Source organism: Pinus tabuliformis, chromosome 3_1 (assembly GCF_031772625.1).
Source record: "Pinus tabuliformis cultivar Carrire ecotype Pingquan chromosome 3_1, CPIR1, whole genome shotgun sequence".
Taxonomy (NCBI): domain Eukaryota; kingdom Viridiplantae; phylum Streptophyta; class Pinopsida; order Pinales; family Pinaceae; genus Pinus; species Pinus tabuliformis.
In genome coordinates, this window is record NC_142301.1 from 223,018,089 (window position 1) to 223,090,177 (window position 72,089).

General features: G+C 39.1%; 1 protein-coding gene across 1 annotated transcript; it reads right to left on the reverse strand.

Annotated features, from left to right (window-relative positions):
- Positions 1-10,470: 10,470 nt before the first annotated feature.
- LOC149186598 (putative inactive beta-glucosidase 33) lies at positions 10,471-25,667 on the reverse strand. The gene is made up of 13 exons (XM_089409393.1): positions 25,425-25,667; positions 25,226-25,292; positions 25,040-25,098; positions 24,767-24,842; positions 24,592-24,663; positions 24,398-24,485; positions 24,014-24,266; positions 23,833-23,940; positions 17,925-17,932; positions 11,534-11,750; positions 10,795-10,986; positions 10,587-10,699; positions 10,471-10,492 (listed from the first exon to the last, which is right to left on the reverse strand). Exons 1-13 carry the CDS (start codon positions 25,557-25,559, stop codon positions 10,471-10,473), a joined length of 1,410 nt encoding a protein of 469 aa, XP_089265519.1. The 5' UTR covers positions 25,560-25,667.
- Between the last annotated feature and the right edge of the window lie 46,422 nt (positions 25,668-72,089).

A 72,089-nucleotide genomic window follows, 5' to 3' on the forward strand; every position in this document is an offset into this window, starting at 1 on the left:
CTTCCATTTACCCTTCATGGAAATGCATCTCCATTCAACTTCGCGAGCTGAACTACTCCACCATCTGTAATCTTTTTGATAACATATGGCCCCAGCCAGTGCATCTGAAATTTTCCTGGAAACTTAGCAAACTTACTTTCATATAATAAAACCAAATCATTTACCTTGAAGGTGCACAGTTTGATGTGCTAATCGTGCCAAGATTTTTCACGTTCCTTCTGAACCTGCTGATGGAATCCAGCCAAAAATGGATCTTCTTCGAGCTCCATTAGCTGCGCGAGCCTCTTTTCTAAGGCTTTGCAGTTCATCATTCCTTTGAAAGTCGCTATACATAGACTAGGCACAATATTCCATATGCATGACAACTTCCATGCCATAGACCAACCTAGAAGGTGTCTGACCAGTAAGATTTTTACAAGTAGTTATGTAGGCCCATAACATTGCTGGTATGCGCACATCCCAATCATTCTGTTGCGCATTGCAAACCTTTGTTAGCACATTCTCCAATATCTTATTAAAAGCCTCAAGAGTTCCATTGGCCTATGGATGGTATGGCGTACTCTTCTGATGGTAAACCTGGAACTCTTCTGTTAGTGCACTGATCGTTTCATTGAGAAAATGCATACCATGATCGCTCATCAATACCTTCGGGCAACCAAACTTGGTCAACACATATTCGAACAAGAATTTCATAGTTGTTGCCCCTGTATAGTCCTTCACAGGCTGTGCCTCTGCCCATCTAGTCAAATATTCGATTGCGATGATGATATACCGCGCACCCGTCTTCTTGCCTAGAGGCTGAATTGGTCCCATGAAATCAATTACCTGTTTCTCAAATGGCTGCAACGACACCTATAGATTCAAAGGCACCTCATCCCTCTATGTTGACCTGCCCATTCTCTGAAATAAATCGCATGCCCTATAATATGCTTTAGAATCCTTATGTAGCGTTGGCCACCACAACCCAGCGCGCAAAATCTTCTGCGCTGTTGCTTTTCCTGCATAATTCCCTCTCGCAGCTCCTCCATGAACTTCAACGAGAATATTGTTTTGTTCAAAACCCGGCACATATCATCGCAGTATTTCCTCTGATCCCGTATTATACAAATGGCTTGCAATAACTGAAAATTTTGTCGCGTGCACCACCAAATCTTTCTTCTACTGACTGGTGTATCCTTCTAGAGTCGTCCCTGTAGTCAGAAAGTGGATAATATCGGAAAAGTGATTAACCGCTACACGCATCGTGAAGCATTGCGTGTCCGACAGCCCTTCCTCCAAATTGGTAGGCTCCTCCCCTATTTCAATGAGCAACATATGGTCTAGACCTGCATTCAACCTTCCTGGCTTCACAATCACCTCGAAATCATACTCCTGAAACAACAAGAACCATCTGCATATTCCACCCCCAACACAGGCTTATTGACTAGATATTTCAATGCAGAATGGTTTGTGTACATCTTGAAATGCCCACCTAGTTGGTAATGTATGAACTTCTGGAGCGCGTACACCATAGCCAAACCTTTGCGCTCTGTTGTCAAATAATTCTTTTCAGCCTTAGACAACTTCTTACTGGCAAATGCTATAGGATGATCCAGTTCTCCTTCGCCAGCCTATGTTAGCACTACTCCTAGTGCAATACATGAGGCATTTACATGCACATGGAACTCCTTCTTCTAGTCCGAGAAGACTAGAATCGGCGTGGTGACCATTTTCTCCTTCATTACATCTAGGTTGCACTGACATTCTTCATCCTAGTAAAATGTAGCATCGTTCTTCAGTAATTTTTGCATAGGCATGGTAATATGAGCATATCTTTTGATGAACTTGTGATAATATCCAGTATGGCCCATGTTGGAATTTCTAATTCTATCTGTTAGAAATCCTTCTTGTACTTTATGATTTATTTCTTCCTACTTGTTCTGTTAATTAACAGGTTATTTACCATGTAAATACTAAAAATAAATACAAGTACAGTCTCAACACATACAGATCATCAACTGAAGGAAAAAAAAGCACACAAGTGACACAGTTATTTTTGGACTAATGTCCCTGGAAAAACCTAATGCGGGAAAACCAATGCAGCTATCTGAGGGTTTTATTATTAAGCAGTTTCAAAATACAATCTGGGTGCCAGAAATGGCTCACCCAACAGAGAATGCCCAGTAGTAGTACCTGTCAGTCAGAGACAAATATCAGCTCCAATCTGCCCCACGAAATCTCCTAGCGTCAACCTCTAGGGTCTGCGTCAGCCTCTCTGGCTTAGAGTTAGCCTCTCTGGGCTCTACGTCAACCTTTGGAGCCTCTGCGTCTCCCATGCTGGCCCTCCTTAGGCTATGCGCAACTTCTGACTGCCTTTGTGTGGCCTTTGGATGGCTCTGCATCAACCCTCTCCCCGCTTCTACACTGATGCTTCAGGTACTATCTCTGCCTCTATGCTACTACATTCACTACCCCTCAGCTGCAACTCTATTCACTCCTTCAATTTCCTCAGCAAGCCCTGCCCCAGAAAATCAAATTCTTGATCAACTCGGTGTGTCTCCAAGTGACCCTCAAGCCTCCTCTTATACTTTTCTCATTGACAATTCGATGACCGAGATTAAGTCCCTAATCAACAACTAAGATTAAATTTGGCTTGATCCATGAACTTTGGACCATTCTAACTAAGTTTTATATTAATTCACATTAAGTCCCTAAGTTTAGACTTAGGGACTCCATTAAAAATATTAATTATTTTAATATCTCCCAAACTGGTTAGATTCTGCCCAAACCATTTCTAGGTATTGGAGATCTTATGTGCTTTAGCCTCTCCACAAATTTTCGTGGATATATCACATTCGATGCTACCCGAAATCAACGTCCTAGCATAGTGCACAACTGTTTAACACTCCTTGGGGCTTCCAAATTGATTATGACCACAATCTTAGCAAGGTCTACCATGAGTCCTTTCCTGCATACCACATGACCCAACAAGATCCCAAAAGGGGCCCAAAACAAACATTTCTTCAGGTTTAGCACGATCTGATACCTTCGGCATGTATCCAACATTAAGCGCAGACTGTCTACATGGTGCTTGACTAGCTCGAACATTGTCCAGTCATCAAAATAGACCTCCAAGAATTTGTGAATAAACTCTTTGAACACCACGATGACCACACACAAGAATATCGTCGGTGCATTATTAAGTCCAAAAGGCATCACTGTATATTGGAAACATCCCCACTTTGTCGTGAAGGTGGTCTTACTCCTGTCTTCTGGCGCGATATTTATATGATGGTATCCAGAGAACCCATCAGTGAATGAATAGGCCTCTTACCCGCTAACATTATCCAGTACTTCATCTATGAACGGAGTTGGAAAAAGATCATGAACGCAAGCATTGTTAAGCTTCCTGAGATCTACACAAATCCTTTTTTCATCCTTCTACTTCTTTTCCTAAATGACCATTGGACTCACCCAATCAGATTCCTTCATTGGTTCAATAATACCCGCTGCGAGCATCTTGTCCAACTCTAGGTGGACCTTTTCCTTGTATTTTGGATTAAGATGATATGGCCTCTACTTAACAGGCTTCACGTCTGGTTTCAAATTTATTTTGATCACTCCTAAATCGCCTATGATGCCTTTCAAGTCCAAAAATTTGGTAGGGAATAAATCATGATATTTGTGGAGCAACTCAGTGACTTTATCTACTGTAGCATCATCCCAGTAATCCCCTATCTTCACAAACTTTCGTTCTGCTTCTATATTAATGTTTACTTGCTTAGTTTTTAGTGGCATGGTGACGTTGGGGTTCTTTATCTGCGTTCCCTCTACTTCGCAGTGGTCTTTTGCTTCAGGGATGTTAATATTCCTTGGATCTTCATCTTCTCCTTCAACAATCATATTATAGCATTCTTGTGCATGGCGTAGTTAGGTGCTCCAATCTGATTGAATCAATTCCAAGGGATCCTGCGAAATTCTGAAGATCGTTGCCTTAATCTCTTGCAGCGCTTCATTAATACTTTCGAATCCATCTTCAAAGCTGAATGTCCTCACAAATCCTTCTCTTAAAATATCCCATTCCACGATGCCATGGCAGAGCTCCGTTTCTAAATACTAGTTCATAGGGATTATATCCAGAGTGTGACATAATAAATGCACCCACTCTAGCTGCAGCTCCGTTCCATAAACCTTATTCCACTTCACCAAATGATCGTGCAGATCATTTCTCCCATCATACTTCTGAGCCAACCGTACCTTGGGGCGACCAAATCACATCCTCATCATCCTCCTATAGTCACGCCATTCTTCAAAACTGTCTCTATGTGTACCCCACCACCATGTAGGAGTAGCACACAGTGCCAAATCTAGTGCTTGGAAGCAATGCTTCTCAGGAACTTCCCTTTCAAATGCATCCATAAATTTATCTACATCAGTTAGACCATCATAATAAGGCAAAATTCTTACCTCGGATGATACATAGCGCAATGCCTTAGTCATCATTTTACAACGCATCATAGATACTTCGTGCAACCTATTCTGCCAGTTCTCCAATTCTTTGTCTGAATCTGATGTAGAAGAGCTTTCACGGTCCCATGCAATTCATCCATCGGTTGTCAGATTAACCCAATCTTGGTCTTGCGCTGTTATCTTATAGATTTGGTCCAAATCATCGTCGCTTTCCTCATAGTCGTGGACCCATTCAGTATAGCGTGATCTTTATGCAAGGTCCAATGGTACTACCATGTGGAGTGTTTTCCTTTCAAACGACATTGTCCGATTGTTCAAACTGATGACCCCATTCATGTCAATATCCCAATCAATTCCAAGGAGTGCGGGATATGGATTATTTTCATCAACAATTTATATTAATTCAAATTCAACCAACGCGCTTGCACCTTCTATATCTACGGTCACCCCATGAAATCTCCCCATAGGGATAATCTTCTGTTGATTTGTCATTCTTAATTGAATTAGAGACCACTGCAGCGCAGGCCTCCCCATTCTTTCCCAAGTCTATTTAGGAAAAACTTTCGCATCCAACCATAGATCCAAAATAACTTGATCCATCTCATAATCTCTTATTTGTGCGGTGAGCCTCATCTCGCGCCCTATTCTCATCTTATGTTTGCCGATATTTTTGACCATGCGGTGCCCATTAGGAGCATATCCCTACCAGCACACTTGTTTATCAACTCATGTAATCCTTTCACAGCCCTTCTGTCGCGCAATAGTTTCATGCAAGTCTCCAAGAAAGTAGTAAGCATGGAGGGGTCAACTTTTTCAAATAGCCTATCCTGAATTCCTGAGGTAGAGGCTTCAACAAAGCTTTTCTTTACTTCCATGAACATTTCCTTTGCGCGCTCTAGATCAAACCCAACTTATTTTTCTGGAGCCTTGCAGATCCATCCACCTTCTTCAGGTTGTTTTCCCTTATCGTCACCAGTCGTCATACCACTTTGCAGCACGATATTCACATTGGGATCCTCTTCGCGAGGCTCGACCCTCATCATTTACAGGTTCTAGGTAGGCTGTTGAGGTTGCGTCTTCTTCTCCTGCATTTTAGCTATCAATATAGGGCATTCTTCTATCATGTGGTCAAACTGAGTACAATACCAACATGACAGGCTTGTCTGGCTCATACACTCCCGCACGTAGTGTTGTGACACTTCACAATTATAGCAAATAACTTGCCCTTGACCTCTCCCAGGTCCTCCTCCTCCTCGGCCTCATCCGCATCCCTGATATCCTCGGCGCACTCCCCCGACACCTTGATCCAAAGGCCGAGTTTCTTTTTGCATTCGATACATGGGCATTCTTTCCATCATCAATTTATAACTACGACAGTTATGTTCATCATGGCCCATTGATTTACAAAAATTGTAGAATAGTTGTTTTCGTGTCTTCACAAACTTTTGCAGCAAGTGGCAATGTTTTCTTACTACTTGACAGATAGTGCACCAAAGGGCGGGCCCTATACTTGGCCCAGCTTGAGCTTTCGGCCTCAGGGGCATTGGCCCTCCTCTTGCCATATAATTTGCAAAGACAGGGCAATGATCCTTATCATGCCCCAGGCTTTTACAATTGAGGCACCAAACTTCTTCGCGCACCTTTGCCCGAGTCGCTTTCTCCTTTTTCAAGCTCTGAAACTCCAAGCAGAGGTTCTGCAACTCCACATAAATCTATTGAAATCCCAACATCGTGTCTTAGATAGGTGTCTCATGTAATATCTTTGTGATCTCCAGCGCTTCCGCCTGAGTCCCTATCTTTTGTTGTGACAAAGCAATCCTTAAGTGAGGTAAGAGCGTGGCTATAAACCAATCACAGTGCTAACTGTCTATGAGATTCATATTGGCTTCACGGATTCTGCACTTCAGTCTCTGATCCAGCTCCCAAGGTGTTTCACCAATCCTCATCGTGATTTCTTTGAACCCCACTACTGATTTTGTTTCGGACTTAGGCCTACTGAATTCCTTATTCAAAGCAATCTAAGTGTCCACTAATGATTCCAATGGATTATTAGTGCAGTACTTAATGTACCATGTCAACGCGCGATCATGTAGAGCACTAACCAACTACGCTTTCTTCATATGATCATCTATAATATTCTGTGTTGTACACACAACCTTTGCAACAAACCAAAACTAGTATGGGTCTTCATTTCCCAAGCCCTTGAAAACGAGTTCATCGTATTCGACATGTTGAACTGCGACGAAGATGGTGGTGGTGTGGGCGAAGGTGTATGCTGTGGGGGTGAAGGTGGAGGTGGTGTGGGCAAATGAGGCATTTGTGGAAAGCCCTGCTTTATCAACTGTACAACGCTTTGCAGTGAGGCTTGTACTGCTCCCTCATCGTCGATCGAAGGAGGTTCTATCAATGGACTGTATTTAGGACTTGCTCTCTCCGGATTTCTAAAGAATCATCCACTTCGTGTAGATCCAAACATCAAGGCAGTGGCATAACCCGCTTTTCACACAAGAGCATTTTAATCCAAGTATTCAAAGATCTCAAATACTTTCTCGTGGTCCCTTGAAAAAGCGTCACTCTGCTTCACTGTAATTGATTGAGGTATCGACTGGGAATTCTGTCACGAATCCTCCTATGACTCGATCAAGCTAGTGATCAACAACGCCCGCGAGCTTATCTTCAGAAGTTTCCAACCTCCGCACTAGCTCCAGGGTCCACACTATTGGTCCGTCAAGCCTCCACCTTCCTTGGCCGTCTGCCAATTTAGCGATCCACTCGTATAGCTCGATCGGGAAGGTGCAGAAGAAGATCTCATGTATTTCTGTGTACAGATAGTTGTCCAACCACTGTTCTTTCTTAAGGCGTGGATTTCTGTTTTCTTATGTCGCAAATTCATGGATCTTTCTATCCAACCACTCCTCAATTTATTTCTTTGTCGGATTCCGGTGATGCGACATCATACATCTCTTTGTGCAGATCTCAGTCCGGACAATGGAACCATTTGTTGGCTTAGTGAGTCCTGACCCAGGTTCAGAGTTAGTTTCACCAAAAAAATCCCTACACCATTGGCCCTTTCGGCATCAATCTGCGAAGTGCAGACTGAAGTCTAACCCGAAGTAGTATGCGAGGATGCTGGAACCAAGTTTCTGCACCCAGAGATCAATGTAATGTCATTTTATGCCCTAAATCTGTCTTCGCGCAGATCGATAAACCTTTAAGGCTTATCGATATAACTCCCTTTTATTAGCCTCTATACCTCTGCGAAGGTCTACGACTGTCTTTCGTGGACCCTAAATAGGCGAATCTACTACTTACGTGCATTAAAGATTATTTATAACCCAGTAATTACTCAGATAAGCTTAAGTGTTTGATAACTTCAACATACAACAAGATAATATTTGCGTAAACAATTAACAGTAATTGCGTTCATATAATAGTATAAATCGTGTAAAATCGCACATCAATACATCATTATTTCATAAGTCCAACATTCATCATAACATAAAATGCATTCATTCATAACAAAAGTAAATAGGCAAAACACAAGAATTTCTGCAATAATATTCTTTATTAATACTCGGTTTAGCTTACAGACTCAAGACTTCCCTGCGCACTCAGCTACAAGGGTCTACGCACTCAGCTGCAGACTCTACTCTAGGCCTCTATGCACACAGTTGCAGAGTATTTCTTCTTACTATTATTCGCTAACTCTTTAGACTTCTCTCATAGACCAAACTTCATTACTTGCTTTAGACATCCTAAGACACACCTATTTATACAATCTCATTGTCTGTGGACCATGGATAGATCCTCAAAAAGCCGACTCAACTTACATAAAGAAGGGTAAAACCTTTTATGACTCTTTAATTATCTACATGCTCCGCAACCACAACTTGCGGAGACTTTACATATTTATACCACAAAACTTGGGCTTTTGCCCCAAAATTGACCCTAGGGGACCCCATCCCAACAATGATGAATGTTATGTTGGGATTTTTTCTTAATGATTTTAGATATAGGGTTCCTTACACTATCCCCTCATCCCCATGAATTTACCTAAAATTTTAGGGGTTTCTCTAAACATCCCCGTGTCTGTTTCCTCTCTCCCACACTTATACATCTTAGGAACTTGTTGGAAAACTAAGTCTTTGCATTTCTTTTATACAATATGAAGAAATATATGAAATTTCAGTGTTTTATATAATAATAATAAATGTTATATTCAAATTAAAAAAAAATTACGACTATTGTTTTGACATACAACATTAAGATTTAAGCATAAAATTAAATCAATGTTTAAAGTAGAACATCATATAAAAATTTCTAGACTTGAAAGGTAGGACATCAAATTCCAACCATGCATAGAATGACATTGTTTAATAACAATATATCATTTATTTTTATAAACCATTAATATACTAAAATTTTCTACATTTGAAAAGTAGGACATCAAATTTCAACCATGCATAAAATGAATTGTTAAAGAACAAGATATCATTTTAGTTTTGTATTCTAGGAATATACTAAAGCTTTAGGAAGCTTGATAAAATAGTTGTATATAGTAAAGGATTATTGAAGAATTTGAAAAGGATGACTAAAGAATTTGAGAAGGAACAATTGCGTACATTAAGAGATCAACTAAAGAATTAAAATTTGAACATTAGATGAAATGAGTATTTAAATTAGAACTTCTCATAAAAAATTCTTAACTTGTGAGGTAGGATATCAAATTTCATCCCTACATAGAATGACCTTGTTTAATAATAGAATACCAATTTAGTTTTCCAACCTAGGAACATATTAAGGTTCTTAGGAAGCTTATAAAACAATTGTGTACTTTAAGAGATCCTTGAAGAATTTGAGAAGGACAAAAAGAGCAAGTTGTCCCACATAAATGTCAGTTACCTTTGGTAATTCCAACATGATAGGAAACATGTATGTATAGGATTTCTCTTTTGTGGTTTCTTCAATTATTTTAAGGATTATCTCTCAAAATGACTAAACAATTGTAACAAATTTACTTCAAAAGAATTGAAGAAGAAACACAATAATTCACAAAAATACAATCATAACACACATAAACACATTGAATTGTTTATTCCATCTAGTTCAATGTGAATTTAGACATGGAGGTTTTCAACTAAAGATAAATATACTATTCCATTGAGACTTCAAGCCAACAACAACTTAACTCCACATTCTGTTCTAGGAAAAAATCTTGTTGGAGAGAATCTCTCATATCCAACTAAGATTCAACAACCTCCACAATAATAGACAAGGCATATATGTGTAGATAATGAGGAATACTCATTAGGCAACCAACAATGAGTATTGAAAAAATAATAAACCAGCTAGCGAGCACTAGAGTGATTTTGCTTGTGGCAAACATGAAGCACAAAAACTCATATTTTGAAGTATACGGCTCATAAAGTTTGTTTCATATATCATTTTAAGACTAGGATGCCTCTCGAATAAAGAAAATATAATATTGAACAATTTGTAAGGTTTCAAAGAATAATTTGGAGAGAACTAGTGAAAATTTTAGAAAAATCTAATATAGCGATGATGATGAAGATAATAAAAAAAAGAATGTCCATTAACACTTATATGATCTATCCTAACTTAAAAAAAAAATTAATTAATTGAAAATTTTTAATGCATTGTTTTCCTGCTATAAACATCATATATTAAATGCTATAAAAGCATTTTTGGAAGTGAATATAAATATAAATATCAAATTTGTATAAGAAAATCATGCCTAAAATATAGCGCATTGTTTTCATAAAATTGAGTTTCAATTCTTGGTTCTATGAGACGTTCATAGGAGTGTGGGTGTTGAGTAGAATTTGAAATTCAAGTATTGATTCCCTGCTTTCTCGCCTCTGCAAAAAACTCTTGTACCGATAAGCAGATAGTTTGGGATAACGATTCAAATTGTCATTGAAGTCCTCATAATGAAGACCAAAACGCCAAGTGTAACCACTCAAAACTTCAAAGTCATCTAAGGAAAGTCCATATAAAGTATCAACGGATGTCTGACCCATTCCTGCCACAATGAATAAACATTTTATGTCTGAGAGATATTCATCATTTCAAAAATTCCTGCCACAATGAATAAACATTTTGCAGCAATGGTATACCTTATTGCTGCAAGCACATACTGAAGGACATCTTGATGGAGATCCATCCTGAATTGGTCATTCAAAGCCTCAGAAAGGGGAATAGAAGAATTATTAGGCTCTGAAAATCCTGTCTAGACATGAAAGTTGATATTGTAAGTCCATAACAGATAATTAGATGGTCAATGATCAAAAAGTGTGGCACCAATCTGTGTATATTTTCTTGAACCTTCATAAATCTTAAGTGTACAGAGAGCTCCCATTGAAGACCTGAAAACCTAGCTTGTGGTAGAGGAATAACATAAGAAGAGTGCCCACCATTTTCATGCACAATAATAGGAATATTGTGGGAATGGTCCTCATTATAATCAAGCACTGCCTGCATGCTTTGTGGTACAACTGCCATACCCAAAAATGATCTCTGCCACAAATTTCAGCATGAGGTAAATATTTTTTTTGTCAAGATATAAACATACTTAGAACATACTGTTAAAAATTTATAAAAGGTTTAGTCGAATTTTTGGATTCTATTTGTCTCTCAGTTTAGAATTATGTTTCTAAACTAAGGCATAGTTTAATCCAAAATTTCTATCGAGTTGTAAAAATCTACATACTCATATTTATAAAAAGCTCATGCTAAAAAGAAAAAGAAAACATGTGATTATAATAGGACATGTGATTCTTCAAAATCTTCTTACATCGACGCTGATGGGAATTCCATCTCGTTCCCTGCATTCATCAAGCAGTACATAACAGCCATAGAATGTTCTTAATACCAATGTTCTTGCAATGTATCACTTTTGAATTTAAAATAACATAAAACTTCAACGGATCAAAACCATTTTCCTTTATGATTTGAAGACAGTAATATTATTCTTCATAGATTTTAAGGAGGCCAAGTTGAAAGGCTATTAGAAGATGAGATTTATTGAGTTAAATCTATTTGTGAGAATGACTCTCGTACCTACCATTCCAATGGACATATCTTGAGCATAGTCTCTTGACATAAGTTGACCTTTTCTTGGAACATCAAAACAATACATGGTAACATAGTGATTGACACCAATGAAGTCCAATGACCCTTGTAACTTTTGAGCCTGTTCCTTTGTAAATGAAGGTAACCGAGAACCCGCTATATTCCTCATGCTCCCTGGATAGTCTCCAGAAATAAATGGATCTACAAGCCTGGATTTTGGAAAAAGAAATTAATTCAGGTTGGTTGTCTGCCCTCAACCAAACAAAAGTACACCTATTTGCATCCACTTCAACAATATAGCTGTTAATTATTGTTGGATCAGGTGCACAACAAACATAAATACACACAGCAATTATCAAGCACATAAACACAAGAATTAACGTGGTTCACCCAACCAATCTGGGCAAGCGCAAGCCCCTCCGAGACCTTGGTTCATCGACCAGCCTTTTGAATTGAGGGGAAGAAATCAATCTATCATTCATGGCATAATAACATATATAATATATGCATTCACGCTCTCTCGATCTACGTCCACCAAACATAGGCATCAGAAATATATTAATCAAATTAGGAGATTACATCATGAAATCCTCACACTCACATAGCAAATCATCCGAATGACTGCCTGTTATATAGCATAGAGAATCTAACAGCCTCATAACTCCCTCACATCAAATATAGGAGGCGTTAACTCCCTCCCAACAACCTGGAGCTAATCTAGGAACTGAATCCCTATTGTTGTCATCCTTCAGAGATTTTTGCCTATTTGACTAAAACAGAAAATCTCAACAATCTCCACCTTGACAACAATTCGCCTGATGCCCTGTTATTATTATTTTATCTTTTCTGCAAGCCAAGAGAAGCCAAACACCAGCGTAGCTTCTCCAACAAAACTGGTTTCGTGAACATGTCTGCACAGTTCTCCTTTGTATGCACCTTTTCAAGAGAAACTCCCCTTTCAGTGATAACCTGTCTTACAAAATGATATTTGATTGGAATATGCTTTGACTTACTATGATAGGCCGGATTCTTAGCCAAATGTATTGCACTTTGACTGTCACAAAGTAACCTGATGTTATCCTGTAACCTACCAAACTCACCAAGCAAACCTTTCAACCAAACCGCCTCTTTGCAAGCATGTGAAGCAGCAATGTATTCTGCTTCAGTAGTAGACAAAGCAAATGTTCTGTAGCTTTGACATCCAGCTTATAGCTCCACCTGCAAGAGTAAAGACGTACCCTGAAGTTGACCTTCTCTTATCCAAGTCACTTGCAAAATCGGAATCAACATATCCGCAAACATATTCACTACTCTTATTGTAAGAAATACAATAACTACTTGTGCCTCTCAAGTACCGAAGCACCCATTTTACTGCTGACCAGTGCTCTTTACCCGGATTTGCCATGTACCTGCTGACAACCCCAACTTCATGAGAAATATCTGGTCGCGTACACACCATCGCATACATCAAACATCCTACTACATTGGCATAAGGAATTCAAGACATATAATCCTTTTCTTCATCGGTATTAGGACATAAACTCGAAGAAAACTTAAAATAGGAAGCTAAAGGGATCGACACAGGCTTCACATTGTTCATACCAAAGCTCAAAAGTATTTTCTCAACATACTTCTGTTGTGATCGCCACAGCTTACCATTACCCCTGTCTCTGAAAATCTCCATGCCCAAAATCTGTCTTGCCGCTCCTAGATCTTTCATATCAAACGTCCTTGCCATCTGAGTCTTCAACCTGTGGATTTCTTCAATGCTTTTGCTTGCTAAAAGCATATCATCAACATACAACACTAAGATAATGAACATTCCATTATTTAACTGTTTGAAATAAACACAATGATCATATTCACTTCTAACATATTTCTGACTCAACATGAAAGAATCAAACTTCTTATACCACTGCCGAGGCGGCTGCTTCAGGCCATATAATGACTTCTTGAGCCTGCAGACAAATTTCTTATTGCGATGCTGAACAAACCCTTCCGGTTGTTCCATATATATTTCCTCATCTAAATCACCATGTAGAAAAGCAGTCTTAACATCTAACTGCTGCAACTCCAAATCAAACAAAGCCACTAATGCTAACACAATTCTAATTGAAACAATTTTAACCACTGGTGAAAATATCTCATGAAAGTCTATGCCAACTTTCTGAGAAAACCCTTTTGCAACTAGCCGAGCTTTGTACCTGTCTTCCGTATCATTCACACCCCGTTTCAACTTGAAGACCCACTTGCATCCCACAGTTTTCCTGCCTTTGGGAAGTTCAACCAGATCCCACGTACCATTCTTACCTAAGGCCATCATTTCTTCCTTCATGGCTGCTTTCCATTTGTCACTATTTGAACCTTCTACAGCTTCCTGATAACACAAAGGTTCATCATCATTAGCGATAAAAGCAACTGAATCATCATACCTTCTCGGACGGCGTTTGATCCTTGTAGATCTCCTTAAGAATGTTTCTGGTGCTTCCACAACTGGTTGTCTATCAACTGTAGGAATTTCTTCATGATCGCCATCTGAGACCTGTTCATGTCCTCCATCTGAACCCTGTTCATGATCTGATTCTGAAACCTGTTCATGACTAGAATCTGAACTATGGTCGTTATGACTATCATTAGAAATGCTGTCAAACTGAATATGTTGGAAATCAGATACATCATCCTGTTTCAATCTTATATCTACATCTAACTGTACAAGAGAGGATTCATTAAACCTTACATCTCTGTTGATGATGATTTTGCGGGTAGTAGGATCCCACAATCTAAATCCCTTTGTTCCATCACCATACCCAACAAAGATATACCTTTTAGACTTTGGATCTAATTTAGTTTGCTGATGTTTAGGCACTAGAGCATATGCATCACAACCAAACACTCTGAGTTTAGAATAGTCACAAGGGTGTCCTGTCCATACCTCTTGCGGAACCTTGCAATCTATTGCCGTTGATGGAGATCGGTTTATCACATAACAAGCAGTTGCCACTGCTTCCGTCCACAACTCCTTCGGTAACCCGGCGTTACTAAGCATACACCTTGCTCTCTCTAGAAGAGTCCTGTTCATGCGTTCAGCAACTCCATTCTGTTGAGGAGTATAAACAGTGGTCTTATGTCTTTCGATCCCTGCATCCTTGCAATAGCTGTCAAACTCCTTGGAGGAAAACTCACCACCATTGTCAGTTCTTAAACATTTTATTGTTCTACCAGTGTTGTTTTCTACCAATGCTCTAAACTGCTTGAAAACTGTAAAAACATCAAACTTCTTTTTCAACATGAAGACCCAAACTTTCCGAGAAAAGTCATCAATGAATGATACAAAATAAGACGAACCACCATATGACGCTGTAGGGGCTGGACCCCAAACATCTGAATGGATATAATCAAGTATATCTTTACTAGTATGTTTGCCTGTTTTAAACTTTTGTTTACTTTGTTTACCAAACAGACAATGTTTACAGAAATCCAATTTTCCAGATCTTAGATTAGGAAGTAACTTTCGGTCAGCCAAAATTTTCAATCCTCTTTCACTCATATGCCCCAATCTTTGATGCCATAAGTGAATGGAACTACTGTCATGTTCAGACACAGACACATGATCTGACCCAGTTCTACCTTCTAACTGAAATAGATTTCCTACTTTCTTAGCTTTCATCACTAGTAAGATACCTTTATAGATTTTCATAACTCCACCTTGAATTACAGTTGTATATCCATTTGAATCAAGTGCTCCTAATGAAATCAAATTTTTCCTTAAATCTGGTACATGCCTCACATCAGTTAATATTTTGGTTGTGCCATCAAACATTTGTAGTTGTATGCTTCCAATCCCAACAATATTACATGTTACATCATTACCCATGTACACAACACCATCATCAATTGATCTATATGTTTTAAACCAATCTTTATGTATACACATGTGGTTAGATGCCCTGGAATCTAACAACCAATGTTGATCATGTTTTGAAATATTAACTGACAATACCTCATCACTCATACCTGAACCAGATACTGAACCTGTATCTGTGGTGTTGCCTTCCTTCTTTTCTGTCGAAGAGCCTTCTTTAGCAGCCTGCTTTCGCTTCCAGCAATCCTTTTTCAGATGTCCAGCCTTGCCACAATGCCAGCACTTCATCTTTGGCTTCTTTCCTTTGGACTTTGAACGAGAGTCGCTATGCTTTCCCCCGGAGTGTCTCTCTCGTGAGTGACCTTTGGCCATCATTACCTCTGATGTCGAGGTGTCTGCATTCGACCTCTTCCTCGTCTCCTCAACCAACAAGGCTCCAACAACATCGTCAAACTCAAGAATTTCTGATGTACTAAAACTGATGGAAGTAACAAAGTGATCCCAAGATTCGGGCAATGAACATAATAAAGTTATCGCCTTATCCTCTGAATCAAATTTCACATCTAGACTATTTAATTGCACCAACAAGGTATTAAAAACATTCAGGTGATCAGCAATTGAGGTACCTTCTTTCATCCGCAAACTGTAAAGCTGCCGTTTCAGGAGAATTCGATTTGTCAAAGATTTCGTCATGTAGAGCTTCTCAAGCTTCGACCACAGGCCTGCGGCGGTTTTCTTTGACACAATGTTGAACAGAACATCGTCTGCCAGACATAACCGAATTGTGCTCAGAGCTCTATCGTCCATCTCATCCCATTCATCCTCCGTCATGGAAGGAGGTCTTTTGTTTTTCCCCAACAGTGCTTTCGCCACACCTTGTTGAACCAGCATATCATGCATCTTTACCTTCCAGATCTCAAATTTTTTCTTGCCATTAAATTTCTCAATTTCAAAACGGGCACTTTGTGTTTTGGCCATCTTGTATCAGCAAAAAACACAATAATCTCCAATATCCAACCAGCAATAAAAAAAAAATTGCCTATGCCTTTGTGTTTACAAAGAAAACTGCCTATGCTTTGTACTTTTGCCTTAAAAAAAAAAAAAATTCATTTGCTGGGCAAGTTACAGTTATTTCAGATCAATCACCGCCAATAAAAAAACCAACAAACAAAACATTTTGTGTTCTTAGCTTCTGGCTCACACGGTCTTCCAAGCGAATTTTAACAACATCAGTTGTAAACTTCCTCACTTGAATAACAATTCCCAATCTCTGAACATTAATACATCAGACAAATTCTTTCCACACTCATTCATACAAAATCGCTCTAAAAATTGGTATGTCCCAACGAGAAGCTGGAAAATGTCACGCGGGCGTTTTTGTTTTTGTTTAATTCTGCGCATTACTGATAACCATATACTGTTATATCAAACCCAAAAAAAAAAAAAAACAATGGACCACGTTGTTTGTCACCGTGCTTTATATCACTGTGCTTGGAATATATATATGCACGCTGGTTTTTTTTTTGTTTTTTAAAAAAACAACATACCCACGCGGTTTGGAGAGGAATATACCCACGCAGGTCATATAAATCCATATATATCTTCACGCCTTTTAAAACAGAATGCACACGGTTTATAAAGCCACACAGTTTTGGTTTTTTTTGTAAAAAATGGACAACACACCTATATCCAGAGGCACAGGTAGACGGCTCGAGTTGGACTGCCGACTGCTACCATCGCGTTTCCTGCCACAATGCTGGTGGCTGATCCCGACTCCCCATATGCAGCCCCAAGGATTTTATTCACCGTTTAAGTATGTCCACAGAACATTCAGGCGCACTGTATAGTAGACACACCAGGTATCAGCGCGCACGGAGGCTGTGAACGCACCAGGTATTTCAGGCAGCACCGCACAGCAACCTCTGCTCCACTCGAACAACAATCAAACTCCCTTAGCGCTCCAGCACAGCCAGCACTCCACCTTCAGCAGTCAGACACACCAACACCTCCAACAAGCTCTGATACCAATTGTTGGATCAGGTGCACAGCAAACATAAATACACACAGCAATTATCAAGCACATAAACACAAGAATTAACGTGGTTCACCCAACCAATCTGGGCTACGTCCATCGAACATAGGCATCAGGAATATATTAATCAAATTAGGAGATTACATCATGAAATCCTCACACTCACATAGCAAATCATCCGAATGATTGCCTGTTATATAGCATAGAGAATCTAACAGCCTCATAACTCCCTTACATCAAATATAGGAGGCATTAACTCCCTCCCAACAACCTGGAGCTAATCTAGGAACTGAATCCCTATTGTTGTCATCCTTCAGAGATTTTTGCCTATTTGACTAAAACAGAAAATCTCAACAATTATTTGAATCACTACGAAAACCCCAACTGCAAAAGAGGAGAAATAACAATCTGTGAGACTGCTCAATGGCACTGAAGCTTCTGGTTGAAGCATAAGTTAACTTGAAATGCACTGTTAAAGAAGTCACGCACCAACCCACCTGATCCGGATTTAAACAGGAACGCAAAAAATTACAGAGATAACCATATACACAAAGATGCAGCGGAAATAATACTTCATTTCATTAATGGAAAATACTGAAATATGCTTACAAACAGAAATGGCAATAAACTAGTTAGGGCGATGGTAGCTTATCTCTGAGAAGAGATGTGATGGCTACATGCCTCTGAACTGTTCTAAAAACTGTATTACAATGAGGCTCGAAGGCCTATTTATTGTTGAGAAACAATGGAAAACCCTTCACATCCCGAAACCTAACCCTAGAAGATGAAACGCCAAATTGTGGGCCCCGTTTGGGTAAATTGGTACATCAATTTCCCGGAGTCGTAACTTTGGCATACGATCTCCGTTTGACGCGTACGATAGCTCATTAGAAAGATCTATCCGAGAACTACCACTTTGGGAAGGGCAACATCGGTCCATGGACCCATGTTGCCCCCAGATTCCCAAAAAAACGTCGTTTAGGGCCTCAAAACGGCTCCGGAAGTTCAGGACCCGAAAAACTGCTAAAAATAGTAAGTTGTGCTACAATTAAGGAAACTGAAAATGCTGAGAAAGACACTGGTGGGGGTCCAGGTGGACTTGGCAGGTGGCCACCAATATCCACCTGGATCATTCCTCCCCCCTTAGGAAGCAATGGTCCCCATTGCGTTGAGCTCCTCCATGAGATGAGGAAACTTCTGCTGAACTTGTTCCCTGGTGAGCCACTTGCCCTGCTGAAGGAGTTGGCCCGCTTTGACAACTCGATACAGTTGGATATTCTGTTGGCGAGTGTTCTTGATCTGTGTGTCCATGATCCGATCAGTTGCAGCTTGTTCCATGCAATCTGGATTTAATTCTGTGGGTTTGAGCTGTTCTGCAATATCGGATGTGTCTAGCAATGGTGGAAAGTATGGCCGAAGGCGGTCCACATTAAATACTGGGTGCAGGCCAAGGAATGGGGGAATGCTGAGCTCAAATGCGTTGTCTCCCATAGCCTTAGTAATGGTGTAAGGACCATATCGGAGTGGTCTCAATTTCCGATAGGCTCCAGTAAGGCGTTCCTTTTGCAAATGCAACCAAACTTTGTCGCCCACCTGAAACTTGTGTGGCACCCGATGTTGATCATGTCGCTGCTTGTACTTGGCATTTGATTTCTCAAGAATGTCATGGACCTGCTGGCGAATATGTTGGATGCGCTTAATGAAGCTGGTGGCCTTATCTGTTTCGGACTGGACATGAGCTGAATTCATGTGAGTAGCTGCAAGTGGCATGGCCACATCAATGGGGCATAGTGGCTGGAATCCCAAACCCACCTGAAAAGGGCTATGGCCAGTGGAGCTGTGAAGAGCTCGGTTGTAGCTGTGCTGAACGTAGGGGAGGCTCTCGTCCCATGTGCGTGGATGCTTTGAGTTATACATGCGCAGAATGTGCACAATCATCCTATTGACAACCTCTGTCTGGCCATCAGTTTGAGGATGGAAGGCTGTGGACTTCGTGAGTTTGGTGTCCAGCATTGACCAGAGACTGGACCAAAAGGTGCTGAGAAACCGACTGTCCCGATCTGAGATGATAGACTGTGGGATCCCAAAGTGCACCCACACTCGTTCAAAGAAGAGTTTAGCAGTGGCTTCTGCTGTGATATTCTTCTTGCAGGCCATCATAATGGCCATCTTTGAGAACCTGTCGACGACCACAAAAACACAGTCATTTCCATGCTTAGTGGAAGGAAGGCCTGACATGTAATCCATGGAGATGGATTCGCAAGGTCGACTAGGGGTAGGCAACGGGGTATAGAGGCCTTGCTTCTTAATGGTCGGTTTGGCAATGGCACAGGCAGTACATGATCAGATGTACTTCCCAACATCCTGTCGAAGATTCAGCCAATAGAAATAGTTTTGCAATACTGCCACTGTTTTCTCGACCCCGAAATGCCCAGCAGCCCGACTGTAGTGTGCTTCCCAAATCATCTTGGCACGCTCGCTTGAAGGAACACAGAGGTGACCGAGGTGGCATAATAGGGCATCCTGGAGGTGAAAATCTGCAACCTGCCGACCCTCCAAGAGTGTCTGGTATGTGTGGCCGAATTCTGGGTCGCTTTTGTAGAGAAGTGGCCAATCAGAAGTCTCGTGCCCGCAAGAGTTGAGCACGGTGGTTAGCGCCATGATCGGTGGTCGACTGAGGCAATCTGCAACATTATTGGTGCTGCCCTTTTTATACTTGATATTCAAGTGAAACTGTTGCAGGTATGTAGACCACTTCTGATGGCGATCATTCTGCAATTTCCTTTGGGTCTGTATGAACTGCAGAGGTCGGTGGTCTGTGTGGATGGCCGTTTCCTTCCCCAAAATGTAATGCTTCCATTGTCGGCAGGCCTGTACAATGGAATACATCTCTTTATCATAAGTGGGGTACTTCCGGACTGTGTCTAAAAGTGTTTCACTGTGATATGCCACTGGATGTCCATGTTGAGTAAGGACTACCCCAATAGCATAGTCAGAGGCATCTGTCTCGACCTCAAATGGTTGTTGTAAATCTGGTAACGCGAGCACTGGTGCCGTGCAGAGGCGATCCTTCAACTCCCTGAATGCCTTCTGTTGAGATTCAGACCAAAAGAATTTTGCTTTCGCCCCGCCCTTGGTGACTTGACTCAAGGGCCAAGAAATATGAGAAAATCCCAACACAAATCTGCGGTAGAAGTTGGCAAGACCTAGAAAGCTGCGGAGCTCTGTTAGAGTGGTTGGAGAGGGCCAATCCCGAATGACTTGGACCTTGGCTGGATCGACATGCACCCCCTGTTCATCAATGATGTATCCCAGATACTGAACCTTGGTCATGCCAAAAGTGCATTTCTCCAAATTGGCACATAGCTTGTGTTGCCGCAATGTTTGGAGAACCTGTCGGATGTGGTGGAGGTGCTCTTCCCAACTCTGGCTGAAGATTAGAATGTCATCCAAGTATACTACTACAAAGGAGTTGGTGAATGGCCGCAATATGTCATCCATTAGCCTCATAAAGGTTGCAGGAGCATTCGTCAATCCGAAAGGCATGACCAACCATTCGAAGAGGCCCTCCTTGGATTTGAAGGCAGTCTTCCACACATCTGAGGGTTCAATTGGTACCTGGTGATATCCTGACTTCAGATCGATCTTGCTGAAATATTTCGCCCCCTTTAGTTGGTCTAGGAGGTCATCAATCCGCGGGATCGGGTACCTATTACGGACAGTGATCTCGTTCAGCGCCCGATAGTCAATACAGAGTCTCCACGTCCCATCCTTCTTCTGTAACAACACTATCGGGCTCCCAAAGGGCGAAGAACTCGGACGGATGTGACCTTTCTGCAGGAGCTCCTGAATCTGCCTCTTGATTTCATTGTTCTCCAGAACGGAGCGCCGATAAATTGGTCCATTGGGTAGCGGCGCACCTGGGGTCAGATCGATGGAGTGCTTGACTTGACAGTGCAGAGGAACCCCTGCCGGGGAGGTGAAGATGTCTTCGTACTCCTCGACAATCTTGTCCATCTGTAGCTGCCGTGCAGAGGGACCCCGTTTGGAGGCCGCGGCCACTGTCTTCTTCTTCCCTTGAGGGCGTATCATCAGGAAAACAAATTTCCTGGTTTTGGAAATGATCTTACTGCATTGTTTTGCAGTAATCAAAGAGATGGCGGCAGGTGGTGCTACCTCTGGTATCCTGAACAACTTATTTCCCAATGTAATAATAACAGCACGGGGCCTTGATTCATACACAGCATGTCGCTTCCACAAGTATGGTTGTCCTAGTAATACATCACAAACTTCAAGGGGAGCAATGTCACACAATACCTCATCCGTGAAGGGCTTGATGTTGTATGGAAGGCGACACTGCTGGCTCACGCGAAGATCTCGCCCTTGGTGAAGCCACCCAATGGTGTATGGTTGTGGATGTGCTGTGGTCGGTAAGCCCAACCGCTTCACGACCTCTGCCGAAATGAGGTTCTTTTGACTCCCGCTATCAACAATGAACTGTATCGGGGAGCCCTTTACCCACATCTGGGAGTGGAAGAGACGCTCCTCCTCCTCTGGATCTTCGGGTTCATTTTTCTGGATCTTTGCGGTAGCAAAAGTGGCGCTGGGATCCGCATCAATGATCTGCTTCCCTTTTTCATACCCCTTATCGGGTTCTGACTCAGAGTCGGAACATGCATCTGATTCTGAAACCTTTAGCTCAGCCACCAGTGACTGCTTGGCCCGACACTCACTTGTGTTGTGAGTGGAGCTCTTATGGAACTCGCACCATTTTCCAATGTCCTTTCTCGGCTTCGCGGCGTTGCTCTTTGCTTGCAGCTTCGGCTGGTTGTCTTGGGCTGTCCCGCCTTGGCTTTGTCCTTTGTTCTGTGGTTTAGGGGCACCTTTCCCCTGCTTTGGATTCGCAGATCCAAAGTCTCGCTTCTTTTGTTTAAACTTCTGCTCGACCTTGACGGCATACCGGTATGCTGCGCCGAGCGAGGGGATGTTTAGGAACTATATTTCTTCCTGGATGTACTTGTGCAGGCAGCCATGGTATTTGAGTATCAAATGTTGCTCCGAATCCTTGATACCCAACTTTGTGCGAAGGGTATGGAAAAGATTGGTGAACTCCGGCACATCTTGGTCCCTTCCCTGCCGCAGCGTGGTCCACTTTATGTATTCATCCTCATAGCTTCCGACAGGGTAGTACTGCTCCTTGATGGCATCCCAGAACGAATCCCAGGTGGGTGCGACTGAAAATAGTGAGCCAGTACTTTCATCCTTCTGCTCGCAGTAGGTTTCCCACCAGTCCTTGACGTGGGGGGCTGCTTTGAGAAGAGCAAAAACAATCTTTTCCCGACTCGAAAATTCATGAACAGAAAAATAACCCTCTAGCAGATTTAACCATTTATCTACGGCATCGGCGTCTATTTGACCCTCGAATATGGGGATTTCAAAATTAACTTGTACCTTAAAGGGTGTGGCGTTTCCAGAGGAGCTGCTGGAAGCCGATGCGCCGCTTCTGGGTAGCCGCTGAAGGATCTGCGCAAAGCTGTCCATCATCGCGTTCCGTTGTCGCTCGAGCGCTTCTTCGAGCAAGATTTTGATGGGATCTCCTGCCCCCTCGTCTTTCTTCTCGTCCGCCATGGGAGGCCGTCGGGATTTGCGAGGCTGGTCTTGCAAAGGTTCAACCAGTTCAAGCCCTAACTCCTTATATCCCGACCTTGTTGGGGACATGCAAAGAAAAACAGAGAAAAAGCAGACCGCTCTGATACCACTGATCCGGATTTAAACAAGAACGCAACAAATTACAGAGATAACCATATACACAAAGATGCAGCGGAAATAATACTTCATTTCATTAATGGAAAATAATGAAATATGCTTACAAACAGAAATGGCAATAAACTAGTTAGGGCGATGGTAGTTTATCTCTGAGAAGAGATGTGATGGCTACATGCCTCTGAACTGTTCTAAAAACTGTATTATAATGAGGCTCGAAGGCCTATTTATTGTTGAGAAACAATGGAAAACCCTTCACATCCCGAAACCTAACCCTAGAAGATGAAACGCCAAATTGTGGGCCCCGTTTGGGTAAATTGGTACATCAATTTCCCGGGGTCGTAACTTTGGCATACGATCTCCGTTTGACACGTACGATAGCTCATTAGAAAGATCTATCTGAGAACTACCACTTTGGGAAGGGCAACATCGGTCCATGGACCCATGTTGCCCCCAGATTCCCAAAAAAACGTCATTTAGGGCCTCAAAACGGCTCCGGAAGTTCAGGACCCGAAAAACTGCTAAAAATAGTAAGTTGTGCTACAATTAAGGAAACTGAAAATGCTGAGAAAGACACTGGTGGGGGTCCAGGTGGACTTGGCAGGTGGCCACCAATATCCACCTGGATCACCACCATAAAATCATTTGCTCTTTGAGTAGCAGCCACATCTGTGGATTTATTGGTAAGAGGTATCATCCAATTTACTAAAATTACTAATCCAATCCAGCCCTTCTGCTTTGCCTGCATTCATCAAGAAATTTAGAAAATCTCATAGAATGAATGGAGATGAACATAGATCAGAGAGGAAAACAACCTGGCAGGTTTTCCTGTATAGCTCCACAGCAGCTATATGCGATAACAAAACATGGTGACCAACAATATAAGGCTCAACAGTCGAGTTTCCAGCAGTACAATTTCCAAATGGTTGGGAGCATCGTTGAGGTGGGAAAAAGCCTTGAGCATATCCTGCAGTGAGAAATATATTGGGCTCATTGAAAGTGGACCAATATTTCACTCGATCACCAAACTCTCTGAAACACACATCTACATAACCTTTAAAATCCTCCCTGCATAAGATCGAAGTAGATTAGAGAACTCTGCTTCTCTAACCATAAGATTATTGATGCACCAATAAATGGATGCTTTGACTTGTGTGTCAACCTACATGGGAAGAAAATCAAGAACAGGAGATGTTTACACAATCTGTGGATTTAAGAAACCTCCATAGGAATCTTCCAGAGCCTGGGGCAAATCAAAGTGGTACAATGTAACATGTGGTTGAATGCCTGAGACATGCATTGTGTCACAAATAATAGTTTTGAGGATGATAGTCACAAGAATAAAAACAAAGTAAAGAGACAAGTTTGTCAAGAAATAAAACAAGAGCCCTACCATGGGACAAAAGCTCATTTATGAGGTTATTATAGTACTCGACGCCTTTTGGGTTGATGGGTCCTTCACCATCTGCATCAATACATGTGAAATAGTTATTTCCTAGCATTGTCCATTCAGTGTTTACTAAATTCTCAGGATTAAGCATGTGGTCAGAGCTCAAACAGAAATATACCAGGAATAACCCTGGGCCATGAGATTGAAAATCTATAGGCATCTACTCCCATCGCAGACATTAGATCAATATCCTCCTTCAAAACCCACATGAAATTTTGCATCAGGTTGATACCCAAATCATCTAGGAGTTTAACTATTGATACATTAGTATAAAAACAACAACAATGGGGTTGGACATGCACAAAAAGCTTGAGGATGGCTTACAAGTAGCCACTGTACATAGGTTTGTGCTAGTCACATCTATTGTTCTTAGATTTGCAGATAATAATACCTTGTAACAATGGTATTGATCAACAGCTACATCTCCATTACTTCCATCCGGAGTAGTCCCTGACAATACAATTGAAAAACAAACAACAGCTCACTTCCAGTCTTGGCCTTGAAATTCCCAAAGTAAAGTATGGAACTGGGTAGAATGCAAATGAAGGGATGAATGAAGATATGTGATGAAACGGACCTTCCGTGTGAGTGAAAGTGTCAAAGATGCCTGGCTTCCGACCATCTTCTGCTGCAGCTCCTTCATACTGCGGAAAACCAATTTTGGATTTTTCACATTAACATCCCATCTATGAATTGGGAGATGGGCATGTCTTCCCCATAATCATTGAATGAATGAATGTATACATAAATATATGAATGATGAAGCAGAAAGAGACCTGGTAAGCAGAGGAACCAACACCAAATATGAAGTCTGGAGGAAAGTCGTTTCGAGAGAGGTGTTGCGTAGAGGCAGACACAGTAGACAGACTCACCAGGATCAGCAGTTCTATAATCGAACCTACCATTCTCATGTCTTCTAAAATAGTACTGATTGATTGAAGATTGTAAGCTTAAGCTTAAGTATAGACAAGAACAATGAGAATGAAATTGAGGATGAAAGATACGAGGGCACCCAAACAGCCGTGTGACTTATACTTGTTAGGATGCGCTACACTCAATATAAAGCAACCAGGCAATTCAATGATGTCATTATCATCGAAATCAAATATACTGATGAAAGCAGCTCGACATTGGTGAGATCAGAAATTGGTTCATGTTTGACATCGGTTCCAGAAGCGAGACTGGTGAGATCCGAAATTGGTGCATCCTTGACATCGGTTCCAGAAGTGATACGTGACCACGTTCAGAAAGGCTAATTGCCCTCAGAGTGTCACATATGATTGGCGAGTTTACAACTGGTATTAACTTTCTCTTCAAGGAAGTCAAACCATTATTTCCATCCAAAGCTTTGGTACGTTGCAGGGTAGAATTGCAGAAGTTTTCAAGGTGTGGGGTCCTATGGAAGTGTTTCCAAATTCCTGGACGCTTACTGAGTAAATTTCAGTGTTCTGAAATTTACAAACCTCAGGGTGATTTTTTTTGGTCCATATGGTTAGAGTAACGTAAATCCAAAAAAATTTATAAATTTCAAATAATTAATTTAGATTGATTTAAATTTTAATTTCAGATAATTAATTTAGAATGATTTTAATTTTAGTTTGACAGTAATGAAATTTGTTGAGAAAAATGCCCAAACCAATCCGAGAGAGGCTTAAACCAACTCATGTAATCGAGGAAGGAAATACCCATTCTCGTAAAGACCCATCTGAGGTCAATATTATATTGGTTGGGGAAAATTATATCGAATAATTACATAAAATTATATTATAATTATTTAATATTAATATTGTTAATGACTAATATTTAATAGTAAAATAATTCATTTGTGCACTGTGATGTAAAGGTGGTTCTAAATTTTGTGGGCAAAAATACAGTGATGTTAAGGGCTGGTGTGGTCCAGGTGAATGCGATCACAGTTATTTTGATGGTTCTAAATTCTGTGGGCAAAAACACAGTGATGTTAAGCGCTGGTGTGGTCCAGATGAGTGGGATCCTAGTTATTTTAATGCCTTTAATGATATGTCGTTAAGTGATTTTGATGTTTTAGATGCCACAGAGTGACGCTTTCTCAAACCACAAATCAAACCTAATATAATTTTTAATGAATTAAAACCACTTAACAAATATTTTTTTAATAATAATATAAATATTAACACTATTAATATTATACAATATTTAATATTAATATTATATAATTTTTAAAACTCTAAAAAAATCTATAATTTCAAAACCAAAACCAATATAATTATACCATATTGAATCTATAAATATATATTTTAAAAAAATATATCTCAAAAACCAATATAATTATACCATATTGAATCTATAAATATATATTTAAAAAAAATATATCTCAAAAATTTAAAACTCGAAAAAATCAAAATCAAAATAATTATACATTTACAAGTTATCAAGATTATACTACTTTAAAACTCTAAAATATCAAAATCAAAATATCCATACCTTTACAAATTATCAAGATAATAATATAAAATGCCACATATCTTGTACAATGAATTAAGAACTTGGACTTGGAACAATATGGGGACTTTTGTAATATGGATGAGAAATGGAGCCATTAAATAAGCTCCATATTATATATTTTATTACTCACATGTCACACAAATTGCCAAATACCTCTATTCACTTCACATGTCACACAAATTGCCAAATACCTCACATGTTATTTATTTGCATGGAGGGTCGGGTTTTGTCTAATGAGAAGTTTAGAAAAGTGCATGAATGTGGAGTTAGTGTAATTGGAGTAGAAGATTGAAGATATTGTTATGTTCTTAGACTTAATTCCATATAATCATATATGTATATTTATTTATTAATAAAAGTTTTTTTTTATTTAATTGTATTTTTATATGTATTTAAATAAATTTTATTAGTTTAATTTTGTTTTACGAAATTTAATATATATAGATGAGTGAATAGAAAATTAGTTGACAAAGTGTGTTGGAGTGACCAATGACATCGAAATTAAATAATTAGCGAGTGTGTGGGGTTTAGGTTGCCAAGAAAATTTTATAAAACTTGGAGATGCTAGTAGGGACGTTGTGAAGATTAGAGTAGTGAAATGGAAAGTCAAGTAAATTTTTTAGATTTTGAAGAATCTAGCACCCACACAAAAATCTCAGAATTTTGTTGGTGTGAGAAAATGATGGAAATCCTTAATAACAAAAAGCAATAAAGCTCAAATGCGGCTCATACAAAACAAATTAATAAAATATTGCAAAATAAAATAGGCAAATATTAATACTTATCCAAACAATATTGATTTTCAAAGGTTTGCACTTACCTCAATTTGTTTGCATCCATAGTATTGAGGTCCTGCAATTGCTTTTCACCTACTCCCACTTATTCATGTGCATGGACAAATTCAATGATTAAGTGATTGAGAGATTGATTGTATGGTTTATATTTATATATTTTTAATGTTGAAGTTGACATTAATTTTTTTTGTTTTTTAAATTATTATTATTAGTTATACTATAGCCGATATTAAAAAATATTGACATATAATCTTTCTTACATTACGCCTAACTTATACACATCTCCCCCATATTGAGCTATAGAGTGCCTCTCCGCATAATGATTAAAATCTCTCTCTCTCTCACACACACACACACACACTTTGGATAGTCTCAAAGGGTTAGCTCAAGTGGTCTAGAGTCAGACGTAAAGTTCTTTGATATTGTTAGTTGTTGTTGATCATGGGTTTGACTCTCTTCAATTCCCTTGGGATGAGGCCCCGTAATTGTTGGACATTGGATAAACCAACGATCTATGTGTGTTTCGTGACATGGACTAACTGCCTCTTGTGGATCCTTATCTATGGTGATTCAATCGTTGACTAACACCTATGGGTTTTGGCCTAACGACAATCGTGATTCCCAACAACTGGTATTAGAGCGTAGGTCACGAGTTCGATACAAACCCGACTTGCGTTGGGGGAAGATTGTTAGACATTGGATAAACCAATGCTCCCTATGTGTTTCGTGACATGGACTAACCGCCTCTCGTGGATCCTTATCTCTGGTGATTTGATGGTTGACTAACACCTGCGAGTTTTGTTCTAATGGAAATCGTGATTCCCAATAGTAGTCAAGGTCGATTATTTACCCGGTTTACCATCCACGAAATGTGGGGAAGTACCATCCACAATACTCAACTTCCATAGTTGATAGAGAGACAACAAATTGTTTCTTGCATAACTAAATCATAGGTTTATTATTGAGGGAAAAAAGACAGTCATAAGTGTATTTTTATCATCACTATCCCTTTCCTAGTTGGAGTTGGTGAAGTCAACAAATAAATTTGAACACCTATAGTATTTGATACCAAAATTGGAGGTACCCTAAATGAAGTGAACAATTATTTTTTCATCTTTCCAATGGCTTTCTCATGGATTCTGCATAAATCGAGAAGCCACACTAACAGAAAAAGAAATTTCACGTTGACCATGACTTAGTAAATAAGGCCACCAACCAATTATTGATAAAGGGTATCATCGACTTTTGGAGAGGGTCACTCTTTAGTTAGCTTGATACTTGACTAAAAGGGTGTAGAAAATGAATTATATTCATCCATCTTAAATCATTTCAATTATTCCATTACATATTTAGATTGAAAGAGGAAGAGACCATCAAGTAATGGGAAAACTTGGAAACCAAGACAAAAATGCAAAAGACCAAGGTCATTGATTTCAAAGTTGTCAACAAGTTAAATCTTTAATCTAAGAACTTGGTCAATGATATTTTTGGTTATAATGATATCACCAAAATAGACATTAATTATCAAGGTATCACCATTATTCTATAATGCATAAAAATCATGTTCAAATTCATAGCATTTGAGCCCAATATTGAGAAAGAACCAATCAATCTTAGCATACCAAAATATGGGGGCATGCTTCAAACCATACAACAATTTCTGTAATAAAAAAAAAAGACTAGAATCTATTACAAAACTAGTGGATTTCTCCATGTGTATTTCTTCAAAGAAGTCACTATGAAGGAAGGCACTCTTAAAATCCATTTGATTAATTTTCCATCCAAAATTGGTAGGAGAGAAAGAATCAATTGAACAAAATTCATATTTGCAACAGGGGAAAATGTTTGGTGTATTCAATGCCTTCTTGCTATGAAAATCATGCTGCAAACAAACAAGCCTTATGATGCTCGAAAACACCTTTATAGGTGAATCTATTTACAGATGCCCATCAAAACTTCATGAAATTCTTCCCTTATGGTAGAGGAACTAATTCCCAAGTTTAATTCTTCAAAAGAGTATATCTTGACCAACATAGCCTATTCCCATTTAGGTTGTCCTTGTGCATCCACATAGGATTCTAGATCACAAGTTTCATGAATAGGATCCATAAATGAAATACTGACATGTTTCCCCTAAAAGTGAGTCTATCAACCTGAAGAAACATCACTAACATTAATTACAATGGCTTCAATTTTTTTAGCATTCCACTAAAGTAAACGTGGTGTTGGGGAATGAATATGCACTTCAAAAATTCAAGTACAATAGGTTACAACTTCAGTGTAGATAACCATCAGCGATTTCTATGACCACTCAGTTAGTGGTATCACTAGCTGACCACTTGATCAACAATTTACTAGTTGGTTACTCAACCAAATTGTTGATCACACATTTAACCACATAGTCTGCTATTTTGCTAATTGAATAATTTACTTGATGTTACTACAAAAGCCGATTTCCATGGAGAGTTGATATGGAAAAGGATTTTTTGTTTACCAATATGTATATCTCAATAATTATAGTCTCTTAGTTTTGGGAGAAATATTCTAACCATGTGGCCAATTTTCTTAGTGAATTGGACTTCTTAGCATCTCAATGGAACAATTCAAATGAATTATGGCCCAAAGGTTCTCCTACACCATAATCCTCGATTAATATTATAATGTCACCTTTACCTATCTTGAATCATACAAGGTCTAATTCTAGATTTCATTCTCAATGTTTTTTTCTTTACCCTTGGTCTAATTCAAGGATTAAGCATTTGAGCCATAGAATGGGGTCATAAAGTGGGAACATTTCCTCTCTAATATATGGACACCCATAGGCAAAGTCTTCCCAACCCTCCTTCAACCTCTAGTGAAAGGGATCCATATCTTCTATGTTATAGATAATCCTCTCAGGTGCCAGTAGTTTTAGGGGGCTTAAGGTTTGGTCAACTTAAGGATATTGGTCCATTGAAAGAAAGGCATATATATTATCTCAAGCATGCACAAGAAAAGGAATCGGGAGAATTTACCAAGAAAAAAAATGAATTCTTTTATGGGTTCTTAAAGCAAGAATTTCCCCCAAGGTAGTTAACCAAGGATATTATGTTATTTAATATGAGAGGACTGGGATGGAGGGAAAAATATCTATCCATTAAAATACTAGAAGAATTAGATAATCGAGATGTTGTTATGATACAGGAGATGATGGGGTTTTGTGGTACAATCATATAAGAGTTGAGAAATTTAATTTTTGATTGGGACATTTTTGGTGTGGATTCAATTAACTTCTTTGGGGGTTTTATAATTGGGATTCATATGAATATTTCTTTGATAAATTGCTTTATCTTTTTATCAGGAATTTGCAATATGGTACATAGTAGGGAGCTAGGAATTTCACTATCTTTACTCAATTTAGATGGTCCCTGTTAGTGTAGGGAGTAGTTTTCGGATAATCTCTTGCTTTAAATATTGCAATATGATAATCTAACAATGCGGGGTGGTGGTGTTGGGGAGGGGTGAAATTAGATTTGACTTTGAATAGGGAGAAAATATGGGGCCTTTAAGCTCATGTAAATTTCTTAGCTACCTCAAATGTGGAAAATAAGGCCAACGCAACTGCACATTAAATATTGAGTGCAAGCTAAGGATAGGGGTAACTCTCAATTCAAAATCATTTTCACCCACAACCTTTGTGATTGTGTAAGACCCATATCAAAGTGGTATGAGCTTCCTATGGGTGCCTATGAGGTGCTAATTTGTAAACACAACCACACCTTTCACCAACATAAAGCTTGTGTGGAACCCTATATTAATCATGTTGTTGCTTGTACTTGGCATTAGATTTTTGTGAGATATCATGAACCTATTGTTGGAGGTGTTGGATATGTTCAATGAATTGGGATACTATATCTACCTTGAATTAAGCATCAAAGGAATCTACTAGAGAATATGAAATGGGAATAACTACATCAAGTGGGGCTAATGGTTAGAACCCCAAGCACAAATGAAAAGGATTGTGGCCAATAGAGCTATGGAGGGATTTGTTATAGCTAGGATAAGCATATGGAAGGATTTTGTCCCATGTACATGGATGCTTGGAGTTGTACATGTGCAAGATATGCACAAAAATATTATTGATTACTACTATTGGTCCATCATTTGGGATAAATAGCAATCAATTTGGCCCAAGCTAGCCCAAAATGGACCTAGGCATGCTTAAAGAAGATTTGAGTAGTGGCTTCAGTTATGATACTCCTCTCGCATGGGGCCAAAAATGGTCATATTAGAGAATTAGTTAACAAACACATACACACAATTATTACTATGATTGGTGGAGGGAAAACCTGACATATAATCTATAGATACTGGCTCGAAGGGGTTACCTTGGGTACATAGAGGAGTGTAAAACCCATACTTCTTAATGGTTGGTTTTCATGATCTGATATACTGGTGGGCATATTTTCAAAGCTTTGGCCATTAGAATTACATCATGTCTAAAGAATTGTTATTGTCTTCTCCACAACAAAGCACCCTAGCACTTGACTATAATTTTCCTCCAAGATGAGGTTGGCATGTTTGCTTAAGGAACATAGAGGTGGCCTGGGAAACATAAAAGCACATTTTAGAGGTGGAATTATGGAACTTATTGGCATGTGACTAATGTCTAGTATGTGGCAATGAAGTCATAGTCATTGTTATATAATTTTTTCCACCTAGAGGTCTCATTCCCACAAGAGCTAATAACTATGGGTGATGCCACTCCTGGGGCCCAATTGAAATAATCTACAACATGATTGGAGCTACTTGGCTTTTATTTGGTATTTAAGTGGAATTGTTTCAAGTATATGGGTCATGTATTATGGTGATCATTCTGTAACTTTCCTTATGTCCATATGAATTGTAGAGGCCTATGATCAATGTGGATGATTATCTCCTTCCCTATATATCATTCTTCCACTATTTGCATGCTTGTAAGATGGATTACACATCCTTCTCATACGTCAAGTATCTATAGATAGTACCAAATAGTGTTTCACTTTTATAGGAAATTAAATGTCCTTACTAAGTTAATAATGCACCAATAGCATATTTAGAGGCATCTATCTCATCTCAAATGCTTGTTACAGGTCTAGGAAGGTGAGGATTGGTGTAGAGAAAATACAATGGTTCAGGTCCTCAAGTGTTTTATATTGTGTCTCGGACAAGGATAAATTTGATTTTGCTCCACCATTAGTCACTTGACTTAAGGGCCAAGAGATATGAGAGAACCCCGACATGAACCTTCAGTAGAAGTTAACAATTCTCAGGAAGATATAAATCTTTGTTAGAGTCGTTGAGGCTAGCCAATCATGAATGACTTGGATATTCGTTGGATCCACATGCACCCCATGTTCATCCACAATGTATCTCAATATTGAATTATTTACATGCCAAATGAGCATTTCTCTATATCGGCATACAAATTATGTTGTAACAAGGTGCTTAGGACCTACTGAATGTGATACAAATTTTTTTCCCAAGTCTTGCTGAAGATGAGAATGCCATCAAAATATACAACCAAAACTTAGTTTGTGAACAACTATAGGATATCATCCATCATCCTTATGAACATTGTTGGAGCATTAGTCAAGCCAATGTGCATGACTAGCCACTCAAAATGTCCTTCATTGGTTTCGATGGTTGTCTTCCATACATCAATTTGTTCAATTGAACCTATTGGTAACGTGAATTTAGATCATTCTTACTAAAGAACCTGACACCCTTAAGCTAATTAGGAAGATCATCAATACAGTGGATGAGGTATCTATTCTTGAAAATGATTTTTTTTATGGATCTATAATCAATACAATCTCCATTTCCTATCCTTCTTCTACATCAATGCATATAGACTCTTGCAAGGTGAGGAGCTCAATTGTATGTGACCCTTTTGGATGAGCTCATGAATATGACATTAAATTTCCTCATTCTCTAAGAGAGAGTATATATATATTGGGTCATTAGTTAAAGTATCATTGGGTATCAATTCAATTGAGTGTTTGACCTTTTAGTGCAAAGGCACCTCCATAAGTGGAGTAAAATATCTCTATATGTCTCTACATTCTTGTCCACCTACTTATGTTGTGTAGAGAGGCCTCATGTTGATGCTATAGTTGTCGTAGTGACGTTCCTTTCACCTTTTGATTGAACCATGAAGAGGAAAAATGTATATTTTGAGAGATTTACATTTGAAACTATTTTCCTAATATCAATGAAATTAGAGTAGTTGGAACTACCTCTGCTACCATGTAGAGTTGGCCTCCTATGGTAACAATGACACTATGGGGATGAAACTCATAAAAAATGGCATTTCCACATATAAAGTTTTCCTAAAAGAAAATCACAAACTTCAAGTGGGGAGACATCACATAGTACCTCATTTTTTAAGGGCTTGATGTTATATGATAGCTAACATTGCTAGCTAATAGGAGTGTGTTTTCCATAGCTCAATCAACCAATGTTTTTTGGTTGGGGGTGTGGCATTGTTGATAGCGTAAATCTCCTAATCACCTTGACTAATATCAATTTCTTTTGGCTTTTGTTGTCAATGATGAAATGTAGTGGAGTCCCCTTCACCCACATTTTTGAATGGAATAGGTGCTTCCCTTATTTAGGATCTTATAGCTATTTTGGTTGGATATTTGTGGTCATGACGATAACATTGGGTTCTACATCAATGATTCTTTTTCCTTTATCGTATTCCAAATCAAAATCAAACTCAAAACATGTGTTTGTTTCTTTAATATTTTCAAATGATGATTGTTTCAAGTGACATTCATCGGTATTGTGCCAGGGAATTTTGTGGAACTCACACCACTTTTTAGTGTCCTTTTTTAACATCCCATTACCATTCTTTGTCTGTGACCTGGAATTTTTTTCTTGAGATTGGATATCCTTGATTTGTCCCTTGTTATACAAGTTTGGGCCACATTTTCTAGGATTTTACAACAGTTGATTTGCAGACCCAAACTCTTTCTTATTTCTCTGCTTCAGTTTCACTCAATTTGACAACATGTTGATAAGTGGCTTCCAATGAAGAGATGTCCAAGACATACATATACATTTGGATGTGCCTATGTAATACACTACAACACTTTAGAACTAGGTTCTACTTGGAGTCTTTAATATTCATCTTTGAGCACAACATATGGAAAATATTTGTGTACTCTGACACTATATGGTCTCTCTCAAATCGTATGGTTGTCCATATTGTGAATTGTGGTCATCATAGTTCACTACACAATAGAATTATTCCTTAAGGGCACCAAAAAAAGTTTACCAGGTGGTTCCTTCCTTGAATATCATAGACTAATATTCATTTTTTCTCTCTAAGTAACCTTTCCACTAATATTTCACATGGGGAAGGGCTTTATGGAATGCAAAGGTGACCTTTTCATTGTCAAATTTTTTTGGATATAGTAAAAAACCTATAATAGATTTAACCATTTATCTAAAGCATTTGCATCTATTTTTCCTTCAAATAAGGGAATATAAAAGTTAACTTGTGGCTTGAAGGATGTCACCTCCAAATTTGTCAATGGTTGAAGTTGCCTTGGTTGTTGTTGGAAGTTGTTGAAGGATCTTGTAAAAATTATCCATCACATCATTCCTTTGTCGCATTAGTTCTTCCTAAAGAAAAATTGATAGGATCTCCCACTCCATCATCTACATTTGCTTCCAGCATGGGAGGCCACTTAGGTTGTTGAAAGTGATCATTCCCAAGTGAATATAGTTTCAGGCCCTTTTAGCTTTGCTATATAACATTGATGTTCTAAAGGTTGGAGGCAATATTGGCCTCTGGTCGTGCTCGAAGAAGGCCTATAACGGTTGCCCTCACCTTCTCCTTTATTTCTCTCACCCTCCCTTCATCTCCATTTCTCGTGCTTTTTGGTTAAAAATCATATAAAAGACCCTCGCTCTTAAGCCCCGAGCGCTAAAACCTATACCCCATATAACTGCGCGCCTTCACAAACTCTCACTGCCGTGACCTCAACCGTCGATCTCTGCCACCCCCGATCCAATGTTTCCCTATCACATCCAATGAAAATCCACGTGATTTAACCCCCGTCGTCTGATCATCTCTGACGTGATCGGACGACATCTGCTCTCCCCGCGACCACAACGTAACGATGCGTTAACACGCGATGGAGGGCGGTTTTCTCCTCCCCTCCACCGCCATGCATCATGCACTGAGTGGGATCGCGCACTATCATTGCTTACCGCCCAACCCCCAACGTCGATGCAAGCAATACCACTTACCGCCCATCCTTTGTCCTCACCTGATAACGCCTGTATGCTTCCGACGCCCAATGACGGTTGGATCTGTCCACCCGAGATCCAACGACCCACATTCATTCCACCTCGCTTTTCCCGATAGTCCTTGCCAAGCCATAACCACTGTCCATCCGCTCAATCCGACGGCTGATCCTCATCCTTCATCCAACCCGTCTGTTTGCCATGCAGTCCACATCCCTACCTGCTCCGTGCACCCGAAGGACGAAGGTGACCAGTCTACCCGTACCAGGTGCATTTCCTCCTCAACAACCACATTTAACAGATAGTATGGTCGAGGAGGAAAAGGACAGAGCACGAATAGATAAATGCATTTAACAGTTATGGGACTTCATCCCATACGATACTCCAACCACCCAAGAGGATAGCAGAGCACCCGAGGAGATCAAGTTCACTCACTGAGATAAGTAAATGCGCTTAGAAGCTCCATCAGGCAACTAAATGTGGTTGGTGATCAGTTATGACCCCTCCATACTTAGAGTGGACAAATGCCTTTGTAATGAAACTCTATATATACCCACAAAGAATAGGTAATGACGTTTGATGGTTGTTGTTTTGATGTAAGGTTCAACTTCTGGAGACTGTAACTATTTTGATACTTGAGCGTCTCATCTTCATTTTCAGCTAGTACAAGCTTCTTTTGCTGTTAATTGCTCCCTTTTCTTCCTTATTCTGTTCTAAGTTGCGCCTGATATGTTGTATTTCTGATATCTTGATGTTTAGCATTAGAGAAGCTGTCATCCTATCTCTGTGTTAAAGTCTTGTATGTATCAGAGAATGAGTTATTCAAGTTTCTTTTCACCTAGTGCCAGAGAGCGGTCATCCTATATATGCATAGGGAATTAGATTTGCAGACTTCTTTACTGGTTGCAGTTGGCCATCACATGGTCTTGTGCATCTGCTGGTGTGGTCATTATTCCCCACATTCACCCAATTCTTAAATTGTGATTAATTGGTGGTCTAAAACCTTGTAGTCTGGGGGTGCTCACGCATGTTTGGAGTGAAGCAAAGTAGAAGTGGTTATCTGGTTTGAACTAGCATCATCTCTTCCATTCATCCATTTGCAACAATAAGTTGAATTTGTAATGTTCCCGAGCATCTCTGAGATACAACCTAGGAGAGTTTCTTGGGGTGATAACATTAATTGGCACCGTTGCTGGGGAGAGGAGATTGAAGCTCAGCTTCCCTGGGAGAATGACACAGTTCTAGATTTGATGATAGACAAATTTTGGACACATTTCGGGTTGTAATCATCTATCTGGCGACTCTACGGGAGAAAAAACCTAGTGGCAACTCCACATTACAGTTTTGGCTCAGTTTGTGAGGCATATCTGGAAAAATCCTTAGAAATCACCAGCTGACCCAGCGCCTGACCCTGAGAAGATTGCTAAGCAAAGGAAAACATCACAGAAAGGAGCATCAAGATCAGGTAAGCCCAAAAAATCTTATGTATCTCTGCAAGAAAAGCTTGTGGCTGAACATGTGCAGTTTAAAGATATAGAGCCTAGCATTGTTGGTGAAGAAATACCCTCAGAGATTCATAATGCCTCTTGTTCATTTAGTTCCCCCTTGGATTCTAGTCCAAAGAAAGCCTCCCATATAGTCCATCATATTCGTTTGTCCCTATCATCTATTTCATTGCCTCCTACCATTCAGTTTGCTAGTATCCTTTCATCTATCCCAGTCATGGCAGGCCAACAAGCTCCCACGAAGATGGAAAGAATTATAGTTTCTAGGTATGGACCCTTGGTCTTGCTTGTCCCTTTGAATACCATGCTATGCTGATAACCTAGATATCAGCGAGGATGATGTGTGGATGAGAATATTTGTCCAGAGCCTTGATGGAGAGGCTAGAAAGTGGTTCAGAGAGTTGACCCCTAGGTCTATAATAGACATTGAAGCATTGGATGATGCATTTCTAAAGCAATGGGGGGATAAGAAAGACATGCTATACTACCATACCGAGTTTGGAAACCTCAAGAGGGAAAATGGGAAATCATTGCCTGATTTTAATAAAAGATTCAATCGTATGTATAGTAAGATACCAGCTGAAGTAAAGCCTACCCCCACCTCTGCCAAACTCACCTATGCCAATGCTTTTGACTCTGATTTCTGCCTACTTTTAAGAGAAAGAAGATGTGCCACTCTAGCTGAAATGCAAGATGTAGCCCTTGAGGTGGAATCTAATATCATGGCTGCAGAAAAAATCAAAAGCCACGCTAATAGAAGGAGGCAGAGAGGGGAGGCTTCTTCTTCCTCTGCTTCATCTTCAGAACCTAAGTTAGACAAAATGACTAAAATGATAGAGTCATTGGTTGTTGAGATATCTAAGCTAAAGTTCGAGCATATCTCTAGGAAAACAAGGCTTCCAAACACATTTGATCCAAGAAACCCAAATTCATTCAGAAGAGCAAATGGGAAAGTGCAGATCATTTAGAGGGGTAAAGAGGCCCATGAAGAGCAAAGAGTTAAGGTTCCTTTCCAAAACGTAGTCATGGAAGAGGAACAAATTGCAGAAGAGGATGAAATTCATTGCATGGAAGATAAACGCAGTGCTACCTTTTTTACATTGGCCGCCTATGAAGAATCATTGCTGCAGGACCAAACCAGTCAAAAGTGGGATAGAGAGGTTGTTCTACAGACGAATGAGCACCAAAGATATAATCTGAGGTCAAAAGCAAACAATGTCAAGGAGAATCCTGCCCAAAAGCTATTGTCCCAACAGAGCAACATAATATCAAACAGAAAAGACCAGCAACTGATCCAATCATCCTCAAAGCACCAGCTCAAGTGGTAAGAGTTCCTGATAAGTCTCCTTCCCCTTTCAGTTTTGAATCAGAAGTCCAAAAGTTAAAAATATGTGTGCCTCTGATAGAGCTTGTAAAGAGTGAAGTTTTTAGAAAGCCTATCCTCGACGCTCTTGAGCTAAAAGCCTCGTCAACCTCCATTGACTACGTCAATTTGCAAGATGATAAGCCTGCAATTGTACTTAGCCCCATGACCAAACCTGCTAATAATAGCTCCCCATCGTTCTATGTCTCCTTAACCATTCATGATAAAACCCTCCACAACTGCCTGCTAGACACAAGAGCCAGCCACAATTTGATGCCTAAAGCTGTAGTGGAAGAGTTAGGCCTTGATATCACTAGACCATATCATGACTTATTGTCATTTGATTCAAGAAAGGTAAAATGCCTAGGACTAATCAAAGACCTAGCTGTTACCCTAACTCAGCTGCCCATGAAGAGCATGATTATGGACATTGTGGTAGCAGATGTCCCTCCCAAGTTTCGCATGTTGTTGTCTAGAGGGTGGATCAAGAGACTAGGTGGGACATTACAAAATTATTTATCTTATGCCACAGTCCTAGTTCTTGGAGCGGAAAGCAAGAGATTGTACAGAGAAGCACAACTAGCCTATATCATCAGTGATGAGAAGAATCCTTCTAATCATCCCATTTATGCCTTGGACACCGATTTTGGAGCATGTATACTCTAGATTGAAGAATCCCAAAAGGCCTCATTACAGCTCAAGAAACCAATAGTTCAGGCCGAGGGAGAGCAAGGAGGTCAGGTTTGGGAAATGTTCTTTGATGGAGCATGTTCCAGGGAAACTGCAGGAGAAAAGGTGGTGTTGATATCTCCAAAACAAGAAAGCACACATCTGTCTTTTAAGTTGACTTTTCAAGTCACGAACAATATAGCAGAGTATGAAGCTTTGATACTGGGTCTCAATGCAGCTAAAGACAGAGGAATTAGGGACATAAAGGTGTTTGGATATGTTGATCTTATCATTCAGCAAGTGAACAAAACATTCTAAGCAAAGCACCCAAGGCTGAAAGCATACAGAGATGAGGTATGGAGACTCAAATATTCTTTTGATAATTTTTGTATCTCATATATCCCTAGAGTAAAAAATCAGCTTGCCGATTCCCTTACTATGTCTGCTAGCATGTTTATTCCCCCCATGCCTCCCAGACTAGTTTATGAGGTTCAAGTGAAATATAGACTATCCTTGCCTGATAATGTCTAGCATTGGAAAGTTTTCGAGGATGATGATGAGGTGAATAGGTTTCTTCAAGTCATTGACAAATTCTCCGAAATGAAAATTGATCAAGAGAATGAAGCCTTGGAAGAAAATCCCCAGCCCCGGCTTAGAAACAAAATTGGCAAAGATAGCATTGTCCAACTGCCCAGCAATCATATACCTAAAGGCCTAGTCCCTTTGGAGAAGTTGTTTGACCAGAATGATGTCCCTTATAAGGCTGCCCAAAAAGAAGACCAATATGCAGTCCATAAGCATAACATAGGGAGTCCAGATCAGCCAAGACATATAAATTTGTCCACCCATCTATCTGTTGCCCAGAGTTCTGAATACTGCAATTTAATGAAGCAATTTGCTGATGTCTTGTCCTGGGAATATAATGACCTGAAAACATATGAAAAAAATGTCATCGAGCATAAAATCCCTTTAGAGAAAGACACCATCCCTTTTAAGAAGAAGCTGAGGCCCATAAAACCCTTGCTCCTCCCTCTAATTGAAAAGGAAATCAATAAATTATTGGCTGCCAAAATCATAGTCCTTCTCAGATATTCCAGATGGGTAGCCAACTTAGTGGTAGTGAGGAAGAAAAGTGGAGAAATTAGGCTCTGCGTTGATCTCAGAAACTTAAACAAATGCTCTAAGAAAGACAATTACCCTCTACCCAAGATGGAGCATTTGCTGCCGAAAGTCTCAGGATCCAAACTGATGTCTTTCTTGGATGGATTTTTAGGGTACATCCAGGTTTTTGTACATCCAGATGATCAAGAGAAGACTGCATTCACCACTCCTTGGGGCACCTTTATGTATTCAAAGATGCCTTTTGGTTTAATGAATGCTGGGGCCACCTTTCAGAGAACTATGGATATAGCATTTGTAGGAGAGAAGGATAAGTTTGTCCTTGTCTACCTAGATGACATAACAGTGTACTCCAGCAGCCATCGAGACCATTTGCAGCATTTGAAGAAAGTGTTCCTGAAGTGCAGAAGGTTTGGGATTTCAGTCAATCCTAAAAAGTCACAGTTTGCTTTAGAAGAAGGCAAGTTGTTAGGACATGTTTTTTCTACTGCAGGTGTCAAAATCGACCCAGAAAGAGTAAGGGCAATACAGACCTTGTCTGTCTTGAGATCAAAGAAGGATATTCAGTCCTTTCTGGGCAAGATAAATTTTGTAAGGAGGTTTATCCCAAATTTTGCAGAACTTGTAAAACACATTACCTCCATGTTGAAAAAGGGGTTAGAAATCAAATGGACTGATGCAACAAGAAAATCTTTTGAATCCATCAAAAGGGCTATTATGGAAGCTCCTACTTTAATCAGCCCAGATTACAGCAAGGAGTTCCACATATTTTCATTTGCCTCAGAAGACACCCTTGCAGCAGTTTTATTGCAAGCAGACGAGGAAGGCTCAGAGCATCCAGTGGCATTTTTCAACAAAACCTTAAGGGATGCTGAGCTGAGGTACAATATCATTGAGAAACAAGCATATGCTCTTATAAAGTCTTTGAAAGCTTTCAGAATTTATGTTCTACACTCCAAGATAATTGCATATGTACCCTCTGCTTCAATAAAAGATGTCCTGACGCAGCCTGATGCTGATGGGAGAAGGGCTAAATGGATTACAAAGTTGATTGAATTTAACATAGAATTGAAGCCCACCAAGCTGGTCAGAGGTCAGGGCCTTGCCAGACTAATGGCTAAAGAAAATTGCAGGATGCTGGGCATAAATCTCATGAGCACAATTTCAGAGAATGGTCAGACAAAAGAAGAAACAGCTGAACCAAGGAAAAATTAGTCATTAGCAGAAAATATAGCTTCTTGTGATTGGTACTCTGCAATAGCTCAATTCTTGTTGAAGCTAGAAGTCCCTCCAGGTCTTAGTTCAAGTCAAGCTAGAACTATTAAGCTTAGGGCATCTAAATATTGCATTCATGAAAATCTGCTCTACTGGAGGGACCCCTCTGGAATTCTTTTGAGGTGTCTGGACAAAGAACAATCCATTGAAGTCATGCAGCAATTTCATTCCAGCATATGTGGAGGACATCATCATTGGAAAAATACAGCCCACAAAATCCTCAGAGCTAGGTACTATTGGCCCACCTTTTTTTTTGATGTCTTTTCATTTGTTAAATCATGTGACAAGTGCCAAAGATTTGAAGGGAAGCAGCAACTGAAGTCCCTGCCCTTAAAACCCATAGATGCTAGTGGCCCTTTCCAGTAGTGGAGCTTGGATTTCATTGGAGAAATCAATCAACATTCCAGTGGCCAACATAGATGGATCTTAGTAGCCATAGATTACTTCACTAAATGGATTGAAGCCATCCCTACCAGAAAGGCTAATCACCATGTGGTCATGAAGTTCCTAGCGAAAAATATCTTCACCAGATTTGGTTGTCCACATAAACTGATCACAGACAATGCAGCAGCATTCAAGGCGAAAGAATTGGTGGACATGTGTGACTCAATGGGCATTAAGCTGGTTCATTCCACCTCATAATACTCTCAAGGAAATGGTCTAGCACAATCTTCTAACAAAAGCCTGATAAGAATAATTAAAAAGCTGTTGGAAGACAACAAAAAGAATTGGGATTCTAAGCTGAAGTATGCACTGTGGGCTGACAAAGTGACCACCAAGAAATCCACAGGGAATTATCCATTCAAGCTGGTATATGGCACTGAAGTTGTATTCCCAATACAGTTAACCCTCCCTATGGCAAAGTTCTTGCAAGAAGAGCAGAATGAGGAAGAGGGCATGGAAAAAAGGATCATTGATCTAGCATAGGTACATCAAATCAGAGAACAACTGGTGGTGAAGTCTGCAACACATCAGAAAAGAATTAAGGAAGCTTTTGATAGAAGGACAAAAGCAGATAATTTTCAGGTTGGAGACTTGGTTCTAAAGTGGGATGCACTGAAAGAGAAGAAAGGCAATCGTGGGAAGTTTGATGCTTTTTGGACAGGGCCTTTCATCATTTCTCAGATCCAGGGGAACAATACTTTCATGCAGCAAAGTATGGAAGGAGAGATAGTTTTTGATGGCCTAGTTAATGGGCGATTTTTGAAAATTTATGTTGTTTAAGGTCTTCAAGCCTTAAAGTTGTAAATATGTTATTTTATCAGTTTTAATGTAGACTCAGTTAGACTCCATGCCCAATGGAACACTAGGAGATTTTGCTAATTTGGTTTTGTAGGCAAGGCATTGGTCTGCAAGTTCTTGAGACCTCACAGGGAGGATCTCATCCCCAGAAGGAGCCAGTGTTAGCTCTGCTATATAACATCGATGTTCTAAAGGTTGGAGGAAATCTTGGCCCCTGGTCATGCTCGAAGAAGGCCTATAACAGTTGCCCTCACCTTCTCCTTTATTTCTCTCACCCTCCCTTCATCTCCATTTCTCGTGATTTTTGGTTAAAAATCATATAAAATACCCTTGCCCTTAAGCCCCGAGTGCTAAAACCTATACCCCATATAACTGCGTGCCTTCACAAACTCTCACTGCCGTGACCTTAGCTGTCGATCTCCGCCATCCCCGATCCAACGTTTACCTGTCACATGCGATGAAAACCCGCGTGATTTAACCCCCACCATCTGATCATATCTGATGTGATCAGACGACATCTGCTCTCCCCGCGACCACAATGTAACGGCGCGTTAACACGCGATGGAGGGCGGTTTTCTCCTCCCCTCCACCACATGTCACACACTGAGTGGGATTGCGCACTATCATCACTTACCGCCCAACCCCCAATGCCGGTACGAGTAATACCACTTATCGCCCATCCTTCGTCCTCACCCGATAACGCCCGTATGTTTCCGACGCCTGATGACCATTGGATCTGTCCACCCGAGATCCAATGGCCCAAGTTCATTCTACCCCACTTTTCTCGATAGTCCCCGCCAAGCCATATCCACTGTCCATCTGCTCAATCCAACGACTGATCCTCATCCTTTATCCAACCCGTCTATTCACCATGTCGTCCACATCCCTGCCCGCTTCGTGCACCCGAAGGATGAAGGTGACCAGTCTACCCGTACCAGCTGCATTTCCTCCTCAACAACCACATTTAACAGATAGTATGGTCGAGGAGGAAAAGGACAGAGCACGAACAGATAAATGCTTTTAACAGTTATGGGACTTCATCCCATATGATACTCCAGCCACCCGAGAGGACAACACAACACCCGAGGAGATCAAATTCACTCACTGAGACAAGTAAACGTGCTCAAAAGCTCCATTAGGAATCTAAATGTGGTTAGTGATCAGTTATGACCCCTCCATACTTAAAGTGGACGAATGCCTTTGTAATGAAACTCTATATATACCCACAAAGAAGAGGTAATGAGGGTTGATGGTTGTTGTTTTGATGTAAGGTTCAACTTCTGGAGCCTGTAACTATTTTGATATTTACAGTGTCTCGTCTTCATTTTCAGCTAATACAAGCTTCTTTTACTGTTAGTTGCTCACTTTTCATCCTTATTCTGTTCTAAGTTGCACATGATATGTTGTATTTATGAGATCTTGATGTTTAACATTAGAGAAGCTATCATCCAATCTCTGTGTTAAAGTCTTGTATGTATAAGAGAATGAGTTATTCAAGTTTCTTTTCACCTAGTCCAAGAGAGTTGTCATCTTGTCTGTGCATAGGGAATTAGATTTGCAGACTTCTTTACTGGTTGCAGCCGGCCATCACATGGTCTTGTGCATTTTCTGGTGTGGTCAGTATTCTCCACATTCGCCCAATCCTTAAATTGTGAGTAATTGGTGGTCTAAATATTTGTAGTCTGGGGGTGCTCACGCATGTCTGGAGTGAAGAAAAGTAGAAGTGGTTATCTGGCTTGAACTAGCATCATCTCTTCCATTCATCCATTTGCAAAAATAAGTTGAATTTGTAATGTTCCCGAGCATCTCTGAGATACAACCTAGGAGAGTTTCTTGGGGTGATAACAAGCCCAACACTTTATACCCTAACCTTGTCAAGGACATGGACCAAGAAACAAAAAGGAGAGAATTATCTAATACCACTTATATGAGTTGTAAAAGGAATGAAATGAAACACACACATACCAAAATATAATCGAAAGAATCATAATATGGTGAAAATCCAACTTCTATTAATAAATGAAATAACATAATACTATAGAACACAAACTGGATAAAATGGTGGTAGCTTATCTCTGAAGAGAGAGATATGGAAACTACTCATCATCTATCCAAAGAATTTGCATCTATTTTTCCTTCAAATAAGGGGATATAAAGTTAACTTGTAGCTTGAAGGGTGTCACCTCCAAAATTGTCACTCATTGAAGTTTCCTTGGTTGTTGTTGGAAGTTGTTGCCGTATCTTGGAAAAATTATCCATCGCATCATTCCTTTGTCACATTAGTTCTTCCTAAATAAAAATTGATAAGATCTCCTACTCCATCATCTACATTTTCTTCCACCATGGGAGGCCACTTACGTTGGTGAAAGTGATCATTCCCAAGTGAATATAGCTTGAGGCCCAACTTTTTATACCCTAACCTTGCCAAGGACGTGCACCAAGAAACAATAAGGAGAAGATTTCTCTAATACCACTTATATGAGTTGTACAAGGAATGAAATGAAAGGAAGGAAAGGAAATTAAACACACACATAGAGAAATATAATCGAAATCATTTTAATATGGTGAAAATCTAACTTCTATTAATAAATGAAATAACATAATACTATAGAACACAAACTGGATAAAATGGTGGTAGCTTATCTCTTAAGAGAGAGATATGGAAACTCCTCATATTTGTAAAAGCTATTACAATAGGCCAAAAAAATGGCCTTTTAACATAAATAAATAACTCTAGATGTATAAAACCATAGCCCTAGAAGATGAAGCGCCAAAAGGTTTTTAGGCCCCAAAGTGGCTAGTTGGTAGATCAACTTCCTGGGGGCACAAATTTCCCATACAATATATGTTTAGGGAGTATAGTAACTCATTGGAATGAGGTATCCAAGGACTACAACTTTCAACTAGGTTTAGAGAATTTTATGGAAACCCATGGCCTCTTATATTTCCAAAAAACATCATTTAGGGCCTCAAAATGACCCTAGAAGTTTTGGACTAAAAAAGCCATAGAAAACTATTAAGAAGATAGAGAATTATTGAGTTAGTGGAAGAGGTAGGTGGCCACTGACATCCACCTATAGAAGTCCCTTGTCACAAGACATGTTGGACATAATTCAAACTAAAACAACATCAAACCAAGATCCTTTTAGATAATGACAATGTGTGGCATTTGAAGATTTGAGCTTTATGGATCTATGTGGAAGACAAGAAAACCAAATTTTACAAAATTTTGTGAGTTATAGTAAAAAAAATTACTATTTGGGAATTAAAAGATTTTGAATGCAATAAGGCTTGAGATTTCCTACATCTTGCTAAGTTAGGAGCCAGTGACCTCAAAGAAATTTTCAAGGACCAAATAAAGCAAATATGGGGGAAATTCTTATGACCCCAAGGATGGAATATATTGGGTTAAATATATTTGGTATGACCCAAAGGGGCACATATTTGTGGTTAAATATATATGTAATGTTTAAATATATATGTAATATGGTTAGCATAGAGATGAAGGGGCTACATGTGCAATGCATGAATAGGTATATATAGCGATAATGTTGTCGTTATTGAGGACATATGATTTGGATGTGTGAATGTGTTTGGGTATTTGGAGTAGTTTCTCCTATTAATTAAGGAGTTATTGTGTAGCTTATCTCTCTTATATATCTTGTAGTTATGCTCCATGCTCACATTGCTATACATGGTGTGTAATTCTGGTCTCTTATGGTATTGGACCATAATATAAATGCTTAAATTGGTGTCGATTTTTTTTAGACTTATTAACGTGGAAGAGAATGAAGCCCTTTAAAAACAATTTCTAACGAGGAACCCCTAGTGGTAAAGAGTTCATTTAAGAAAACTAAGATTTATGTTTCAGACGTTTGGGCTACTAATTTTTGTACTTATTTTTTCTCCTTAGTTTTTTATATTTCTTCATGCACTTATTCTTGGGATTGCCCTTTATCTAGGATACAAATTCTCTTGGTTGGTTTCTCTTAAAATGTTTTGTTTCCCTAATTATATTTTGTTCTTATCCTTATTATAAAACATTGATGTGGGTTGGTTCCATTCGATTCCCTTACTATTTCTTGTGAATCTCATCAATAGGTACGTGTCTTCAAGATGCAGTCTTTAATAATGTATCTTAATGAAGGATATATGACACCCATACTATTTTTTAATTAGCTAAAAATATATAATATATTGCAACATTTGACTTATGGTTCCCACACATGGGAATCCACACCTCCCTCTGTTCCTTTTTAATGAGAATTAGCTTCCATCAACAATAGGCGAAAGATGTTGAAAATAACAACAAGAAATGCTAAAAATATAAATGTTAAAAATAGCATTGCTATAAATAGTATTTTAGGATATACTCCAACTCTGTTGGAAATAGCAAAAAATAGAAATGCTAAAAATAGCATTTCAGGATAGATTCCAATTTTAAATAGTCCTTGAATTAAAATTCAAATTTAGTCTCACTAGTTGTTTGAAAAATAATTAACTAATTCATCTTGAGTTAATTAGTTGGAGAAAATCAAACTTGAAGTCTATGTGAAGACATGCAATAGTTATCCCTTTGATTTAGGAAGTTATCCCTTAATTAAGGAGATAAGGATGAGTTGTATTTCAGTTGTAATTAGTTACCTTAGTTAACTGAGTTAAGTCCAGTTAAATTAGTTCCAAATAGTTGGAGGAACTAATTGTGAGTTCAGTTAGTTAATGCATGCATGCATGCAACTAGCGTTCTCCAGATAACTGAATATTCTCTCATAAATAACTCATGCATGTCAGTTCAGACAAAGACCCAGTTGAGATTAAAGGAAGGGACAATGTACTATCAGTTGGAGGAATTTTCCTATATAGGAAACTCATCCATGCAGAAGGAATTATCTCCTTTAGGATTGCGCAGTTATTTCAGAGGTCAGTGTTGTGTGTGAGGTGAGAATCACACAGGTAGCAACTGGAGGACCCAGGAGAAACTACGCAAGGAAATAGGAGGCTTGGAGGACTGAAGGAAGGCATATGTGTTGTTTATTCTGTCTATGAAGAACAGTGAAGGATTGTACTAAGAGATGGATAGCTTGTGAGCTAAAGCTTTGTGTAATCCTGATATATTTCCACTTGTATGATAATACAGATAGTGGGGTTTTTAGGTGAGGCTTTCCCCAGAGTATTCTTTTGTGTTTCATGTGTATGATTTCTTCTTCTCTATTATATGTGTTCCGACTGATCTTGCTCAAATTGATTAAGCTTCCGCAAAGTTTGATAGTAGAAGTAGATTAAGTATTTTGCTTTAGTATATTGCATTATCAGGTGATCTACGGTGAAATTTCTACATGGTATTAGAGCAAAGGTGATCAAAGTGGAGAAAAGTATACAAATAAGGGAGAAGTTCGAAGTTTGAAGTTCCTGATTATAGAAATAGAATTCTTATCATATCTCAAATTTCACCAATGGCATTCAACGGTTTGATACTTGAGTATGCCCTGGATGGCAGCTCAAATTATATAGCCTGGAAGGATCGCATGGAAGCGGTATTAGAGGACAACAACTTGAAGGACTTCATTGATCAAGAAGTCCCCAAGCCAGCAGCTGCTAATGCCCAAGAATTGGCGGAATGGAAGAAATGTGTGGCTAGAGTGAGGAGGATTCTTCTAGAGGGATTTCGAGACCACATTGTCTCAAGTCTCCATGGGAAGGAGACACCATTTTCAATGTGGAAAAAATTGAAGGATCTATATTAGAACAACAACGATCAGAGGAAGTTGGCGCTGAAAGACAAGCTTTGGAAAATCAAGTGTGAAAAGGGCGATACGATCTCTACATATCTGAACAAGCTCACCACCTGCAGGGATGAGCTTGGAAGTGTAGGAATCACGACAGCTGATGATGACATGGTGAGTCTTTCTCTCCTTAGTATTCCTAAGAGCTGGCATAGCTACCAAGACTCGGTAAATGGAAGAGAGAAACTGCCAGATTGGGAACGATTGTGGATGGATCTGTTGCAGGAGGAGATCAGGAGAAGCACCAAAGATGGTTCTTCATCCAAGGAGGATGAAGAAAATTGTGCCATAGCGAGTAAGGAAAAGAAAGGGAAGGAGAATGATTCTCATCCCAAATCGATTTCTTCCCATGGTGGGAAAAAGATTGACAAATCTAAAGTGTGATGCTTTAATTTTCATGAGGTGGGCCATTATTCAACTAATTGTCCATTGAAGAAATCCAAGAAGGGATCGAAGGAAGGATCTGAAGGTGGGGCATTGGCCTCTCATTTTGAATTGGATTTTACCCTCATCGCATGCATGGTTTCATCGATGATGGGTTGTGGTTGGTTTCTTGACAGTGGAGCCTCATTCCACATGACCGGCGATAAGAGTTTGTTCAATACCTTGGAGGAGAAAGACCTCAAGATACTCATAGTGATGGTTAATGATGAAAAGTATAGTGTTTCAGGTGTGGGCACGACTTTTTTTTCAAAGGGAGCATGGAGCTCGCATTACCTTGACAGATGTGAAGTAGGTGTTAGGACTGAAGAAGAACTTGGTATCGATCGCGATGCTGGAAGACAAAGGCTATGATGCAGTCTTCAGTAAGGGAAAGGTTTTCCTTAGACACATCACCACGACATAAGTGAAGCAGATCAGTTCACAAGTCAAGAACCTGTATGCTCTTGAGGTTCAAGATGCATGCAAAGCCTTGAGGAGCAAGGCAACTGTTGGAGACTTGGTGGTTGAGATGGAGATTACATTACCTCTCAACATGCAGTGCTAGAAGAAGTCTCAGAGAATTGTGGAGGAGCCACAATTGGCGAAGCAAATTCAAGAGGTTGTGGAGCAGCCACTACTGGAGAAGCCGAGAGGAGATTGAGTGGAGGCATCCACTCATGTAGAGACCTCTAGTAGGGGGAAATTTCGAGCCAAGTGGGTAGAGGGATCACATGCATCCATATCTCCAGGTAGGAGGTGGGGCAATGTAGAGTGACAGTCCCAAGAAGGCTAAAATAGGGGTAGGATCCTTGAGGTACCCAGCCTCTTGGATTAGACCTTGCTACCGGAGCCTTGACTGTTGGGTTGTGTTATATTCTTTCCAAGACTAGCCCACGTAGTTAACTGGGGGGTTAGACGGGAGGCGGAGCCCCCCACTTCGTTGCACTAATTGCATAGCGGGGGGTTCACACGGGGTTTGAGGGTGCAGGTAACCCCACTTTATGGGGTCTAGGGCAGCGCCCCGGAAAATTTTGGTTTTGGACGCTATGTTAGGTTGGGCAGACCCACCTATGGTTTTGTGCATGATTTTCACACATGATTTTGGACACGATGGTTTTTCGGTCCATGGTATTGGATGCTTCAGCATGTATAAATATGTATTGTAAGATTGAAAGGAGCATAATGAAAAATCAAGCTGGTAGTCCCGATTTTGGGATCCAAGGGAAAATCTTTGTATATATGTGTTTTATGTGTTATGCTCTCGCATTTTTATTTTATGTGTTTTAGAATTCGTATGCAAGTAATTTCTGTACGACTTAAAACCTACATCGACGAGGAGTAGTAGGGCTGGCTGAGTGGGTAGAGATGGAAGTGGATGGAGTGATAGAGAGAGCTACAGTGCAGGGGTCCCAAGACAGCACAAAGCTAGCAGGCTGCAGCAATGCGAGAGGCACAGGAGTGTTGCACCAGTGCAATATGGCACAGAGAGGTGTGCAATGGTGCGAGATACAGGGAGTTGTTGTAGCACCGCAGAGGTCAGTGAGGGAGCACTTGTCAGCGACAAAGGAATCTTCAGCATCAGAGGGTTCTTCTAGCCCAACAGGGAGGTCAGTTGGAGATCGGTTACTTACTTCTCAGTAACTGAGTTGCAGTGCAGCAGTGGGCACCATGATGCAACATGATGAGAGGAGGTGCAGTGCGGATGCAGTGTTGGGAGATAGGACCAGCAACAGCACAAATGTAGCAGGAGGAATTAGTGTGATTGATGCAATCAGAGATCAAAGTGACAGATGTTAGAGCAGTCAGGTACTGAAAGGCACAGAGGTGCAGAGTTTTTAGTCGACAGAGGCAATAGTAGTCAGAGACTTTGATGACAGAGGCATCATTCTAATTGAGGTTGGATATTTTTTGTGTTCCTAGAGTTGCTGGAGCAACAACACTTGAGAGAAGTGTTGCATGCAAAACATTCAAAAGGTTTAGGATCGGGTTCGAGTTGAATGCATTTCTTGTTGAGAGGGAGTGTTGAAAATAGCAACAAGAAATGCTAAAAATAGTATTGTTATAAATAGCATTTCAGGATATACTCCAACTCTTTTGGAAATAACAAAAAATAGAAATGCTAAAAATAGCATTGCTATAAATAGAATTTCAAGATAGATTCCAATTTTAATTAGTCCTTGAATTAAAATTGAGAATTAAAATTCGAATTTAGTCTCACTAGTTGTTTGAAAAATAATTAATTAATTCATCTTGAGTTAATTAGTTGGAGAAAATCAAACATGAAGTCTATGTGAACACATGTAACAATTATCCCTTTGATTGAGGAAGTTATCCCTTAATTGAGGAGATAAGGATGAGTTGTATTTGAGTTGTAATTAGTTAGCTCAGTTAACTGAGTTAAGTCCAGTTAAATTAGTTCCAAATAGTTGGAGGAACTAATTGTGAGTTTAGTCAGTTAATGCATGCATGCATGCAACTAGTGTTCTCCAGATAACTGAATATTCTCTCATAAATAACTCATGCATGTTAGTTCAAATAGAGACCCAGTTGAGATTAAAGGAAGGGACAATGTACTATCAGTTGGAGGAATTTTCCTATATAGGAAACTCATCCATGCAGAAGGAATTATCTCCTTCAGGATTGCGCAATTATTTCAGAGGTCAGTGTTGTGTGTGACGTGAGAATCACACAGGTAGCAGCTGCAAGACCCAGGAGAAGCTGTGCAAGGAAATAGGAGGCTTGGAGGACTGAAGGAAGGCATATGTGTTGTCTATTCTGTCTATGAGCAGTAGTGAAGGATTGTACTAAGAGCTGGATAGCTTGTGAGCTAAAGCTTTGTGTAATCCTGAGATATTTCCACTTGTATGATAATACAGATAGCGGGGTTTTTAGCTGAGGCTTTCCCCAGAGTATTCTTCTTTGTTTCATGTGTATGATTTCTTCTTCTCTGTTATATGTGTTTCGAATGATCTTACTCAAATTGATTAAGCTTCCACAAATTTTGATAGTAGAAGTAGATCAAGTATTTTGCTTTAGTATATTGCATTATTAGGTAATGTATGGTGAAATTTCTACAAAATATAGTCATTCAATTTTATTCGTTCTAAACCATAACCTACAACTTGACTTTGATTTTACATAATATTTTCATGAGCACTTATGTATTAATGATTTAGAATTTGTTCACTTCATTTTGATATATGAAAAATGAATAGAGGATTTATAGTATCAAATTTTTGTTTTTAAATCATAGAAGAAGGTATGGCCTTAATGAAAGAAGTTCCATTCTCTCCTCCACCTATGTGTGCCTTTACAAAATTTTGTATTAGGTTAAAGAGATTTAGTTTGGTTTGTTACTAGTGCAGTCCCTACATCTTGTTCTCTTACTAGAGTCACACTAATCATGAGTAACATGGTAGTTAATGTGATAAAACAAATTCTCACACATGTTCCTCCTTGCCATGGATAGTATCATAAACACCACCATCTTATATTAATAAAACATTGCATTTCTATGCCTCAAATGATATACATGATAAATGGTTCATTTCAAATGTGTCCTTTGCAAAGAGTCCTTAAGATGTGGTTACTTACAACATTGTGATGCACCTCTCTCAAGGGCTACACACATGCTTTTTTTTTTAAATAATTCAAGACAATGACATAATTCATTGTCTATGTGGACCCATACTACACTAAAAATAGTAATTTATGACAACATTTAACCCCAAAGTCCTCCAAAAGAGCCTCTTATATCTAAACACTTTAACATGATTTCTATAATTGCCCCATGAGATTCCACCCCCACTATTTCCCTATACTTACATTCCATGTTCCCCATCACATCAAGCTTGCATGTAATCAAAATGTTTGGTTCATGGTCCATGTTGTCTCACTACTCAAGAATGTTGAATTCTCTAGCAAGCCACACATTGTTAGACCTTGCATGCCAAATCTACTTGGGATCGCACCCTAAACACTAATTATCTATTCCACCAATTCAACTTCCTTGCATAGTACAATAGTACCCTCTACTAAATAATTGAACATAATCAAAATGATTCATTTATGTTATATGGGTGTCAATGGGTAAACTGACACAAGTGTTGCATCAACTCATCAACCACAAAGTGATACCAAACACTTATTCTCAAGTAGTTTTTCATTCTCATTCCCCTGTTTACCATCATTAGATGTATAAAGTAATAGAATAGTCAAGAAAATTGATACAATTATTTCCCCCAACTTGTCATAGATATGTGATTTGATAATTTTGTTTATAGTACAATTGATTAGTTAAAAGAAACATTATCTTTAACGAGTTAGATATTCCACACACTATGCCAACACTAAATCTTATTTGATATCTCTACTTGCCCTAACTACCAATGGTTAGCAGTTACAATTCTCACGCACTTTGGGAAATATAAACAATTAATATAGCATATGAGTGTAAATAGTTACTTCAATAACAACATTGATATCAAAACAACCTCTCAATTCATATAAATCCACTCAATGTAAATTCTCACACACTTTGGTAAAGATGAACAATTCATTTAGCATATTACTGTAAAGAGTTATTTCAATAACAACATCAATATCAAGAAAACCTACCAAATCCTATAAATCCACTCAATGGTAATTTTGGCCCCTTTAGGATGAACTCCTATTTTTATTTAATTCACAATATAGTATGGTTTTTTAACCCTCTCCTTTGTCTTGCCTCTAAAAGTAAACCTTCATCCAATGCTTCATGTCAATTTTGTTATAAAACCTAGTTAATGTGAAAAATATGTGTTTATTAATATTGTATGTTCATAGCACAAATGCACATCCTATACCTCACCACCTTTAGAGCTCAACCCTCATGATTCACAAATTCACACATTCACCCGCCACCACCCTGCCATCATAGACCCTCCAAGGGGGTTAAGGTGTGCATACACACAAATGCACACCTTCACCACGTAAGCTATAATCATGTAAATTAAAGGGCCTCTATTAACCCTTGCATGTTTTTAGATTATAATGGTGCTATATACACCATCGAGTTTCCCAAATCTATGTTGTTGACACATTCTGCCACATTTTTATCTATGACTTTTTTCTGGCATAATGTTTGGGATCTTAGTAGTTATTATACATGTCTGACTTTGATTCAATAATTTATATCCGTATCCTACTATATATATTATATATTTATTTAGTTAACCTACATCTATTCATTAATAGTGGTGACATTTTCATAACCCCTTTGTGAGATAGAAGATTTTAAGCAATATGACTTAGACCTTTATTTTGTGATTTCAATGTCCTTGATGTGAGACAATGTATATAGTAATATCGTTTCCTCAATTATTTTCCTTTCATATCATGATCCCACTAATACCTTCCATCTTCCAAGCTTCTATTTTTTCACATCTTTTTGATGCGTGTTGAGTCAATTTCTCCCTTGCTCAAACAGCTTACACAACCTATGACTTTGACCACTATGGATCCATATCTTGGATGGAATATATCTTATGCTCATTATTCATTGAAGTTTTGTGCTTTGATATGTTCAAATATTTTAGGTATCTATACTAGTGCATCACCCGTATTGTTATTCTTGTGCCCCATAGAATCCCACTATTATTATTGTTGAGCCCTTACATTATTATTGTTATGTAGGCCCTAATTATATTTTGACCCTTTAGACTACTATATATACCAAGGAGATCTTGTCATTTGAATCATTCATGAAATTTTCATTTACGTGATGTAAAAGGAGGTTTACCCCTCGAAGAGGCTTATTTTCAAGTCATTGATCTATCTTTTCTTCCGTTTTTATGATCTGGTTACATAACATTTGGTATCAGAGCTTTGAATCCTAGGGTTTTGCTACTTCAAACAAGTCATCTTGGTATTTTCACTATAAAGTTTTCTCTACGAGGCTTCAAAAGATGAAAATTTTACCACGTGTATTTGAAATCTTTATGAACTTCTTGCAAAAAATTTAGATCTCGTTTTGCTATATTTTCAAAGGTATGATCCAAGCAAGTTAGGGTTTCCACGTGCTATAGAATTTAGCCTCAAACAAGTTTTCCACGGAAAATTTTCAAACCTTCACTTTCCGCATCAGATTTGAGTTTAATAAAAAAATTACTCCAAGTAAAAAACTATATTTTATTGTGTATCAATTTAGGTGTTGAAGGTTAAAACAATGACATGTGGCATACCCTACAAGTTCTCTCTATTAAACCAATCCATAATCAGGTCATCGTGGGATATTTGGCATAACTTCACCTTGAAGAATCCAATCTCAATCTAACTGGTAGGGTTGGAAAGAAAACATAAAGGGATACCACATGACATAATTTCATACCTTGGAAGGCTGAAATCACAAAGATACAATAGTTTCAAGGTCAACCTTTTTAACAATCTCAAAATCAAGTTCTTAAAAGGTGTGTATTTTTAAATTTGCATAACTTTTGTTTGAAAAATAATTTTGAACTTATTCAAAGGGCATAGTCAAGCATAGATATCATCAATTGATCCAAAATTCCTCGCAAACAAAAAAATTCTACACCCATCAAGCCCTTTGAAATCTCTAGTATGATGCATGAAGAAGAAGAAATGCAACATGATATATCAAATTCATAGGACCAAGTGCAACAATTTTTGCTATAAAAAAGAACAACCAATAATGAATTAGAAGCTAATATTTATGGTTTAGAAGCAAAAATAAAAGTAGACATGGGAGGTTTGAAGGAATGTTTGACAAAGTTGTTAGAATAAAGGTTCCCTGTTATTGACAATGTATGCCATGAAACACATAATGAGAACAAAAGGAATGTGAATCATGATTTTAGAGACTCAAACTCTGGGTTGAAGACCAACCATATTCCAAATATCGATATGTGGAAGTTTTATGGATACTACAGATGGAGAAGTTCTTTGATCTACATGATGTGTAACACACACAAAAGGTACGCATTGCATATTTATCTTTAGAGCCCAATCAATTTGTATGATATCGATGGCTTTGTTCTTGTAAATCACTTGTCACTTGGATAATTTTTATGGATGAATTAATAACACATTATGAGGATACAAAGAGAAATACCTTCATTAGTCAAATGATAAATCTCAACAAAAAAGGTTCAATTGGGGAGCACATTGAGGATTTCCAGAGATTGAATATCAAGGTAACTGGTATTCCAGAGGATCATTTGATTGATGTCTTCATGGACAATTTAAAGGATAATATCCAACATGCCGTTCGTCTTTAGGAACCTAAGTCATTGGAGAATGCATTCAAGGTGGAAAGAAAAGTTTAAAGAAAAATTATGGCAACAAGGAGGTCTAGCACTCACAACTATAAAGATGGAAGTGTTTCCACTCCTATATTCCCACAACCTATAAGGTTTACACCACAACAAATAGAATAAAAAAATAGAAAAATGGCTTTGTTACAATTGTGATAACAAATACACTAAAGGTCATAAGTGTGCTGAGAAGATTATTTTACATAGATTGAGAAGAGGAGAAAGAAAAGGAACAAGAAACATCAAAAGAAAAAGATATACACGAAGAACCAACCAAAACAACTGAAAAAGAAGAAGTGAATCCAACCATATCTTGTAATTCATTGGCAGGAATTACCACTCCTCAAACTCTCGAGATAGAAGGCGATATTAAGAGAAAAAAGGTAATAGTTTTGATTGATTCATGTAGTACTCATAATATATTCATTTTAAGATAGCCAACGATTTGAATTTCTTTGTATATCAAACACTAGAGTGTCAAGTTATGGTTGCAAATGGAGGAACTATAAATTGCTTAGGGAAGTGCCATAATATCACTCTAACCATGGGGAAAGATGTATTGAATAGTCCAATGGGTAGCATAGATGTTGTATTGGGATTCCAATGATTAAAATATTTTGGGACAATAACTTTTAATTTTCAATAACTTTTCTTGAAATTTTTCTTGGAAGGAAAGGAAATCGAATTAAGGGGTATCACAGGGAAATCTAGGAAGATGATTAACTTTAATGGCATGAAAAAGGTTTTGAAAAAGGAACAATGAGGGTTAATTGTACAATAATGTTCACTAGATGTTCAAACATATAAGTCATCAATTTCTCCATATCTGCAAACAATCCTTAATAATTATTCCAAGGTATTTGAGACTCCAAAAGTTCTCCCACCTATTCGTGATAATGATCATGCTATCCACTTGATTCCAGGAAGTGTTCCTCCAAATATTACACCTTACAAATATCCTTATGCCCAGAAGAGTGAAATTGGAAGTATGGTTGCAGAAAGGCTAAAGAAAGGTACAATTCAACCTAGCCAAATTTCTTCTTCTTCTCTAGTAGTATTGGTGCACAAGAAGGATGGATCATGGTGTATGCGTCTCAATTATAGAGAGCCCAGTAAACTCACTAATATAGATAAATTTCCCATTCCTATCATTAATGAATTGTTGGATGAAGCTCACTATATCATGCTTTCAAATCTAGGACAATCGCTATTGCACTTGTGGAAACAATTAACAATCTACATGGAAACCCAAAGATTATTATAAGTGACAAAGATCCTATTTTCACTAGAAATTTTTGAATAGAATTATTTTCTTGTCTTGGTACTCAATTAGCTCATAGTTCATCTTATGATCCTCAATCTTATTAGAAAACTGAGATAGTGAACAAATGTTTGGAAGGATATATTTGTTGCTTTGTATCTAATAAAAAACACAATGGGTCAAGTGGTTACCTCTGGCAGAATGGTGGTATAACACTTCCTTCCATTACGCAACAAAAAGGCCCCATTTATGGCGCTTTATGGATATCATCCACCGTCCATCACATCATCTTTAAAAGACAATTCTAAGGTTCAAGCAATGAAAGATCACGTCGAGCTCAACAACAACTTCTCCAACTTTTAAAGGATACACTGACTTGGGCACATAATCAAATGAAACAACAATTAGATCAACACACAGTGGAAGAATTTTTGATGTGGGTGATTGCATATTTTTACGACTACAACCATACAAACAAATGTCCCTCAAGCATGCTAACAAGGATACTAAATTATCAACCAAGTACTGTGGCCCTTATAAGGTGTTGCAAAAGATTGGTACTATGGCACACAAATTGGAGTTGTCTGCATCTTCTCGAGTACACATAATTTTCCATGTTTCATGCTTAAAGAAGGTTATAGATGACAAGTTCCCTTCAAATTATATTTATAGAAATTTATGAAGAAGGAAAAATCATATTGGAGCATGAAGTAATCATGGAAACAAGAATCTGATCGCTACAGAATCGATCAATTTCAGAGTATATCATAAAGTTGAAGAACTTACCTGTTGAGAATTCCACATGGGAGGATGAGAATTTCATACAAAAGCATCTGAAACTACGTAAGCATTGAGGATAATTCTTTTTTGAAGGAGATGGGGGGTCCATATAATACTAGTGTAGCCCCCATATTGTTATTGTTGTGCCCCATAGAAGCCCACTATTGTTATTTTTGATCCTTTACGTTATTATTGTTATGTAGGCCCTAATTATATTTTGACCCTTTAGACTCCTATATATACCAAGGAGGTCCTTTTATTTGAATCATCCAAGAATTGTTCATTTATGTGATGTAAAAAAAGGTTTCCCCCTCGAAGAGGCTTATTTTTAATTCATTGATCTATCTTTTATGTTGTTTTTGTGATATGGTTACATAGCACAATAGGTTTGTTTGAACTATGATTCTAGTCACATCGTCATTCTTGTGTTGATTTTCATGTCATTAGAGGAAATTTTAGCCTAAAAGTGCCCATGAAATTTTCACGTAATTTCCATGTCATAATATGTAAACCAATCAAAATCCTTTAAATTTTAAAAGAGGTACAGGTTTATATTTTGGAGGGAAAAAAAGAAAAACTACTTTTTTTAATTGTATTTTTGGCTTGTCTCCTTATAAGTTTACTAAAATTTCAAGTGTAGACACTCATTGGATGCAGAATTAAATTCCACTTCCAATGAGTACCCATTATGCATACTTTTGAGAAGTCCCACATTGATAAAAATTCCATATACATTAACAAAGTGTGTCCAACACACATTTTTAATGTATCTGCATTTTTTTTATCAATGTGGGTCTTCTCAAAAGTATGCATAATGGATACTCGTTGGATGCGAAATTTAATTCCACATCCAATTAGTGTCTACACTTGAAATTTGAGTAAACCTATAAGGAGATAAGCCAAAAGTACAATTAAAAAAGTAGTTTTCTTTTTTTCCCTAAAAAAATCATAAATCTTATTTTATTATTTTATTGTTTCTCCTTAGGAGGTCACTTTTAGGATGAAGTTTCCTCTAATGGGCATTGAGAGGCATTATCGCATGCCAAAAGGTCACCTAAGTTGGCCTAGAAGAATTATGAAAAATAAAAATAAAATTTTACTTTTTCGGCATCACACAGGCTCAGAAATTCAAGTCAACCCACCATGAAAGGGTGTGTCTGTTCCTCAAAATTCACCCATTTTACTTGTATTTATACATGATGTGACACTTCTGTTTGACTATTCATCACATCACATCCTCTCTTTCTAAGCATTTGCACGTGTGAATAGATAGAGGCCAAATTGACTAAAAGTTGAGTTTGAATGAGCTGGACTATTGACTAAGGTTGACCACAATATGGATTTGACCGCAAACCTTTGAATGCATGTCGAGTTGACTGCAAGACTGAGCTTGACTACAAGCTAAAGTTTTGACTATTGACCAATGTTGACTTTTGTATTTTTGGTTGGTTTAAACAACAATGACTTGCTGGATGTTGACCAGGTTTTACTAGTATTTGGACTTGGATTTTGGTATGGATTTCTAGACAAATTTGGATTTGTAAACCTTGTTGAAGAATAATTTATCCTAGAAGAAATTTGTTGGTTTTCCTCCCAAGTTTGGATTTCTTAGGGAAATTGATTTGTCTCTATTGTGAATGAATGAATCTTTGTGATCCTATTGTTTTCACTACATTTAATGTTGAGATTTTCTGTGTATAATTACTCAATGATATCAGTGGCATAAGATAAATTGTCAAAGATAATTGGGTAGTAGTTATCCAATCAGAAAATTTGTTTCTACTATTCATCTTATAGAAAATTCAACATGGTGTCACATCTTTGTTGAAAGAGCATCCATTGAAGTCAACCTAAGAGACAAGTGTTCAACAACTTGACTAGATTTCGATTTATTTTCAATTGGTGCCAACTTTCAAAATGAAAGACAATGTTAGAAATATTCAGAAGGAAGTTACTCCAAATATAGAGGGAGTTGAAGAGAAAGACTCCCTCACCTGTTTTTATATAAATCGAGAAGAGAGCCTATCATAGCACATATATTAAATTATGTGCTTTTAATATCGATATATTCGTCTTGGAATCTTTATGCTTGTTTGGTACAGGATTTGGAAGACTTAGGGTTCGTAAACCCTAGAGAAGACTTGGAGGTTATGACTTGTGTTGAATTATTGGATGAGAAATTCTTGGGGTTTGTGGGATGAAACCCTAGAAAAAGACTTGGAGTGTTGGATGCAAGTGGATTTTGTGTGATGTATGCTTGGTTTATGTCTTTGATATCATGTGGAGTGACTTGGCGTTGATTCTAGCATGTTGTTGAGCCTTTGGTGTGGCTATATAGCTTGATAAATTTGTAGAATGAAGAAACCCCAACCCTTACAGTTCATACAAGAAAAAAAAGGAAATCGACATGCATCAACAACTGGTGTTGGGAAGAGGATGAGAATCCACCTCAGAAGAAGTCAAAGGAATTATTCTTTTAGGATATATTACCAATAATTTTGTGGGGAGTTGTGCCTCTAGGCACATGATAGGTTTCATAGTTTCTCTTATAGATTTTTCAAAGATGGAGTTGAAAATCCTCAACAATTTCTTCCTTAATCAAGAGAAAAGTACTCCATATCTTTCTCCCTTAATTATTATTATTATTATTTGGTCAACCTCTTGTGGTTATTATTTTTATACTACGATCTCCTGAATGGATTTTGTAAAAAGGAAGAATAGGTACATTATTCATGTATCAGATGGCATCATCAAGAAGTACAAAGAAAATTTGTGGCAACAAGGTTCTCCTAGAAAGAGGTAGTGGACTACGAGGAGATTTTTTGGTCTAGTTGTTAAATAGTTAGGTTCTTATATGACCTAAAGGCTTAGGCATAGACTCAGTAGGAGTGATTGGTGTTTGAGAGGGAGGATTGTATAGATTTTTAGAACATCTAGGATCATGTGATATGATCGAAAGGGCTTCTAGTTCTGAGGGAGCATACAATCAAGAAGAGTAGAAGGAGTAACCTTCCAAGAATATGTCATGAATTTATCAGATACTAAGAGATAAGAGGTCTCTAGGAGTTGTATGCCTTCTAAGAAGGGGCCATGTTAGAAATGATAGTACGCTTTAGTGACAAAGGGAGCAGTAGTGGTAGAAGAGATTGCTTACGTGACAAAGGTAGCAGCCTAGATGGATCTACTTTAGTATCAGAGGGAGTTTGCCTCAGAGTTTGAGATGAAGGATCTTGTCTAAATGCATTATTTCTTATACTGGAGGTGTGGCGTAGATATAATGAAGGAAGTACATCATCCAGATCTTGAGGAGATTTAGTATGATGGACTACAAGTCCATGGCTACACCTATGGTGAAAAATATGAAGAAGCTAAATGATTCCTCTTCATATTTAGATTTGTTGGTTCTTGATGAGCCTCATCATTGGGTAACTATATGGACCTTAATCCACATCCTAGCTTATTCAAATCAACTCTTCTCATAATTTATTACATATTTTGATTGTGTTTTGCTTAATGAGATGAGTCAAAGTGGTATATTATGCCTAATGGACTAATATGCATTGATTGTAGGTTTTTGAGAGAAAATCATGGAAATTTTGGCTAATTAAGGGTTGAAACTCGAATAAGACAAGGAGGAGAGATTGTAGGAGGTAGATCCTCCTCTTTTACTCATCACTCATTCGAATATTCCTCCATCAATCACACTAGTTCGGAGTTAAAAGCAGCCAAGTCATGGAGATCAAAAGGCAACTGAGCAAGTGACAGTTAAAGAGCTAGTTTCTCTCGAAGTTGCGAGTCAAACCTCCCTAGATTTAAGAAAGTCATTGGAGACTTCAGTTGTATAAATAAGAAGGCCTAGAGCCTCATTAGGATTCAAATTTTTGTTGTAAAAATGCTATTCATTTTCGAGGTCAAGACTTGTGGAAAACATTGTTATGTAATTTTCTGTTCTAATAATGAGAATCAACATTTCCTTGATCCATCACTGAGTTGACTCAGAGGGCTAAATCTCTTGGGTTAGGGCCCAACGCTAGTATAAAAGGCTCCTCATCTTGTATTTGTATGTTAATTTGATTTCATAGTTGAATTGTCTTTAGCATTATTTCATTACAAGTGGTTGTGGATTTGATTAGTTTGCTTCCATTTGTGCTTTACTTCAGCAATAGCTTAGAAGAGATAAAGGAACATCAAAATGTTGTCAGTATGTTGGTTTGGCCTCACTCCTTCCTTCACGAATCATGGTTTGAGGAAATAACCCCTATGCAGCCCCCAAAAAGATAGAATTCTAGTTTCTTATGGAATTTAGGGTTTTATGTACTTAGGCCAGCATTTGATTAGTTTGAAAGAATAGGATTTAGTTATAGTTCTTCTATCTTCAGTTTTAATTCAGTTCTTATCAATTTTTCATCTTATTCTGCATTTTTTCCCTCATGCATAAAGTAGGCAGCTAGCTCATGAAATTATGTTTTCCTTAGTTAATTGAAATCCTTCTTGTTTGCATGATTTATGGATAAATGTCAATGTTTGATGCACTGCAGGAGTTTTAGAATTACATAGAGATTTCATGATCAACAACCTCATCCAAACTTCATCCATCCATGATCATTCCTTTCTTTCACTAAAACCCTCACCAAATTCATCATTTCACAAGAATACTTCTCGAAGCTTGTTGAGAAAATTCAACCATCTCCCAACTCTGGTTTTGAGTTCTGAAGTGGTCCTAGGCACTCCCTAACCTCATTCCATCCACCAACCACCTTCCCTAAGCCTTCCATCACATTCAACATCCCTCCTTTTTCTTTCGGTTGTATCCTGTAGGAATACAAGGGATCTTGTAGGAATTCAGGACATCCTGTAGAATGCATTAGGACATCCTATAGGTAGACCTGTAGTGGCTTGTTTTGAGGCCAAATTATGGAAAAATCCTCTAGGAAGATAGAAGAGGACCCCTACTTGTATCCTGAGCCTTCTGACCATTCACCATCATCCTTAAGCCACCCTGCGACATCACCAAAAGAAGTTAGCTTTCAAATTTTCACACAAAAAGTGACAAAAGAAAAACAGAGTTATTTTGGTCATTTACATGCAAAGCAGTAGAATGTTTGATGTTTCAATTTGCATGCTTAGGACAATAGGATTGCATACATGTTAACTTAAAATTATTTTGAAGCAAAACCTCTTAGCAGTTATTTAGAAAAATGGTGTGTTTTAGCATTTGATTTCAGTCATTTTCTTCATCACAGTAGACAAGCTTTCTCTTAGTGTAGATTTCTATTTTCCTCATTGGTAATAAAAATTCTTCTGAATCCATAGAATTCTAGTTTGAAAAACCTTAGTGGTCTATCGCTAGCTTAGTAGTGACAAAGCGCAGACCCATCACATTTACTTGTGTATACATCACTATCACCTCCAAGTTTGTATGAACCCCAGGTTGATAAAGTAAAGTTGGTAGCCCTTGGAGTTGCAACATTCTTGGTGCAATACTGGTGCTTATCACTTTTTGGCACCGTTGCCGCGGAGGTGTCTAAGTAATATGTGATTAATGCTTTCTTTAATCCATTTCTTATCTCTGACATTTTGTTATTAGTTTCATTTCTGCAAAAGTAATTTAGTTTGCTTTCTTTTCCATTCTGCACTCTTTGCTTTCTTTTCCATTATGCAAGTGAGATTTCATTGAAGCAGTTAGTTTTCATTCATTCAATTAGTTTCCATTCAGTTTGCAATTTCAATTTTGTAATTATTTTCAAAGCTTGAAAAAAACACAAAAAAAACTAAAAACACTTCTTTCATGCCTTGTAGGAATAGGGATAACTTAGGGAAATTTCTGCCAAATACCCCCACCGCTTCAAACAGCCAACCTTCCCTCTTCTTCAGTGGTTGTGAAATGGAGGAACCCTAGGTGAACAACTAGAGATATTTGAAGATCCTACAGGGGAAGAAGAAGAAGAAGAACCCATTCCAACTGAACCAATGGCTGAAAATAGAAATGACAAAGGAAATAGAGAAAGAGTTGAGGGTACCCTTCCCATCAAAGAAACTAATGGGGATACCAAGATGAATAATATAAGCCCCTCTGCTCTTCCTCATTTCCATGGCCTGACCTCAGAAGATCCATACACTTTCTTGTTTGAGTTTGTTGTCATATGCAGAACCTATGATTACACCGATGATGAGCAGAAGTTGAAACTATTCCCATCCATTCTCAAGGATGCAACTTTGCGCTGGTTCATCTGTTTACCTGGGAATAACATCACGACTTGGGCTCATATTCAACAAGCCTTCAACAAAAAGTATCGAGACTACTGCAGGTCCAAAGATACTAAAGAAGAAATTTTTAGGATGACCTTAGGGCATGATGAATCCCTAGAGGATTATGAAGAAAGATTCCAACTTAGCTACAAAAGGGCCAGGTGCACACTTGATCCTAAGTCACTGAAGCTAGTCTTGGTTAGAGGGGTAAGGGAAGATCTTATGGATACTCTAAATCTGCTAGCAGGAGGGGACATCTACCAACTACCATATGAAGATATCAAGACTGTATTTAGGAACCATTCTAGGGCAGCTAGGAAAAAGGGTAGGGGTAGTCAACCTATGGTAAGTCCATCCTCTTCCAATACATCCATCAAAGGTGAAATTGGAAATATGCTGGAATATTTCAAGAGTGAGATGCTGCAAACTCTTTCCCTACAGATGGACACTATGCACATCAAGAGAAAGCAGGGGGAAGTAGAGAGAGCCTTAGCCATTTTCTTCCTTGGATGCACAAGGAGGCACCCTAGGAATGAATGTCCATTGAATATTATTGAAGTCTACTCGATCTGTGAAGAAAACCACTCCACAGACAAGTGCCCTTCTCTACCCGGAGTAAAATCTGTGTATCAGGGGACTGAAGGGGTGACTAAACAACTTTGCTACATAATCAAAGGAGACCTCATGGGCCTCGACCGTACCAGCGGGGCATGCAAGGGTTGTCCCATGCCTATTACAACCCTAACCAGACCACATTCATTCCCTCTTGGGGGCCCCTGCTCATCCTTCGTGGTCTACACCTCCTCCTTGGTCCTTTGCACGTCAATACCATTCCCAACCAACCAACTAGTCATTTCAGCCATATGCTCCACCTCAGCCTCAGTAGAATGCACTGCCCTGAGGGTGGAGGCCCCCATACAATAATTCTACGGCTTTATTGCCTTCAACGCCTACTCAGCCACCACTTTTACACCCTAATCCACCTAAACAACCCCAGATGCCTGCCCAACCAAATCCAAACTCGAACGACTGACAGGCACAACAAGTATACATTGTAGAGACATCCTATCCTACTTATGCTCTGGAGATTGAGGAAATCAACCTGAGATCTGGGAGAGTACTCTCAGACAACCAACCTCTACCTCCACCTAGGGAGAGTGAGGAAGAAAGAGAGGAAAGCATGCCTAGAGTAAATCCTCCACCCTTTCCTGAGAGATTAACTCATCCAGCCCAACCTACCCTAGAAGAGAATGAACTTCTAGGTGAATTGAAAAATCTATGTGTCAAAATTCTACTTCTCCAAGCCATAAAGGATGTAGCTATTTACAACAAGTTGATTAAGGAGAAGTGCTTCAAACATCTAGGGAGGCGGAAAAGAGACACCACTACCATTAATGTCATTGGACAGTTGTCCGACTTAATGCTGGGGAAGGTAATTTTTCGGAAGTATTTGGAACCTAGAAGCCCTGTAGTAGATGTGCACATCAATGGTACCATTGTCCCACACACTTTGATTGATCTTAAGGCTACCATTAATGTTATGACTAAGGACGCCATGCTCAAGCTCAACCTCTAGGGTTCATTGAGAAATACCACAACAGTCTTGCAACTTGTAGACCATTCCACAGTGACCCCTGAGGGGATTGTGGAGGATGTGATGGTTCCATTGACTCTTGGGAGTACCCTACAGACTTCCTAGCTCTCCAGCCTAAGGCCAGGCTTACTGGTTACTCTCTCATCCTTGGGAGGCCCTAGTTAGCCACTGCTAATACCTACATCAGTTGCAGGGCTGGAAATATGACTATAAAAAATGGGCATATGTCCAAGCAGTTAGTCATGTACCCTCCTTCTTAGCCATCTCTAGAACATGAATTACCTTTATGGCTGGAAGAGGAGGAATAAGATGAAGTTTATTTAGCCCAACTCTATACCTTATAAACAACCATGGGAGGAGGACAACCAGATAAATATGATTTGATTGAACACATACTCCACAGTCCAACTCCCAACACATTGTCCTTAGAGGAAGTAGTAAAGGAAACCTAGAAGAACCATCAAATTGACCTATGCTTAGCTTATTCAAACCCTACCTGTGTCAAAACCATAGAATTTGTCCCTGAGAGAACTTTGAAAATCAACCCATCTCTTTCTATACACCAAGAAGAAAAGTTGTGCAACATGCTAAAGGAACATCTAGATGGATTTGCTTGGTGTTACAAGGAAATGAAGGGAGTGCACCCCTCGGTGTGTACTCACCAAATTTATATCAAAGAAGGTTGCAAACTAATCTGACAACCCCAAAGGAGAATGAATCCAGATCTCAAGGATACAGTCAAAGAAGAACTGCAAAAGCTACTAGTTGCGGGATTCATTTACCTTATCTCAGACAGTGAATGGGTCTCTCCTTTGGTGTTGGTTCCAAAAAAAAATGGGAAGTGGAGGATTTGTGTTGATTACAGAGAGTTAAACAAAGCAACAAAGAAGGACAATTCCCCTCCACCTTTCATTTACCAAGTTCTATATGGCCTAGCAGGGAAATTTTTTTCTCTTTCCTAGCAGGGAAAAAGTTTTTTCATATCCAGATTAGCCCAAAAGACCAGGATTGGTTGAAGGGAAAGTACCCCTAGGGTCCTTTGGGCTAAGACTCTACCAGACTGAAAATTGCTTATTCAAAGAAACACACACACACAGCCATCATTTTTACTTTTAAGCAAATTCTAAGGTTTAGGGCACATACCTATGGTCCTACGTTCGAGAAGACCGTTAGGGTGCAAACCCTTCTTGGAGTTCCCTTCTTCTTTCTTTGACCTGCAAAACAAACAAATCAAAGAACACAACAGTACCTGTACAAATACTTATGTATAAATCATCTTCATGCTACAAAGTTAGTTATAAAAGATCTTTAAGTAACCACTTTCACAAGAATTCAACACAAGAATTTCATAAGCATAAAGAAAGATTATTCAGGAACAAAGACGTGTTTCTTTATAAATAAAGGCAAATAAAGTACATATATCGGAAAGATATCACCTGAACACCTTCAGCGGGCTCCAAGCAAGCTTCCTCCCGGATTCGTTCCAGCCTCAAGCCTCCGACAAGAGCTCCTTCCAAGTCCTACTCCAATGATGGTATCAAGGATGAATGATCACCAATACACATGGAAACAAGGGTTTCCTATGCAAGATGGGGGAAGTGCAGAAAGCACCAAGGACTTCAGACCTGGTCTAAGGGAAAAATCTCAGCATAATAATCTTGCTCTCCTTTCTCTCTCCCTTGGCCTTCCCATTGATGTCTTTTTATACCCTCTCCAAAGTAGTTTTTTAGTTAGGAGTTTGTTGGGAACAGTTGGGCCACGGGCACTAACAGGTGATCCAGCAGGTAAACCCGCGATCACGCCCGAAAAAGAGGAAATTATATTTTTTTAAGTGTTTTAATAGATACACACGGGTTGGGTATGACAGACCCGCGTGTACACGCGTTTAACTCAGGGCAATGTCGCGTATAGGGAATAAAACACTGTTTTTTTTTAATTTTTGGACCAGGTCTGGAAGGAGGGGTTGCCCTAGGCCATGAATGCAGCATCACAAACCATAAGAGTGAGATTTGGAGCTATAACAGATGCCCCCTAATGTATGAGGTCAGAAGGGGAACATGATGGCCGAAATATATTAAGTAAGTACAAGGAAAGGAACTCTGCCGAAAAACCGAGGAGGACTTCACCAGAATTCAGCCTGCCAAGAAACCGAAAGGAGATCAGAAAGAAACACTGTCTGAGGCGGGCATACCCATGCTCAGGAAAAATAAAGCATGTCCGCATATCAAGTACAAGCGGATCCACTAAGTATACAAGTATAAATGACTGGAAAATACATAATGGATCATCTGATCATAATGAGTAAGTACATGTCTGAATATCACATATAAGACTGTCAATGATGCTGAAAGATGCAACGGATCACTGATATCAAAGACTGATCCCAAAAACGGTACCAACTGAACATGATGGAATAGGATGGTACTACACTGCAAACTCAGGTGCCAGCATATAGGATGTCGCCGTGACTGACTGCAACATATAAGGTGGAGTGGTATCAACTAGCAGTACCAGGAGCAACTGTCAAGTGAACCAATGAATGCTGATACAACCTGAGGTCTTCACCGACCGCCGTGGTACATTTCTACACCATGGGAATAAATGATCTGAAGTCGACCATGTGAGAAATCATTTGATTACCGGTCGTTGATGTATACCGTTAACAAACGCGAGACTACTCACCGATAATGATAATGAGCGTCAAGGTACCCAGTACAATCTAACAAGTGTGAATGGATGAGCTGAAGTCGAACACCTGTAAGAATCTATCAATCAGGAGACAATGATGGTTTCCCACTGTCGATAGCGAGGAATCTGCCACTAATGACTGCAAACCCCAAGGTACTGTCAAATGGACTCTAGATCTTTGCCCCAGAGCAATGAGTCGGAGTCGATAGGGAAAGATCCGCTAGAAGGAAGGCATTAAGGCATCCTCCATCAATCTAGCGCGAGTGTAACCCGTAGGCCAATAATGTGGAAGGAATCGGACGAAAAAGATGTAGTAACCCAACCGAAGTACGTTTCCGGCGTACACAAGATGTGGCTAGCGCACGGCAGAAACCCTCTGAACCAACCAATAATGAAAGCCGACACAGAGGCGAGGTATCCACCAATAGGGTCAAATGGAAACCAAGGTACTGCACGAATCCCAATGTGTGATAATGTATGCTGATGTCGAACACAAGGGAAACCACTCAGTCAAAGACCCATGATACTGATCGATGCTGAGCACAAGGTGACCTATCAATAATGAAAATAGGGCCAGGGTACAGCTCTAGGCCTGCCCTCAGAGCAATGTGTTGTCATCGATAAGGACAAGACCCGCCAGCAAGAAGTCAATGGGGACCTTCTCAAACCGGCACGAGTAAAGGACCAATATAACTGATGTGATGATAGACATGACACTGACAACGAGGGATGGCCGACTGAAAAATGAGTCAAGAGACACTGCAGAAAGGCCGACTCAGGTTAACTTCCCTTGAACAAAAGCACGACTCAATATGACTATGTGGCAGCATAAAATGAATCTGTATAAGTCCGTCATGCAGGAGGCATGAACGAACCCTCCATATGATTGGAAGAGATAACCAATCGGGGGAGAACTGACTCGATAACAAGGTTATGGCGTACCTAAGTCAAACTAAATCCCACCCATGCGGAGGAGACTTTGCTTTGAGTGCTTTGTTCAAGGGCGACACGACTGACTCTAGCTGCCAACAATAAATGGAAATAACGTCCCTGTTCCCGCTCTTTTTGGAATATTTAATTTTTTTGTCTTTTTCTGATAAGCCGGAAAAAGAATAAAAGAATGCTATGGTACAGTGGAAAGAACGAGTGTCGGTGAAACAGATGATCTAGTTCCTGGGAAAGGAACATTCCTATGCTCAATGCAGGGAGGTGAAAAACTGGTCAGTGACACTCAAAGGTATGTTCCTTCCACGGATCAAGGTATGTCAAGCTGCAGAAGTAAAAGGTGTGCAAGGTTGATTTTGCAGACGGCATGGTCAACAGATGGCTTAAACACGAGTCCAAGTGAAGCCGGCTATAGGCCAAAAGGTGCAAATGGTCAACATGCAATGCAGAAGTACAACTCAACACACATAGGAGCCTCTAGGGTATAAGGCCAGAACGAAGCGAGGAAGCAAGGAGGAATGAGTCTTCAACGCATAAGTCATGGCGGGACTACAGAGGACTCCCGAGCCTACTCAAAACGAAGCAGCATGGGCAAGAAATGTCAGTGAGGTGCTAACTAGGATGCCAATGTAAAAGGATGGCTCTACCATCATGTCATGATTTAAAGAATCGGCGAGTGAAAATGGCTTGCGAACCATAACATGATGGGGTTGACCCTACGGCAGATGTATCGGTCAAATGGAGGCTAGTATGCATAATGCAACGGAAAAATGGTGTCCCTAACCTATATGCCAGTGAGAACACGATACCTGCCATGACGGGTCAGCAGTCATGGAACCGTCTCGAACCGTCGAAAAATGTCCAAAATGGCCTAAAAAACAACTCAATCTCGACATTCCAAGCTCCCAAGTTAAAAGTGACATGAAACCAAACAAAATAAAATTTTGAAAAAATTTTGCATTTTCAAAACTTATAAAAAGAAATTTTGGACTTACCATTTTCACCGTTTGACTTGGAGAGCAAATTGTGGAGCAAAAGGAGCAAACTTCCCCGTGACTTATTCAACCGTTCAAACTTGCCGAAAACTTCCAGGTAAGCACTAAACTTCTCTTGCAATCAATTGTGATAGTTTTTAGGAAGTTTAATTGATATTTCACCGTTAGATTTTTGCAAAAAATTTCTCTGCGGCGTACACGCGGGTTGAATGTATATAAATCGCGTATACGAGGGCCTTACACGCGACTGTGTATAGGGTAACCCGCGTGTGCGCAGCGAAACATTTTTACCCATAAAACTAATGGATGAAAATGATTTTTTTTTCTTCCAGGATGACTATCACATGGCGTGAAAGAGAGCACTCAGTTGTAGATAATGAAGTTATGAACAATGATGAGGCATTAGATGCCTTACGGGGATGTGGATTGTTAAAATTCTTCAAGTTGCCGAATATGAAAGCAAACGTGCGTCTGCTCGAGAGACTCATTGATTATTGGGATGTCGAGGAAGAAGCTTTTATGATTGATCAGATTCCACTCAGGATAGAAGTGGAAGATATATATTTTATCACGGGCCTTTCCCGAAGGGGAGAGGTAGTACACTCCCGGGGCAGGACCCGGAATAGTCTCAGTGTAGATGATTATGTTCACATTTACTGCCCAGGTCATCGGAAGGTTGGGAGCC

Bases quoted from the DNA above. Each gene is read 5' to 3' on its own strand.
- LOC149186598 (XM_089409393.1), bottom strand. From the start codon at position 25,559: ATGAGAATGGTAGGTTCGATTATAGAACTGCTGATCCTGGTGAGTCTG. The intron at 25,293-25,424 runs GTCTCTTTCTGC...GGTTTTCCGCAG, and splicing joins TTGGTTCCTCTGCTTACCAG to TATGAAGGAGCTGCAGCAGA. The intron at 10,987-11,533 runs GTAGGTACGAGA...AATTTGTGGCAG, and splicing joins AAGATATGTCCATTGGAATG to AGATCATTTTTGGGTATGGC.